Raw genomic sequence first — 72,089 nt, 5'->3', positions numbered from 1 at the left:
GGAAAGTCCAGACCAGGTCTCCACAGTGCGCATCCCCTCAGAATATGCCGATTTGGCTCTCGCCTTCTGTAAGAAGAGGGCGACTAAATGACCACCTCATCGACAGGGGGATTGTGCGATAAATCTCCTGGTGGACGCAGCACTTCCCAGGAGTCACGTGTATCCTCTGTCACAGGAGGAGACGTGGCTATGTCTCATATGTCTCTGAATCCCTGGGGCAGGGATACATTCGGCCCTCCACTTCACCTGCCTCCTCGAATTTATTTTTGGTGAAGAAGAAGAAGGATGGGGGTCTGCACCCGTGTATTGACTATCGAGGGATCAATCAGATCACTGTGAGGTACAGCTACCCGCTGCCTCTCACCACCAGTGCGATCGAGTTAATGCACGGGGAGCTCTTCTTCATAAAATTGGATCTCAGGAGCGCTTACAACCTGGTGCTAACTGGGAGGGGGATGAGTGGAAGACGGCATTTAAGACCACCTCAGGGCACTATGAGTACCTCGTCATGCCGTATGGGTTGATGAATGCTCCATCAGTCTTCCAGGCCTTTGTTGACGAGATTTTCCGGGACCTGCACGGGCATGGTGTAGTGGTGTATATCGACAACATTCTGATATACTCCGCTTATCGTGCCGAGCATGTGTCCCTGGTGCGCAGGGTGCTTGGTCGAATGTTGGAGCATGACCTGTACTTCAAGGCTGAGAAATGTCTGTTCTTCCAACAGTCCGTCTCCTTCTTAGGGTACCACATTTCCACATCAGGGGTGGAGATGGAGAGTGACCGCATTTCAGCCGTGCGTAATTGGCCGACTCCCACCACGGTAAAGGAAGTGCAGCGGTTTCTGGAATTTGCCAACTACTATCGGAGGTTTATCCGGGGTTTTGGTCAGGTAGCGGCTCCCATTACCTCACTGCTGAAGGGGGGACCGGTGCCGCCGCAGTGGTCGGCTGAGGCGGACAGGGCTTTTGGTCAGCTCTGTTTACCTCCGGATCCCTCTTTGGCGTTCATGGTGGAGGTGGACGCGTCCAAGGCTGGGATAGGAGCCGTGCTCTCTCAGCGCTCTGGCACGCCACCAAAGCTCCGCCCCTGTGCTTTCTTCTCAAAGAAGCTCAGCCCGGAGGAGGGAAACTATGATGTGGTGGACCGGGAGCTGTTGGTTGTTGTCAAGGCTCTGAAGGCGTGGAGGCATTGGCTTGAGGGAGCTAAACACCCTTTTCCCATCTTGACTGACCACCGCAATCTGGAGTCCATCTGGGCGGCGAGGAGACTGAACCCTCGCCAGGCAAGGTGGGCTATGTTCTTTACCCTTTTTGTTTTCACACTATCCTACAGACCAGGTTCCCAGAACACTAAGGCAGAGGCACTGTCGGCGCTAAGGCAGAGGAGCGGTCCATGGATCACACTTCCATACCTCCGGCCTCTTGCCAGGTAATTGTTACCTTGTGCCTTGTTGAGTAAAGTACGTTGCTCACTCATTCTGCTCTCCTGCGCCTGACTTCATGCACCAGCTACACTCACCTTCTGACACAAATATTGTTTTTTGCCATCATTGTAAGCCTGCCACACACACACTATACAATACATTATATTTTCACAGGACCGCCTGTTGCAATTTCGATGATGCTCTCTTATTCAGATATTGGTAAGTGGAGTGGAGGCAGGGCAGGGCATGAAAGGGATAATGAATCTAGTGGTTTGTGTCGTCCGTTACGGGAACGTACCTGCGTAATTGCACACCCAGCTCACTCAGGTGCTTTGCTATATCACATTTGACATTGTCCGTAAGCTTGGGTTCATTTGAACACAAAAATCTGTCACACCCTGATCTGTTCCACCTGTTCTTGTGCTTGTCTCCACCCCCCTCCAGGTGTCGCCCATCTTCCCCATTTTCCCCTGTGTCTTTAACCTGCGTTTTCTATTTGTTGCCAGTTCGTCTTGTTTGTTCAAGTCTACCAGCGTTTTTCTCAACTCCTGGTTTTCCCTAGTCCCTCTTATTCTCGTCCTCCTGGTTTTTGACCTTTGCCTGTCCTGAATCTGTACCCGCCCGCCTGACCACTGCCTGTCTCTGACCCTGAACCTGCCTGCCGTCCTGTACTTTTGCTCCACCTCTGGATTACCGAACTCTGCCTGACCCAACCCTAAGCCTGCTTGCCGTACTGTACCTTGACCTCTGCTCTTGTTTATCGACCCCTGCCGGCCTTGAAATGTCATTTTACCTGCCCCTGTTACAATAAAAATGGTTTCTTCACACAGTCTGCACTGATTCCTAATAAAATCATACAATGATGGAAAGACCTGAGTGTTGTCCTCATCATGCAAGTGGCCAGACAAGTGAAAATTATGGTCAGTATAGAAAACTTTAAGCTTGTCTCTCAATTTAAAAAAGAGTGTAAATTCTTTGCCCCTTGATAACCAGCCCACTTCCTAGATGCCCTTCCAGACCCTCTGCCTACCCAATGATTTCACAGTACAAAAATCAGTTAACCACCTAACTGAGAAACTCAATTTAACCTTGCACAATACCCTAAATGCAGTCGCACCCCTAAAAACAAAACACATTTATCATAAGAAACTAGCTCCCTGGTATACAGAAAATACCCGAGCTCTGAAGCAAGCTTCCAGAAAATTGGAACGGAAATAGCGCCACACCAAATCCTGTGCTTGGCCCTCCTATGTTGAACATAATAAATGGCTCTCTATCCACTGGATGTGTACCAAACTCACTAAAAGTGGCAGTAATAAAGCCTCTCTTGAAAAAGTCAAACCTTTACCCAGAAAATTGCGGTGGTCAAAACTAAACTAAAAAAAAATGTAAAAAGCTGTTGCACAGCAACTCACTGCCTTTCTGAAGACAAACAATGTATAGGAAACGCTTCAGTCTGGTTATAGATCCCATCATAGCACTGAGACTACACTTGTGAAGGTGGTAAATGACCTTTTAATGGTGTCAGACCGAGGCTCTGCATCTGTCCTCGTGCTCCTAGACCTTAGTGCTGCTTTTGATACCATCGTTCACCACATTCTTTTACAAATTGGTCTACAAATTGGTCTACAAGTTCTGGCCTGGTTCTGATCTTATCTATCGGAAAGATATCAGTTTGTCTCTGTGGATGGTTTGGCCTCTGACAAATCAAATGTACATTTCGGTGTTCCGCAAGGTTCCGTTTTAGGACCACTATTGTTTTCACAACATATTTTACCTCTTGGTGATGTCAGTCGGAAACATAATGTTAGCTTTCACATAAGTCAACTTTCACATAAGTTAACTCTCAGACCTAAGGAAGTGGATGGCTGCAAATGTTGCACTTTTAAACTTGGACAAAACAGAGATGCTTGTTCTAGTTCCCAAGAAACAGAGAGATCTTCTTTTGAATCTGACAATTAATCTTGATGGTTGTACAGTCGTTTCAAAAAATATTGTGAAGGACCTCGGCTTTACTCTGAACCCTGATCTCTTTTTTGACAAACATAAGACTGTTTCAAGGACAGCTTTTACCATCTACATAACATTGCAAAAACCAGAAACTTTCTGTCCAAAAATGATGCAGAAAAATGTATCCATGCTTTTGTCACTTTTAGGTTAGACTACTGCTATGGTCTACTTTCCGGCTATCCGGATAAAGCACTAAATAAACTTCAGTTAGTGCTAAACACGGCTGCTAGAACCAAAAAAATTTGATCATATTTCTCCAGTGCTAGCCTCTACACTGGCTGTCCCTAGAATGTCTAAGCAAACAGCTGGAGGCAGGGCTTCCTCCTATAGAGCTCAATTTTGATGGAATGGTCTGCCTACCCATGTGAGAGATGCAGACTCGTTCCCAACCTTTAAGTCTTTATTGAAGACTCATCTCTTCAGTAGGTCCTATGATTGAGTGTAGTCTGGCCCAGGAGTGTGAAGGTGAACGGAAAGGCACTGGAGCAACAAACCGCCCTTGCTGTCTCTGCCTGGCCGGTTCCGCTCTCTCCACTGGGATTCTCTGCCTCTAACCCTATTACAGGGGCTGAGTCACTGGCTTACTGGTGCTCTTCCATGCCGTCCCTAAGAGGGGTGCGTCACTTGAGTGGGTTGAGTCACTGACGTGATCTTCCTCTCCGGGTTGGCGCACCCCTTGGGTTGTGCCCTGGCGGAGATCTTTGTAGGCTATACTCGTCCTTGTCTCAGGATGGTAAGTTGGTGGTTGAAGATATCCCTCTAGTGGGTTGGGGGCTGTGCTTTGGCAAAGTGGTTGGGGTTATATCCTGCCTGTTTGGCCCTCTCCTTTCTCAGCCTCGAGTATTTATGCTGGAGTAGTTCATGTGTCAGGGGGCTAGGGTCAGTCTGCTATATCTGGAGTATTTCTCCTGTTTTATCCGGTGTCCTGTGTGAATTTAAGTATGCTCTCTCTAATTCTCTCTCTTTTTCTCTCTTTCTTTCTTTCTCTCATTTTTTTTCTCTCTTTCTCCCTTTCTTTCTTTCTTTCTTTCTTTCTCTCTCTCAGAGGACCTGAGCCCTAGGACCATGCCTCAGGACTACCTGGCCTGATGACTCCTTGCTGTCCCCAGTCCACCTGGCCGTGCTGCTGCTCCAGTTTAAACTGTTCTGCTGCGGCTATGGAACACTGACCTGTTCACCGGACGTGCTACCTGTTCCAGACCTGCTGTTTTCAACTCTCTAGAGACAGCAGGAGCGGTAGAGATACTCTGAATGTTCGGCTATGAAAAGCCAACTGACATTTACTCCTGAGGTGCTGACCTGTTGCACACTCAACAACCACTGTGATTATTATTATTTGACCCTGCTGGTCATCTCGGAACATTTGAACATCTTGGCCATGTTCTGTTATGATCTCCACCCGGCACAGCCAGAAGAGGACAGGCCACCCCTCATAGCCTGGTTCCTCTCTAGGTTTCTACCTAGGTTCTGGCCTTTCTAGGGAGTTTTTCCTAGCCACTGTGCTTCTTCACCTGCATTGCTTGCTGTTTGGGGTTTTAGGCTGGGATTCTGTTACAGCACTTTGTGACATCAGCTGATGTAAGAAGGGCTTTATAAATACATTTGATTGACTTCTGTATGTTGTAAAAGCATTACATGGTCGCTGCCCATATCATTGCATAAAGCAGAAAATACACGAGAGTTCAGGGGTCTTGCTTTAACAAAGTTAACTATTTTCACTGTAGTGTCCAAAACGTCTTTCAAGCTGTCAGGCATTCCCTTGGCAGCAAAAGCCTCTCTGCAGTGTACCCAAGTGGTGTCAGGAGCAACTGCTTGTACGTACGTTACCACTCCACTGTCTCCCTGTCATGGCTTTGTGCCATCAGTACAGATACCAACACATCTTGACCACCAATCCATTTGATGTCACAAAGCTGTCCAGTACTTGAAAAATATCCTCTCCTGTTGTCCTTGTTTCCAGAAGAGGATGTCTTCCTTAATTGACCCTCCATAAATGTAACGGACATATACCAGGAGCTGTGCCAGGCCCGCCACATCTGTTGACTCATCCAGCTGTAACTCATATAATTCACAAGCAGTAATTGTTTCAAAGCATCTCCTCCCATGTCACCGATGTGTTGTGAAACAGTGTTTGATGAAGTCATTGTCTGTATAGTTTTTTGGGCCTTTTCCCCCAGCATTGACCCAGCTGTAACCGCAGCAGCAGGAAGAATTGAGTCCTCCACAATAGTATGGGGCTTGCCTGTCCTAGCCCATCGGTAGCTCACCATATAAGATGCTTCTAGCCCCTTCTTATTAATGGTGTCTGTTGCGTTTTACATGTCTTACGATTCGAAAAAAAACATCTGTGGCTAATTTTTCAAACGGTAATGTTTTGTTTCTAAATGTCTGCGCAAGAGTGAAGGTTTCTCGTGAAAGAGTAATAGTTCATGTGATTGGATGTTAAATGTTTCACTAGGCTTCCTGTATTTGACATTGTGTTGTTATTTCGAAGTGAAACGAGGCTCCTCAGGAGAGAAAAAACCTCACGCAAATGTTTAGCCTTGTTGGAAAATATAAATGTACTGTTTGAAAATGTGAAGGAAAAAATATATATATTTTTGTCACACCCTGATCTGTTTCACCTGTCCTCGTTATTGCCTGCACCCCCTCCAGGTGTTGCTTCTTTTCCCCAGTGTATTTATCCCTGTGTTTCCTGTCTCTCTGTGCCAGTTCGTCTTGTATGTTCCAGCATTTTTCCCGTACTACTGCCTTTGCTCTTCTCTTTTTTCTAGTCTTGTTCTGGACTCTATACCCGCCTGCCTGACCATTCTGCCTGCCTTGACCATGAGCTTGTCTGCTAATCTGTACCTCCTGGACTCTGATCTGATTTTGACCTTTTGCTGGTCCACAACTATTCTCTTGCCTACTCCTTTTGGATTATTAAACATTGTAAGACTCCAACCATCTGCCTCCTGTGTCATGATATTGTCACATCTTCCACCGAAGTCGGTCCGTCTCCTAGTTCGGGCGGCGTTCGATGGTCGACGTCACCGGCCTTCTAGCCATTGCCGATCCACCTTTCATTTTCCATTGGTTTTGTATTGTCTTCCCTCACACCTGGTTTCAATTCCATCAATTACATGTTGTATATTTAACCCTCTGTTCCCCCCCATGTCCTTGTCCGGAATTGATTCTGGTAGTGCGTGTGTACGTTATGCTGGTGGATACCGGGTTTTGTTTGACCCATTCATTGATTGTTCTGTTGTCCGGTGGTTTTTATGGTTATTAAACGACACCATTGTAAATCAGTTTTCTCTCTCCTGCGCCTGACTTCTCTGCCGCCAGTACGCACCCCGTTACAGATACACTTTATTTGGCGTACCCCTCGACGGTATTGCTCGTACCCCAGCTTGGGAATATCTGGTCTAGCCTATACAGGATAGACGTACAACAGGATAGGTCACTATGAGGTTTGACATTATACCTGTAGTCTAGTCTATTAACTCATATCTGCGATACTTTAGTTAAGTTGTTTTTTAAGTGTGTCACAAACCTTACGTTCCAGTTCCAGTTCAAGTTCCTGTTTCAAACATTAAAGTAGTTTTATGAATATGGTTGTCACATAAGTATGGAAGTAATTTCCATATTATAATATAGGTTGCTGTCTTTCTGGTTCAGTTGAGGAGAAATAAGTTGTTTAACGCAAAGATGATCTTGACACAAGAGAAGTGGGTTGTTTTTTTTCTGTCATAGCTTGTCTGTAGGTCGGCGTGGTGGAAGTGATTGAGTGCTTAAACATGTGTTGGTTGTAGGTGCAGTGGCAGAAGTCTAGGTTAATTGTCTGTAACATATTCTGGTAAAACACTGAATCATCCCTCTAAACTCATGATAAGGATCAGTTGACTGATCGCCGACCCTGAGACAGTGTACAAGTAAAATGAAGCAGAACGGACGTTCTTGATGTTCGGATAAAAGAAGATGTTTGGTCACGTCTCAAACCCAACATTTTGTTTCAAAGTCATTAGGACATTTAAGTTGATTTTGTATGTTGCACTGTATATTTAGCACATGTTGAAGTATTTTATGAAACTCACTAACTGTGAGTTTGTCATATGATTCATATTTTCATTGTCGATTTGTCCTATCTTAGAATGAATGGATCAGTGGTTAGTTACCTTCTAATCGAAAACTGTGTTGATGCAAACCTGGGGTTTGCACAGATACAATCTGAGACTGTATTGACATGTTTGACTGTTTAGCGCTAATGCTAATTTAGTAAACAGGCAGTGTAACTTCATGGGGATTAGGGATTAGTTTAGTCATTTGGAAATGAGGGCAGTGTTTATGTTCTGAGACATGACGAAAGACATTACTTAGACCTCTCAGAGTGTTACTGTAAATAAATACTCACTGACGCCTCAAGAATACTCTATGCAGGCAGTGTCACATCTAGCTAGCGCTCAACCACCTTGTCTGGTAGCTATTTATAAGAACAAAGTGGCTGCGGATCCAACTTTTCTGAAACCCTCTTCCCGACAGCTAAAGGTCAGAAGCTTCTGCGCATGTGTAGGATTCTCTACTTTACACACAGTCTCTCCTCTACTCGTTCAGCTGCCCAGAGAACAGGCTACTCTATAAGAATGTGATAGAAAGTTTATTTACTAATCAATATTGTTATCAACTCTGTTATGATGCAGATGGCCAGTAAATGAGTTAACAAACTGTTATGATTGGTAGCTTTAGCCTCGTTTTGTGACCACTAAGAAACTGTCCCTGTATTACTGTAACTTATCCAAAGCCAAAGATGGGTTGGCAAAAATATAAACTTGACTCTCTAACCTTACCTGCCATTTCCTTCTGGAATGTTTTTCCATGGCTCGCCCAAGTTCATTGGCTTCAGTCTTGTTTACAGACAAACAACGGATCCTGACTCTGATCCTGACTCCGTTCCTTATTCTCACCCTGACTTTGATCCTAACTCTGATCCTGACTCTGTTCCTGACTCTGATCCTGACTCTGATCCTGACTCCGATCCTGATTCTGTTCCTTATTCTCATCCTGACTCCGATCCTGACTCCAATCCTGACTCCAATCCTGACTCTGCGCAGACCTTTTTGCCCACGTCTGCCTGCTCTAACCTCACCTGTGAAAAGAGGCCCCATTTTGATGCCTTTCCTTTCTGCAGCCTATTTTTAGTTAATTCCAGATTGCCATCTGAGATCATTGGCCCAAGTCATTGGTTTACAGATAAACAACTGATCCTAACTCTGCCCGCATCCCAAGAATAGACAGTGATACCAGTAGGAAATCTTCCTCTGGGCCCTCTCTTTGAATCCTGATCATGGAGGGGGGTCCGAATTATTAAAGGTTATTTTTACATACTTGCACAGTCATTGACATGGAAGTCAGAATTCTCGTTTGACACTTTTGTGTGTCAGGTCTTGGTGTATTTTCGGACACCTGCCCACATGACCCTATACGGGATCCATTAACTAATCCATCACTGCTGGGCTACTTTGTTAAAGCAAGATGGAGATTAAAATCTCTGTGCCATTGTACAGCTATTGAAAACAGCTTGACACATGAGTTTTGCAGGTATCTGTACCGCACTTCTCCCTAGGCCTCTTTGGACTCATCTCATCCGTCGGAGCATTTTATATTCCGCCAGGCAGTGGGGGGATACGTGCGATCCTTGGTTGTGCAGGTGCTAATCTTTCCCCATGCTGGAGGGCTCCGTTGGGGGTCAGGGGAGCTGTGAGAGGGGGAGATCTGAGGCATCGGTTGGGGGTTCCAGCCCCGATGGAGCAAGCCGAGCATGGCCGTCTGCTTTGTCCTTTTTCCCCACTCCCCTTGCCTTCAAGGTTCTCCCATCACTCTGTCATGATCTCCGGCGAAGGTATTGCTTTTCTTTGGGGAGAAGATTTCAAAGATGCGTTGATACAGTATGACTGAATGGTGTAGGGGGGGCTAGAGTTAAATCTGTCAGATATCTGAGGACTCTATTCTGATACCTACTATGTGCCATGAAAGTAAGGTTTTTATATTACGCAATAACGGATATAACGGATATATAATAACAGATATATATATATATATATATATAGGTTATATTGTAGTGACAGTCATTCAAGTAACAATACATTACTGACCATCCTACCGATCCTCGACTTCGGCGACGTCATTTACAAAATAGCCTCCAATACCCTACTCAATAAATTGGATGCAGTCTATCCACAGTGCCATCTGTTTTGTCACCAAAGCCCCATATACTACCCACCACTGCGACCTGTACGCTCTCGTTGGCTGGCCCTCGCTTCATACTCGTCGCCAAACCCACTGGCTCCAGGTCATCTACAAGACTCTGCTAGGTAAAGTCCCCCCTTATCTCAGCTCGCTGGTCACCATAGCAGCACCCACCTGTAGCACGCGCTCCAGCAGGTACAGTATATCTCTCTGGTCACCCACAAAACCAATTTATTCCTTTGGCCGCCTCTCCTTCCAGTTCTCTGCTGCCAATGACTGGAACAAACTACAAAAATCTCTGAAACTGGAAACACTTATCTCCCTCACTAGCTTTAAGCACCAGCTGTCAGAGCAGCTCACAGATTACTGCACCTGTACATAGCCCATCTATAATTTAGCCCAAACAACTACCTCTCCCCCTACGGTATTTATTTATTTATTTTGCTCCTTTGCACCCCATTATTTCTATCTCTACTTTGCACATTCTTCCACTGAAAATCTACCATTCCAGTGTTTTACTTGCTATATTGTATTTACTTCGCCACCATGGCCTTTTTTTTGCCTCTCACCTCATTTGCTCACATTGTATATAGACTTAGAATTGTTCTACTGTATTATTGACTGTATGTTTGTTTTACTCCATGTGTAACTCTGTGTTGTTGTATGTGTCGAACTGCTTTGCTTTATCTTGGCCAGGTCGCAATTGTAAATGACAACTTGTTCTCAACTTGCCTACCTGGTTAAATAAATGTGTTCTCAACTTGCCTACCTGGTTAAATAAATGTGTTCTCAACTTGCCTACCTGGTTAAATAAATGTGAAATAAAAAATAAAAACTTTTATCCACTTCCTATTGACCCTTTTAACCCCAGTTGAGAGACCTCATTGAAGAAGTTGAATACTGCCCGATACATTGGAAAAGCTCTACATTTTTACAAGTGACACAACACCTAGACTGCCAGACTGGGCTGTCTGCTGTCAACAGCGGTTAATGTTATTACAGTACTATGCGGCAGATGAAGGTTTAAAGGGAAACATTGGCCGCCGATTCGTCATTGCAGGAGATGTGATGACATGGACTCTCACGCTCAGCACCCCTTTAGAGTTGGTTTCAGTTGATTTATGATAAAGCTACATGGCCACGGCATTCCGCAAAGTACCGGCATTCCAGCAGCCTTTCAGGCAGAGATATCAAGACCTGGTGTAAAGAGTAACCTGTCCCTAACCATCCATTCTTAACAATTATGTGACATCTTCGAGACTGGAATGCCTGAGATTCCTGTTTCGGTCATGGCTAAGGACAAAACAACAGTAACCATCAGGTGAGACAGCTTCCTAGGCAGACATACATTACATGTTTGAAGGCCAGATGCATGACTGCCATTGGCTGTCGATGATTGAGGAAGAAAAAAAACGTTGAGAGACAAAACTCTCTAAACTTGAATTATTTTTGGCACATAGATCAACTTCACCAGAATTTCTGAATTTGACTAGAAGTGTGGTTGGTGTGATGAATCTGCTTTGTGTAAGTTATTAATGCAGCTCTTTTTAAGAATAAAATGTACAAAAGTCCCACATCAATGTTAGGGTTTTCACTCAGATCAAAAAGGCTGGAAAGCCTTGTGTGTGTGTGTGTGTGTGTGTGTGTGTGTGTGTGTGTGTGTGTGTGTGTGTGTGTGTGTGTGTGTGTGTGTGTGTGTGTGTGTGTGTGTGTGTGTGTGTGTGTGTGTGTGTGTGTGTGTGTGAGAGAGTCTTATTCAGTAAATGTAGTTATTGCTTTCTTTTCTGAAGTCTACCAACCTTGCCAGCAGGTATGCCAGCTAAGATAGTTAGTCAAGCAGTGGTGGAAAAAGTATCCAATCATCATGCTTGAGTAAAAGTAAAGATACCTTAATGAAAAATGACTCAAGTAAAAGTGAAAGTCACCCAGTAAAATACTACTTGAGTAAAAGTCTACAAGTATTTGGTTTGAAATGTACTTAAGTATCAAAAGTAAAAGTAAAAATAATAATTTCGCATTCCTTATATTAAGCAATCCAGACAACACAATTTTTTTATTTTTTTTATTTTTTTTACAGATAGCCAGGGGCACAGTTCAACACACAGACATCATTTACAAACAAAGCATTTGTGTTTAGTGAGTCCGCCAAATCAGAGGCAGTAGAGATGACCAAGATGTTCTCTTGATAAGTTGTGAATTAGACAATTTTCCTGTCCTGCTAAGCATTCAAAATGTAACGAGTACTTTTGGGTGTCAGGAAAAATGTATGGAGTAAAAAGTGCATTATTTTCTTTAGGAATGTAGTGGAGTAAAAGTAGGCAAAAATATTAATAGAAAAGTAAAGTACAGATACCCAAAAAACTACTTAAGAAGTACTTTAAAGTATTTTTACTTAAGTACTTTACACCACTGTAGACAAGCTACTCTAACTTAATTGATAGCCTGAAATGGCTTCTTGGTAGTTAGGTTCCCAATCTCCCAACCTCATAACTATCTGGGCTAGTTAAAGCCATCTTCATAAAATGTCTAGGTGGCTAGTAGTATTGCAGAGAAACAACAATAACAAAAAATATATACACAGTACCAGTCAAAAGTTTCAAGAGCTTTAATTAAGAGTTTCTTCAAGTGCAGTCGCAAAAAAACATCCAGCGCTATTATGGAACTGGCTCTCATGAGGACCGCCACAGAAAAGGAAGACCCAGAGTTACCTCTGCTGCAGAAGGTACGTTCATTACAGTTACCAGACTCAGAAATTGCAGCCCAAATAAATGCTTGACAGAGTTCAAGTAACAGACATCAACATCAACTGTTCAGAGGAGACTGTGTGAATCAGGCCGTCATGGTTGAATTGCTGCAAAGAAAACACTACTAAAGGACACCAATAATAAGAAGTGACTTGCTTGGGCCAAGAAACATGAGCAATGGACATTAGACTGGTGGAAATCTGTCATTTGGTCTGATGAGTACAAATTGGAGAATTTTGGTTCCAACCGCGTGTCTTTCTGAGATGCAGAGTAGGTGAACGGATTATCTCAGCATATGTGGTTCCCACCGTGAAGCATGGAGGAGGAGGTGTGATGGTGTGTGGGTGGTTTGCTGGTGACACTGTCTGTGATTTATTTAGAATTCAAGGCACACTTAACCAGCATTGCTACTCAGCATTCTGCAGCGATACGCCATCTCATCTGTTTTGCTCTTAGTGGGACTATCATTTGTTTTTCAACAGGACAATGATCCAACACACCTCTAGGCTGTGTAAGGGTTATTTTACCAAGAAGGAGAGGGATGGCATGTTGCATCAGATGACCTGGCCTCCACAATCACCTGACCTCAACCCAATTGACATGGTTTGGGATGAGTTGGACCACAGAGTGAAGGAAAAGCAAACACATTCCTGGTGAAGGTGGTTGAGAGAATGCCAAGAGTGTGCAAAGCTGTCATCAAGGCAAAGGGTGGCTACATTGAAGAATATAAAGAATAAAATATATTTTGATTTGTTTAACACTTTTTTTGGTTACCACATGATTCCATATGTATTATTTCATAGTTATGATGTTTTCTATTATTAAACAATGTAGAAAATAGTTTTTTTTAAATAAAGAAAAACCCTTGAATGAGTAGGTGTGTCCAAACTATTGACTGGTACTGTATATATATTTTTAATAAATATATTTTAAACAGGATACATCTGAGCGGGCATGATACCCCCCCTACGGGCATGACACCTCGGTGTGTGTGTGTGTGTGTGTGTGTGTGTGTGTGTGTGTGTGTGTGTGTGTGTGTGTGTGTGTGTGTGTGTGTGTGTGTGTGTGTACACTGTGTGTGTGTACACTGAGACACAGAGAAAAATGGCTGTGTAAATGGCATCTCTTTCTGGCCAGGAGCAGCTGAGGCCCTGCATTATCAGTCTGAGTAACCTGTAGAGAGATCGAAGCCTACAGAGCCAGAGAGCACCTAGCCTGCCTGCTATGTGTACAGCTACTACCACTACCACTACCACTACCACTACCACTACCACTACCACTATCACTACTACCACTACCACTACTACTATCACTACCACTATCACTACCTCTACCACTACCACTACCACTGCCTCTACCACTTCCGCTACCGCTACCGCTACCGCTACCACTACCACTGCCTCTACCACTACCACTACCACTACCACTACCACTGCCTCTAGCACTACCACTACCACTACCACTACCACAATCACTACCACTACCACTACCACTACCACTACCACAATCACTACCACTACCACTGCCTCTACCACTACCACTACCACAATCACTACCTCTACCACTACCACTACCACTACCTCTACCTCTACCACTACCACTATCACTATCACTGCCACTGCCACTACCACTGCCTCTACCACTACCACTACCACTACCACTACCACTACCACTGCCACTACCGCTACCACTGCCTCTACCACTACCACTACCACTGCCACTACCACTACCACTGCTTCTACCACTACCACTACCACTGCCTCTACCACTACCACTACCACTGCCACTACCACTGCCACTGCCACTGCCACTACCACTACCACTGCCACTACCACTACCACTGCCTCTACCACTACCACTACCACTGCCACTACCACTACCACTGCTTCTACCACTACCACTACCACTGCCTCTACCACTACCACTACCACTGCCACTACCACTACCACTACCACTGCTTCTACCACTACCACTGCCACTACCACTACCACTACCACTGCCACTACCACTACCACTAACACTGCCTCTACCACTACCACTACCACTGCCACTACCACTACCACTAACACTGCCTCTACCACTACCACTACCACTACCACTACCACTACCACTACCACTACCACTACCACTACCACTACCACTACCACTACCACTACCACTACCACTACCACTACCACTACCACTACCACTACCACTACCTCTACCACTACCACTACCACTCAGCAGCTGATGCCAAAGTAGTAGAGGGTCTGTTGAGGAGTCACTCAGGCTGTTAGAGGGCTGGTTCAGTGGACCCGCCACCTGGGACCTTCCATTTTAATCTTCACAGGAATGCTTTTTTTTTTGTTGAAAAAAATACTCAAAGCCCCATTATTTTTGGGGGGGGAGATTGGAAAGAAGTGTGCAATAGTACAAATTAAATTTAAAAAAAGGGACATAACAGTGCAGGAAGCTTACATTAGTGCTTTTGAAATGGCTAATTTAACCATGAAGGTACAATTCCTTCCCACTGGTATTCTGTGTTTAACAGTTTTACGTTTGAATTTGTTTTCAGAATATGCACCTCAGATAATACAGCTGCGCATGTTGTACTGTGCTATGCACCCTCCTCCTTATTGGCAATACCAAGGCCCGTGATGTGTCCAACCATCTAAGGCACAGTCCCACCTCTGAGCCCCTTTTGGGTCTCTTTGAAGCTATATGAATGCAGAGATAACCAGGCACCTGCTTTTAAACATGGTGTATCTCTACCCCACTGTTTGTAAACATATCCTCTTGAAGTATGGTGGTGTAGGATGAGGGCTGGGGGAGGAATATAGGGGTGGCTGCATATTCACCAACATTAATCAGACACCTATCAGACAGCCAGTGCTACAGACCTGAGTGTAGGTCTGTGGTACTCTACCTTCTAAGGGGAGGATACAGGCTGAGTCAACCCCTCAGTGGAAATCAAGACAGGTTTCATGGCAGAGAAGGGTCAAGGGGTAGCCTAGTGGTTAGAGTGTTGGACTAGTAACCGAAAGGTTGCAAGTTCGAATCCCCGAGCTGACAAGGTACAAATCTGTCCTTCTGCCCCTGAACAGGCAGTTAACCCACTGTTCCTAGGCTGTCATTGAAAATAAGAATTTGTTCTTAACTGACTTGCCTAGTAAAATAAATGAAATGGTCAGAGAGGCTTAGAGGTCAAAGTTTGCTGTGTTTGGGTGAAGAGTAAAAGTGACGTGTGGGTTGGAATCCACTTGTTCTAGAATGTTTGCTAATGTGGGTAATTGAATTATTATTAGTTACCACCACCACTACAGTCTTAGAAAAAAAGGTGCAATCTAGAATCTAAAAGGGTCATTTGACTGTCCCCATAGCAGAACCCTTTGAAGAATCATTTTTGGTTCCAGGTAGAATCCTTTTGGATTCCATGTAGAACCCTTTCCACAGAGAGTCCTACATGGAACCCAAGGGGTTCTACCTGGAACCCAAAAGGTTCTACCTCGAACCAAAACGGGTTCTCCAATGGATACAGCCTAAGAACCCTTTTGGAACCCTTTCTTTTTATATGACAAATTGTTTGTACATTTGCTATGAATACAAACCATTGATAGTGTTGAAAGTTAACTTGATATGATGGTGATTATATGGTGGGGTTTAAACAGCAGCTAAATTGACATTACTTGTTTTCCGTCCAGTGTGAATGTGAGTTGAGTCAATGCTTTGAAGGAAAATAATTGATACTTCCCAGGTTTACCTTATAGAAACCAGCTGAAACTGGACATGGAAATAGTGCTACCATTCACTGCAACAAGCACCACTATGTAGGCCTACAATCTGCTTACCAATTTAGTTCAGTCTTCGATAAGATCTAGAGAGTTGCAAGCTCAAACAGGACTGTAGAATAAAGCCACGACCCATGCCATACAGAGGGGAATGGTATTGTAAACGAGATCCTTTCAGGTAAACAAGTTAGGTTTGATGAATCACTCAAATCTCCGCTGTTGAAAACCAAATGTTAGTCTAAAATAAATTGGAGATAATATCTAGGTGCTTTTTACAGTCTAGTTTATAACTTGCCTGGCTGGGCTGATGAGACAGTGGATTGCACAGTCAGATGGAACAGAGTAAATGGGCATTGTAACATCATAGACTTAGCTGGAATGCACTGCCTGGAATGCTCTTTTAACCAATCAGAATTCAGGATTAGACCCACCCGTTGTATAAAGCACCATAGCCTACCATGCACTGTACTATCATCTATGATTCTAACATACTATCGTCAGCCAAGTGTATAGTTTTAAAGATAATACATACATGTCACTATACCTATACTGCCTTGTAGTCTCATGTGCTCTACCTTACATTTCAACGTTTTTACAAACATGTTGTATATGAAATGTTTTTTTCTGTCAAAACGCTGCATTTTAGGTGTATGCCTACACACCCATCTCAACTATCCAGAAGAAGCTATGTCTCTGTAAAAGTAAGAGAACACAAGGTAATAGGTTTCTGTAGAGATGGCAAAAATATTGTATATGTAACTGAAAATTGTGGACAATAAATGTGAACTAAAATAATAATCGTCATATTCAAGTAGATATAGCTTACCCAAAAGCAGTTTTTAATTTTTACATGAAATGGGTAAACTCATTTTGTGAACAGAACAGGTGTTCCTGCCAGAACCCCCCCCCCCCCACCCCCCCTCGGCGTGAACTCACACTCTTCATTGATGCGACTGCATGCTAGTTGAGATTTCTGCTCTTCACTCCGTTGTCAGTTTAGCCTACATTTCACTGATCTTAGTAGCAGAAAGCAGGTTTTATTTGTGTCCTTCAAGGCAGCTGTCAGCTTTCATTATAATTGTTTTTATTGCCGTTTGATCGAGGGGGAGGCACTAGTAATGTCTGCAGTTTTCGGTTTGGCTATTTGTTTCAAGTGTATTAGTCTATAAATAAATCTCTTTGCCAAAATTTGTCATCTCTCCCATGTCTTATTCAACTAGTAGTTGTTCTGAAATGTTTAATGTTTGACAACATGTTACTCCCTCCTCTATGTTTAATACAACACACATACATTCATTATTCATCTTGGTTGCCTATCCTGATGGCAAGGCCATTTTCTTGCCCAAATACTTTCTGTGGTACACACTACTGGTCAACATGAGCTACCAAAATTATTCTGAAGTGTGCCAGGCCTTGCAGTCCCAAGATAGAAGGGGGGGAGAATTTTGGCAGACAAGAATTCCCCCCCTTCTAATTTCCTTAATTTTGTCACTAGAGTCAAATACTTTCTATAGAACAAACTTCATATCAGGATAGGCAACCGAAATGAATAATTAATGTATGTGTGTTATATTAAACTGACAACGGAGTGAAGAGCAGAAATCTCAACTAGCAAGCAAGTCGCAGCAATGAAGAATTGAGTGCGTGTGCATTCACGCGAAAGGGGGGGGGATTCTGGCAGGGGGGAGATTTTCGTCACAACACCAGCACGGTCGGGAGGAGAAGCTTAGTTACCAATAGTTCAAAGCGGTCAAACTAGTTGTTTTTGAGACAGGGGTGTCACCAGAGCTGTGTTGTATTCATTAGGTATGTCGTGGCTCATTTTAAAAGATGCATTATAATGCTTTACAAGCTCAAAATATTTTTCAACAAAATTGACAATTATGATAAGAACCATGGCGATTTTTGTGACAAATAATCGTTAACCAAAATTCCATAATCGTCAAAACAATATCGAGACAGAGCTTTATCAGTCTGTAATCTGTCTGTCTGACAGGGGCACAGTTATGTCTCCTGTCTGCACACAGTTACCCTACAGAGGATCAAATCCCCTCTGGTGTTACCTACTCATCCACATATGGGCAAACTGATTCATGGCTCACACCACCTCTGTCATTACAATAATAGTGAGTAATTTGTTTATCTAGACGGGACATCAGAGGAAAACTCCCCGGCGGGGTCAACGAATGAAGCGGCGCTGCTTCCCTGCTGATCCGGCCGCGAGGAGAGATACTGTCAGCGGCGTGTGTTACCGGCATTCTCGAAGGGAGGGACAAAGACATCTCTCTCTCTCTCTCTCTCTCTCTCTCTCTCTTTCTCCCGTCCCTACCCCAAAATGGAGGGGGGCCCTTTCAAAGGGCTGGAGGTGAATGATAATTGGACCAAAACAAAGGCCATAACCACAACTTCAGAATGTGTCAAATCTATAGTGGGAGCTTATTGAATTTTAATGTCACATAATTATGTTCAGAGACTGTACAGTTCAAGACTGTATCTACAGTTGCACTGGTAGCAAGAGCACATTCATTATGCTTTTGTAGCTCATCCCAATCTATACAACATTTATTCCAGTGACATAGGAATATAACGTAACACAGACAAAATACCTATTCATGTTCTACAAACACAATAAACTGATTTATTTTATTTTATTTTATCCAAAGGCAATAATAACAGCAGGTTGGCATTTATTGGGATGACTCGTGTACTGGAGGCAGCTCTGCAGAGTGGTCACTAGCTGGCACAGCCACAAAGTCAAGAAATCTGATTTTAACTCTAACCTTAATCCTAACCACACTGATAACCCTGGAGCTAGCATGCTAGCAGATACCCATCGACTTCCAGTCATTGCGCTAATACTATTTAGCATTAGCTCACAAAACTACCTCTAACTTCCTTCATACTGGACTCAAGAGACATAAAAATGGTATCCACGAGTCAATCTGACTTTGGGGAAGTACATAAATGGCCTCCTTGCCAAAATCCCAAAGTATCCCTTTAAGACTAAAAAGCAAAAATGTTTGTTTTCATGAATTTTTAAGATATTGTCAATTTTGACATACAGCTGGCCCATCTAGCAGAAACTGTTCAGTTCTGCCCCCAGGGCAAGACTCATGACAATAAAGGTCAACCTGCATAATAACTAATTTGTGAGTTAAATGCAAATTGGGAAATGTTGTGAATGTCCTAGATGACTGTCATCACTAGCAGTCCAAATGCATTCCAACACCTCAAATATATAAATAACAATAGATATTCACAAACCTGATAAAAGGTGTCATTAAGTCTGTTCCAAGTGTTCTTTCTGACCATTTGTATACAGGTTACAACTATCAAATGTACTCCTCTGTCATATCTCCCTATTCTCTGATCTGTTGGTGTGAGCTATTAGTACCCTACTCCGTCATACCTAAGCGGATGAGAAACCCTGTCGGGATAGCTGTTGGACGTGTAGTTGCTGTATCGGTAAGTGTCAAAGTTCTCTGCCCTCTCGATTTTGGCTGGCAGGGTTTCCGGTTGGTACGACAGTGCCGATTTGATGACCCCGGAATCTTCTGTAATCTTTAGATCAGAGTAGGAGGAGGGCGAGGTGTCCTCGAGCAAGGAGCTGCAGTTGGGCAGGCCCTTAACGTCATACATGTTATCGCCGTATTTGACCACGGATGGCTTGGGGCAGGGCTGGTAGGACACCTTGGTGGTGGTGGTGATGATGGTCTGCAGGGAGGCGGGCGTGGCTGGCACTGGGCCCGTCAGGGTCCTGCATGGATACTCACTGTTGTAATAGTGGTGGTTGGCGTTGCCAGGGAGCTGCCCATATTCTCCCCGCTCCCCGTATGTCCCCTTGCCCAGGATCTGCTTCCAGCCGTGATGCTTGCTGCTGGGAGTGTCGTAGCTGCTGCGGTCATGGCCCGAGAGAGTGCCGGTAGTGTGGGGTGTGGTGGTGCTGGTACCCAGGCCTAAGCTCACCTTGCTGGGCTCAGGGGCCTCTGCCTGGTGGCTACTGGGGTCCTTGTAGAGGGCTGTGTAGGAGCCAGAGCCTAAATAGCCAGGCACAGCAAAGTCGTAGCTACATGGAGGCCTGGGCATGTACAGACGGTGGTTGGCCGGCTTCTGGAGTGTGGAGGGGGCCTCACCCAGGGTGGCATGGGAGTCGTAGGCAAACTTGTAGGGCTCAGGATTCTGGAAGGGCGGGTAGTGCTGGGTCTTGTAGGGCTCAGGGTTCTGGAAGGGGAAGTTGGACTCAGCGATGATGCTGAAGCGGTCAGGGCCCTCCATGCAGGACAGCTGGTGCAGGTTGGGGAAAGGAGCACCCAGGTCATGGTATCTCCCAGTCTGAACAAGTAACAGTACACAACAGTACATATTTCAATGTCCTTGTAGGTGCACAGGGCTTATACAGAAAGCAAAGGCAACAGTGGCAAGACAAATCTTCCTACAGGAAAACAATTGAGAGGAACCATCCACCTCTGGCTAAGCAGGTAGACATAATTCAGAGTACATACAGTTGAAGTCAGAAGTTTACATACACCTTAGCCAAATACATTTAAACTCAGTTTTTCACAATTCTGACATTTAATCCTAGTAAAAGTTCCCTTTTCTTAGGTCAGTTTGGATCACCACTTTATTTTAAGAATGTCAAATGTCAGAATAATAGTAGAGAGAATGATTTATTTCAGCTCTTATTTCTTTCATCACATTCCCAATGGGTCAGAAGTTTACATACACTCATTTAGTATTTGGTAGCATTGCTTTTAGACTGTTTAACTTGGGTGAAACGTTTCTGGAAGCCCTCCATAAGCTTCCCACAATACCTTGGGTTAATTTTTGCCCATTCCTCCTGACAGAGCTGGTGTAACTGAAGCAGGTTTGTAGGCCTGCTTGCTCGCACACGCTTTTTCAGTTCTGACCACATATTTTCTATAGCATTGAGGTCAGGGCTTTGTGATGGCCACTCCAATACCTTGACTTTGTGGTCCTTAAGCCATTTTGCCACAACTTTGGAAGTATGCTTGGGGTCATTGTCCATTTGGAAGGCCCATTTGCGACCGAGCTTTAACTTCCTGACTGATGTCTTGAGATGTTGCTTCGATATATCCACATTATCTTCCTTCCTTATGATGCCATCTAATTTGTGAATTTCACCGGTCCCTCCTGCAGCAAAGCACCCCCACAACATGATGCTACCACCCCCGTGCTTCAAGGTTGGGATGGTGTTCTTTGGCTTGCAAGCCTCCCACTTTTTCCTCCAAACATAACGATGGTCATTATGGCCAAACAGTATTATTTTTTGTTTCATCAGACCAGAGGGCATTTCTCCAAAAAGTAGGATCTTTGTCCCCATGTACAGTTGCAAACCGTAGTCTGGCTTCTTTTTTATGGCGGTTTTGGATCAGTGGCTTCTTCCTTGCTGAGAGGCCTTTCAGGCTATGTCGATAGAGGACTTGTTTTACTGTGGATATAGATACTTCTGTATCTTTAATAATTACTTGTGTCATGCACAGTGTAGATATCCTAACCGACTTGCCAAAACTATAGTTTGTTAACAAGAAATTTGTGGAGTGGTTGAAAAACGAGTTTTAGTGACTCCAACCTAAGTGTATGTAAACTTCAGACTTCCACTGCATATGACCATGGAGGGTAAATGTTCTTACATCTGACTCTATCAGCCTCCTCTTCTGGGAGAAGTGTGGAGAGGACATTTTCCTCTTCACTGCACTTCTCCGGGCCTCCGTCTCAGACTTACTCTCCGGTCTGGCATGGTCATGGACTCCCTTGGCCTGCAATCACATCAACACGTACTATGATTGTTACTTTCTTGAAATTATTTAGAAAATCTTTAGTCACACACTTAGATTTTTTTTGCACCGAAGCTCGTAACCAAAAACAATGTGTTTCTTGTTTTCTACTTTATCGTGAATTCAAATTATTTGCCTTCAGATATTATTAATCAATCATCCAAATTTATGAACCCACGCCAGTTGCTAATTCATTGTCAATTTGTCTTTATACTGAAACCATAACACTTTAATTGAAGGTTTGCTTATAAACCACTAAACATCTATAGTATGAAGTAAGTAGAAAACAGCTATTGTACATGGTCTTTGTAGGTAATAAATGCTTTATATATGATGATCAACAAACAGGTTATTAATGGTTTATGAGGAAAGAAGATCGTTAAATAAAGTGTTTCCAGAATCTCAGTTGAGAATGAGCCCACAAACCTGGAAGAATATGACTTTTCCATCTATTCTCCAGAAGTTGGTGACTGGGTAGCCACTGTGTCCTCTACATGGCATCAGCTCCAGGGCAGAGTTACAGCTGGGGCACAGCTTCTCTGGAGAACAACCACCAGTACACACAACCACACAGTTTTAAACAACCACACAGTTTTTAACAACCACACAGTTTTTAACAAACACACAGTTTTTAACAAGGCCATATTATTTGATTTTGCATTTGGCTTCCCTCTGGGCTGATAGTATAAAAGCAACCTTTGTATTCAGGTATTGTACATTTATTTATTAACTATTATACTTTTCTGGATGTGAGAGGAAGATCATAGTGTGGGGAGTGGTCACAAGTGAAACAATGATTTAAGGAAATTAATACAAAAAATATATATAAAATAAACATTATTTTAAATTTTAAATATATATTTTTTCATTCAGACCAACAATATTGTTTAATTGAAGTTGTTTGACTAGGTGTCCTGTATATAAAGCTGTGTATTATGTTATTATGATCATTACAATCTGAGCACACTAAGAATCTAATTGCTTTTTCAAAATACAACCAAGAATGTTTTCCATACATTTTGGCTGCTCCTGTGGTCTATCCTCGACTGTAGCCAACTTCGTTATTTTTTTAGTGAGGATATTATTATTATGATGAAGCACAGTGCCACATTTCCTATAGTGTGTCAAGGTGATGACTGAATGAAGGAGTCACAGGAAACCTACCAAGTGTTTAGACCAGATCAAAAGTTGAATATCTCGATCCAGAGTGGGGTTATATTCTCAAAAACAGTCTACATAGTCGACAGGCCCAGTAAGTAGGCTATCATTATGATTCATTTGATACAGCATCAACAGCTGCATTGTTAATGTTAAAAATACGATGTTTTCATCCTTTTTTCCCGATGAGACTCGTCGGCAAGTGTACACCGTACAATACAGATGTGCATAATGCATTTACTCACTTTGTTGTTTTTGTCGTGCTTTGTCGCAAATCGCCGGTCTGAGCTGGAGTTTGCTTCCATCAGCCAGCGTGCAGTTTCGACCGCATACTACGACACCCAGGCAGGACTTCTTGAGAATCTGACAGTTGTGGTTGTTGGTGTTCCGCATAGCCCATCCGCTCAGGTGGCGCTGTGCGTTCTTGTCCTCGCCATTGTAGATGTAACGCACATAACCATCCGTCCACTCTTGAAAAGCGTCATACTGCTTTGTGTCCTGTCAGAATTAGGGGGAAATATACATTCCTTACTTTATAGTTGCTTTCTAAATGGATAATAAGGCTACACACGAAAGGTACAGGCCAATAATTAGAATATGCCTGGCTTACTGCAATACGTTTTGATTGTGGAGAGACCCGAAGATATGGTCACAAAGCGCAAATTAATATCTGAATCCTGAGTTGTGAAAGCATATTAGGCAAATCATGACAATCTGAGTGCAAACTAATTTATCCTGAACTTTGTATATCTTTAGGCTACAAATTGAAACAATGATTTATTTAAATTCAACCTTGACATATTTTGATTTAATAGAGTGTCAAGTGATATATACTTTGGAAATGTAAATATCTCTCATTGAATAGCCTATAGTCTAAAGCATAGCGTAAACTGTCATATGAGAGATTTTGACATACCTGAGGCAGTTTTGGGTCGTTGATATCCCACGTTAACTTCATACCGAAGGAACAAACACAGTCGGGGTCATCAAACTGTTCCGAGGACTTTGCCATCTTGTAAGATTCTCTCAATTTGACGGTTTTTGAACTTGACTCATAGCAGGATTCATCAATAGGCCTACAGCTAGCGTCCCCTAACCTCGCACCTTGTATCCCCTGTCTTTTATCTTGTATCCCCTGTCTTTTATCTCAATCCAAATGCTCCCTTTGCTTACTGAGTAGTGTTACGCGAAGCCACGGGAGTAGCAAGGTGAATGACTACAGGTACGCTGTCTCGTCTATGTAAAGGAGGAGGAGGCAGGACTAGAAAATATGTCTAGCCTCAGCTCTGTTGAGGCTGAGCACTGTGCACTTTCAGTTCACCTGATCCGTGGCACTGACCTCCACTTATCCTACTGCGTGGCGGTTTCCCCGAGCATTCCTTCCAAGCACTGTGTATGTATGAAACACCAAATGCAATTAACTATGCTTTAACCTATATCTATCTATGTTGATCTTGAATACACTTAGACGTCATGAAGTTACACAAGGCCGCTAACGAACGTTTCTTTATCTGTCGTAGTTCTTGTGTGGGTTTTACGCTTATTTTAATTGTTTCATTAGATTTTCTATTATTATTACTCTCTATATTTGTATGATTGTTATTATTATCATTAGTAGTAGTAGTAATAGTAGTATTATCACTGCATTGTTGGGAAAGAGCTCCCAAGGTAAGAATTTCACGGTTTGGTTTTTAACCTGTTTTATCCTGTGCAAGTGGCGAATACACTTTGAAACTTGAAACTGGAAAACAATGGGAATAGGCCTATTTCGATTATGCTTGCAGTTCTGACAGGAAAAGTATATGTGTTGTAAATGTCAAACCTGTTGGTTAGGAATAACGATTAGTTCATAAATCAGCAAACATTTATGTGAGTAATCTGAATGTGAAATAACCACATTCAACGGTTACACAAGTAGCCTACAGTGACAGGTGTTAAGTGATCTATCTGACATCATTAGGAGTTGTTGTATGTAAACCTTAAGCCGCACTGACGTGTAAACATCAAAACTACCGGGGCTGCACATTAACAACAAACAAAGCATCAGTCATGCGGCAATGTTAACGAATTTCATGTTTCAGCGGATAGATTTTATTTTCGTAGGCTACACCCATGTCTTTACGATTTACCTTTTTGTTTTATTGTGGAATGTTGTTCTCTTTTCTTTTATTCGGGAATCTGATCAGGCATGGCCATAGTTTGGATTTTTCCCCGACATTATTTTACATTTGAAGCATGTCAGGGGTTTGCATGTTTCCCATTAGCCAAATTGGCACTGTTACGAGGCTGATCAAAACATAGGCTTACGTTACTGTATACGATTTTATGCACACAAAAAACTATTATTATTTTCCCTCAAGTGAAATCTTAACATATTTGCTGTCCATTATTCATTGAGTACATTCCGTTCTCACAGAAGGTCTAAGTGGTGTAATCATTAGGCTATCGCTTAACAGTTGTTGTTATATTTACCTACAAATGGCAAAGCACACGACACAATAATAAATGAATAGATTGTATCTGTCACTGTTTGTAGATCAAACAACCAAGCGTGCCATTTGTTATTGAAGGGCGTTATTAGCTATTACATTGTATCACCGTAAATAAGGCAGTTTAAGTGAAATTTATCATAACTGTGAAAGTTCAATTTTAATTTATCAAAATTATAATGTTACATCTTTAGATTGTTTGTGTTTGCTATTATATGCAAATGGTCGAATGCCTCCACACAGAAAAATTGCATATTTTCCCCCCCAAAAATACTTCGAATACAATAATGAATTAAAATTGCTGTCTTTAACAAATAGGAATAACAATGATTACAACATTATTTATTTATTTTGACTGATCATGGTCTTGTAGGGGCGTCTTTTCAAGCGGTTCACTAATTAGATTTACCTGTGGCGAAATTGTCTCTATAGCTACACTTGCACACTGCAAATTATGATCGTACATTTTTTTCATTTTTTAAACAATGAAATCAAATTGTTTCTTTAATAATTATAGGAGCCGAAAAAACGGTTCATGATATTATCGTAAAACATGGTAAATTGTCAAAATATGTTTATATTATTAACCTATGGGTTTAATTAAACACGAAAAACACCTTCGTGAAAAGGACCCCATTGACGAGACCTGCAGTGTAAAGCAATAACTAGCCTACAGTATAGTCCTATGTATTGCATCTATATTTATCAAAACCATGCATATTTAACATTTTCTATCATTTCGAAATAATTTTTGGAGGAGGCTTTCGTCAGTAATACTGTTGTAACCATCACAGCATCACTTCTGAGGGAGAAAGCCTCCCAAGTCGTTGGTTAACAGGTTTATTTTCTCACGTCCACATATTCATTCAATTATAGTTAACCCTTTGTGGGTATGACATTCTTGCCAGAAGTAGCATAGCCTACTTTCAACAACCTTATAAAAGCATCTTGGTTCCACGAGAAATCTGTTGAACAGTTCTGTTAGAATTATTTTTTAAATTTTCTCTCCCACTATCTCCTTTTTGTGAATTGCAGGAACTTGATAGAAGTGTTCAACAGCGTCACTCAGCTTTTGAGAGCGAGAGCCATTGATGATGCACGCCAGACGGATGAAGACTGCTTTACCCGCCTTCCCAGGAAAGGTCTCATTAAGTATCTAACCCAGCAACATTTTTATTTTTTAATCTAAAGAAATGTATTTAACATTCATACATTTGGTCATCTATTGGGTTCTGTGTCTGTTTGGCTGTATGTTGTCCTGTGTGTTTGCTCATGTCCACGTGTTGACGTGGTTTGAAAGGGCTATAGACGTCATGAAAATTGAAGAATACAACGGCATGAAGGACCTGCCAAGCCTTATTGAGGCGTCTATGATTTTTTTTCCCTGATAAGCATGTGAGGTGTCATTTTGTACATACCATATGTACAGTCCTATGAAAAAGTTTGGGCACCCCTCTGAGGCAGCATAATAATTGACTCTGTCGTCACAGAAATTATCACAGTGGCATTCCATTCATTTTCTAATAAAAGCTGTCCAGACAAAGATTTTTAGTGTAGCAATATTAAGTTGAAATTAAATCAGATGTGAAAAACAGGCTATGCGAAAATGTGGGCACCCTTGTCATTCTGTTGATTTGAATACCTGTAACTACTTAGCACTGATTAATTGGAACACACAATTGGTTTGGTGAGCTCATTAAGCCTTGAACTTCATAGACAAGTGCATCCAATCATGGGAAAAGTTATTTAAGGTGGCCAATTGCACATTGTTGTTCTCTTTGACTCTCCTCTGAAGAGTGGCAACATGGGGGCCTCAAAATAACTCTCAAATGACCTGAAAACAAAGGTTGTTCAACATTATGGTTTAGAGGAAGGCTACAAAAAGCTATCGCAGAGATTTAAGCTGTCAGTGTCCACTGAACACAGACCACCTCCAAAGACCTACAACATCATCTTGCTGCAGATGGTGTCACTGTGCATCGTTCAACAATTCAGCACACTTTGCACAAGGAGAAGCTGTATGGGAGACTGATGCGGAAGAAGCCTTTTCTGCACACACGCCACAAACAGAGTCGCTTGAGGTATGCAAACGCACATTTGGACAAGCCCGCTTCATTTTGGAATAAGATGCTGTGGACTGATGAAACAAAGATTGAGTTATTTGGTCATAACAATGGACGTTATGCATGGCGGCAAAAGAACACAGCGTTCCAAGAAAAACACTTGCTACCCACAGTCAAATTTGGCGGGGGTTCCATCATGCTGTGGGGCAGTGCCGGTACTGGGAATCTTGTTCAAGTTGAGGGTCGCATGGATTCCACTCAATATCAGCAGATTCTTGGGAATAATGTTGAAGAATCAGTCACAAAATTGAAGTTACGCCGGGGCTGTATATTTTAACAAGACAACGACCCAAAACACTGCTCAAAATCTACCTGGGCATTTTTGCAGAGGAACAAGTACAATGTTCTGGAATGGCCATTCCAGTCCCCAGACCTGAATATCATTGAGAATCTGTGGGATGATTTGAAGCGGGCTGTCCATGCTCGGCAACCATCAAACCTAACTGAACTGGAGATGTTTTGTAAGGAGGAGTGATCCAAAATACCTTCATCCAGAATCTAGACACTCATTAGAGTCTATGGGAAGCGTCTAGAGGCTGTTATTTTAGCAAAAGGAGGCTCTACTAAATATTGATGTGATTTTTCTATTGGGGTGCCCACATTTATGCACTAATTTATGTCTAATTTTGTTTTGATGCATATTGCACATTTTCTGTTAATCCAATAAACTTAATTTCACTACTGAAATATTATTGTGTCAATCAGTTATTTGATAGATCAAAATGAAATTGCTGATCCAAACACCCAATTATTTATAAATGGAAATCATGGAAATTGTCAGGGGTGCCCAAACTTTTTCATACGACTGTATATATCATATTTTCTGTAACTACTACATTTGCCCATCTCATTGATATCACTCGCCCTCCCTCGCTCCCTCTCTACTGCACCTGTTGTCTCGACCTCTGAATGCTTGGCCATGAAAAAAAGCCAACTGACATTTACTCCTGAGGTGCTGACCTGTTGCACCCTCTACAACCACTGTGATTATTATTTGACCCTGCTGGTCATCTATGAACGTTTGAACATCTTGAAGAACAATCTGGCTTTAATGGCGATGTACTCTTGTAATATACACCCAGCACAGCCAGAAGAGGACTGGTCCCTGTCTCGGTTTCTTCTAGGTTCCTGCCTTTCTAGGGAGTTTTTCCTAGCCACCGTACTTCTACATCTGCATTGCTTGCTGTTTGGGGTTTTAAGCTGAGTTTCTGTATTAACACTTTGTGACATCTGCTGTAAAAAGGCCTTTATAAATACATTTGAATGAATTTGATTGGTTTTGGAAATAGGTCAATGTAATTCAGGGTTTCCTAAACTCGGTCCTCGGGACCCCAAAGGGTGTACATTTGGTTGTTACTCTAGCACTACACAGCTGATTCAAATAATCAACTCATCATCAAGCTTTGATCATTTGAATCAGCTTTATAGCGTTGGGGCCTAAAACCAAAATGTGCACCCCTTGGGGTCCAGAGGACTGAGTTTGGGAAACGCTGCTGTAATTATATCTACTGCCACGCACGTCCTGGTCATAAGTGTTGTTATTCCAACAGTTTCCAACTTCATCTTTTTTATTGTTACTGTTTGACCTGACGAAGATCCGGGTCGGATCGAAACGTTGTCAATAAAGTGGTTAACTGGGAGCTTAAACAGTGTGCGGGCCTTCCTGTTCTTCACAAGCGTGTGAGGTTCCAGCCTACCTCCTGTACCAGCCTGTGTGTCTGAATATTAAATCAACCCCTAGCCCCTACTCCCTAGGCACTCATGTACATCTGAAAATGTTGGATATGTTTAAGCAATATATCAATTACTTCACCTTGCCTTATGATAGACTGGATGGTCTGTTTACCGAAATGCTTACCTAATGTCATTTCAGATCTGAGGCAGGGCTCTTAAAACCCTGTTCCTGGAGAGCTACCGTCCCGTAGGTTTTTGCTACAGGAGGGTAGCTCTCCAAGAACAGGGTTGGAAGAGCCCTGCTCTAGCAACCTGGTCCCAAAGCATTTCTTATTTTTCTGTACGTAAATCCAAGAGACTCCATTTAGTAAAACATGTTTTGTATGGTATGTATTAATTTGTGTATGTCCATCACCCATTGTCACGTTCTGACCATCGTTCATAATGTGTTTTCCTTGTTTTAGTGTTGGTCAGGACGTGAGCTGGGTGGGCATTCTATGTTGTGTGTCTGGTTTGTATATTTCTATGTTTGGCCTGATATGGTTCTCAATCAGAGGCAGGTGTTAGTCATTGTCTCTGATTGGGAACCATATTTAGGTAGCCTGTTTTGTGTTGGGTTTTGTGGGTGATTGTCCTTAGTGTCCTTGTTCCTGTCTATGCGTTAGTTTTCACTAGTATAGGCTGTTTCGGTTTTCGTTACGTTTTTTGTAGTGTTTAATATTGACTCGTGTTTTTTTTGTTTTGTTCATTAAACATGGATCGCAATCTACACGCTGCATTTTGGTCCGACTCTCCTTCACACCTAGAAAACCGTTACACCCATTTCATATATGTTACAAATGACCATTTGTATTATATGTTTCGAATTTGCAAAACATACAATATGTTACATATTTGTGAACGTATAATATGTTACAAATTAGAAAAACGTATGATATGTTACCAATTCTAGCTAAGTGGCTAGGTTGCTAACGTTAGCTAGCTGGCTAATGTTTGCTAGGCTAGGGGTTAGGGTTAAGATTATAGGGTTAAATTTAGGAGTTAGGTTAAAAAACTTTGATGGGGGTGGGGGCCGCAAGTTGCCCATCCCTCGTCTAGGTGGTACCGGTCTTATGATTGTTTTGGATTAAATACTAATATTTCCTAGTTTTCCAGCTTTTTTCTCCTCCTGTGGAAGGTGAGGTTTTTTTCCAGAATTTTCATAATTCCAGAATTTGCTTCCCTTGCTTTGTTTATGCTGGTAGCTACAGTCATGCTGTTTGCTATTTGGGGAAAGACTGAGGTCAGCTCACCAGCATCTTCCTGCTGCATGTTGGGAGTGGTTGGGACTGACTCAGAAGTCACATTTGGTCTGAGTTTAAGAGGTAAGGCAGTACAGTTAACTGTTGAGAGAGACGACGTTGGCTTAGAAGGTTAGGAAGGATGCCATTTTGTTCACTACGAAGTGAGACTGTCTAATAGAAAAGCAAGGGAAAAGTTTGTTTTACAGTCTGTTCATCAATGACGTCACATTTGATGATGCTTACTAAAGAACAGAATATATTTTCGAAAATAATAATTAACACCCCTGCAGTTCTATTGATGTTAACTTGTTCTCGTCTCCAAAATGATGAAACTAATACTCCACCATAATATACCTTTTTTTATCCATTCAAGGCATAAGGTCGATTCACTCGATCCTCAACAATACTACAAAAGAAGAGGCGGAAACCAAGCCTGGCCAAAGATCATTGTCTACTCCTGTATGTTTTCAGTCATGTCAGATTCCTGTGATTAGAAGGTATACTATGATGGAGAGGACGAGAGACCATTCCAACATTGACTGTGATGTCTGAGAATGTATTGCCCCCTAGCGGATAGATTGTCTACACTGCCCAATGGGGTTTGACTCGGTCTGATATTCCTCTCAGCCTATTATGTATATAACACATAAATTAATATGCGTCTATAGATTCAGATGTTAATGTCAGAGGATGAGAAACTGAAGGACTTCAACCTGGGAACGTCCAGCACTAGCTTTTTTGTCAAAAGAACCAGAGGTGAGACTGACCCGACAAAATGTCACTACACCAGCAGCAATTGGGAAGCTACTCTAGTAGTTTAACAAACTGAACAGTGGAAGCTACCCTTCAGAAAAATATGGTTAACTTACTTAACTAAGTAACTTTGAAAAAGTAGTTCACTACATCCAAATTATTTTGTGAAAAGATCACTCTGGAGTCAGAAGTTTACAGAATGTCTAATTTAGCCTATTGAAACTTCTTATGGCTGCAGGGACAGTATTGAGTAGCTTGGATGAAAAAGTGCCCAGAGTAAACTGCCTGCTCCTCAGTCCCAGTTGCTAATATATGCATATTATTATTAGTATTGGATAGAAAATACTTTGACGTTTCTAAAACTGTTTGAATGATGTCTATGAGTATAACATAACTCATGTGGCAGGCAAAAACCTGAGAAGAAATCCAAACAGGAAGTGGGAAATCTGAGGTTGGTCGATTTTCAACCCAGCCCCTATTGAATACACAGTGGGATATTGGTTATGTTGCACTTCCTAAGGCTTCCACTAGATGTCAACCATCTTTAGAAACGTGTTTGAGGATTCTACTGTGAAGGGGGAGAGAATGAGAGAAGATTGAGTCAGAGGTCTGGCAGCAGTCACGCGCATTTCACATGAGAGGTAGCTCGCGCTACTTTGCTTTTCTGAAGACAAAGGAATTCTCCGGTTGGAATATTATTGAAGTTTTATGTTAAAAACATCCTAAAGATTGATTCCATACATCGTTTGACATGTTTCTACAAACAGTAACGGAACTTTTTGACATTTAGTCTGCAACTAGGGAATGCGCTTCATGACTTTGGATTTATTTACCAAACGTGCTAACAAAAGTAGCTCTTTGGACATAAAGGATGGACATTATCGAACAAATCAAACATTTAATGTGGAACTGGGATTCCTGGGAGTGCAGTCTGATGAAGATCATCAAAGGTAAGTGAATATTTATGTTATTTCTGTTGACTCCAACATGGCGGATATCTCTATTTGTTTTCTGAGTGCCGTTCTCAGATTATTGCATGGTTTGCTTTTTCCGTAAAGCATTTTTTAAATCGGACACAGCGGTTGCATTAAGAAGTGAATCTATATTTCCATGTCTAACACTTGTATTTTCATCGATATTTATGAGTATTTCTGTAAAATGATGTGGATCTCTGCAATATGACCGGATGTTTTTGGAACTAGTGAACATAACGCGCCGATGTATACTGAGATTCTTTTATATAAATATGAACAAAACATACATGTATTGTGTAACATGAAGTCCTATGTCATCTGATGAAGATCATCAAAGGTTAGTGATTCATTTTCTCTATTTGTGCTTTTTATGACTCTTCTCTTTGGCTGGAAAAATTGCAGAATTTTTCTGTGACTAGGCGGTGACCTAACATAATCGTTTGTGGTGCTTTCGCTGTAAAGCCTATTTGAAATCGGACACTTTTGTCACGATCGTCGTATGGAGTAGACCAAAGCGCAGCGTGGTTGGAATACATTCTTCTTTAATTAATGAAGACCACGAAGAACACTTAAACAAAAACTAATAAGACGACCGTGACCGCTATATAAACAATGTGCTAACGTATAACATAGACCATAACCCACGAAATACCCAAAGAAGATGGCTGCCTAAATATGGTTCCCAATCAGAGACAACGATAAACACCTGCCTCTAATTGAGAACCAATCTAGGCAACCATAGACCAACATAAACACCTAGATGAAAACAACCTCATCAATCTACAAATACCCCTAGACAGTAAAACACCCTAGAATAAGACAAAAACACACATCCCCCATGTCACACCCTGACCTAACCAAAATAATAAAGAAAACAAAGAATACTAAGGTCAGGGCGTGACAACTTTGGTGGGATCAACAAGATTACCTTTAAAATGGTATAAGATACATGTATGTTTGAGGAATTTTAATTATGAGATTTCTGTTGTTTGAATTTGGCGCTCTGCACTTTCACTGGCTGTTGTCATATCATCCCTTTAACGGGATTGCAGTCCTGAGAAGTTTTTAAACACAAAAACAATGTTTCAAGTGAGAATTAGGCAGGTCTGATGCTGAAAAAGAAAGGAAATTCTTGCCTACTTCACCCATATTTTATTTAGCAAATAAATTACTGTACAGTTCCAAAAGTTAGCGACACTGCTTCATGGCAAATGTATTCACTACAAAACACACTATCAAGATTAGAATTTAGTTCAACTACCACCAAGTTACTGCAAAATGTAGTTACATTACTAGTTGAATTACATGTAGTTTACTGCTCCCTAACACTGTACATCAGCGCTAATGTCATTGGTGTTTACTTAATGGGTCATTACAAAATTAGAATGTCACAAATGAGACTTCTGAGTTTGTGTTTTATGCCCTTGCCATGTATCAGGATTCACTGTGGGAGTCAATCCATTTGATCAGAGCGGACGTCTTTAGGTACAGCGTGTGTGGTGAGTGAATCATTACCCCTGATGTTTTCTCCATCAGTTTGATGCCTTTCTTTTCTTTTGTCTGATAACTACATTATTAGTATTCTTTAACATGATTCTCTCTAGACTGTGATGATCAGACCATTCTGACTGTTCACCTGTCCAACCCTATCAGACCAGGATCATCTAAGATTGATCCAAGCATGACATCTTGGCCGCTACCCACAGGGTCTTTGAAAGCAAATGACTGCTGGTAACCCCTAACGTGACAGTTGAATTATTAGAACAATGCTTTACAAATTCCTTTACGAGAAGCCAATGAAAAGGGCTTATGAATGTAGGCTACACCCTAGTCTTCTATTTCCCCCAGAAAAGAGTATCTTCAGAAAACCAGCCATTGATACAGCATGTCATGGAAACCTTACATTCAGATATGTTCAGCTCTTTAATCACAGACTGTGATCTGATCTGATACAGAATATACAGGTTATACTGCAGAATACTTGATTAATTTCCACTGTAAATGAATGTATGAATTTATGAAATGTATTTTGCCACTGTAGATCTCGATGTGCTAGCTGCAATGGAGACCTGTGATATATGTGGCAGTCTATGTGTCACGCCGTCCGCCGATGTCGGCCCTTCTCCTTGTTCGGGTGGTGTTCGGCGTTCGACGCCACCGGCTTTCTAGTCACGACCGATCCATTTTTCTGTTTCGTTTTGTTTTGTCTGATTACACACACACCTGTTTTACATTCCCTCATTACATTTCCTATTTAACCATCTGACATACATTTCTGTTCTGTCTGTGATTGTTCATGTCGTTAGTGGTTGTGTTGTGTTGTATTGTATTTTCCTATTTGGAATTTTGCTTTATTCTTTGAGTAAACTTCAGTTGGATTACTCTATACCTGTGTCCTGCGCCTGACTCCGCTTTCACTCTACACCCAATCACTGACACTGGTTATTTCTGGTACATTAGACCACATAGGATTTTTTTTTTTTTTTTTAAATGAGCATCTGATTGTTTCTGCCAAGGTCCCCTATTCTGGCAACTGCAGACAGCGCAGAGGTAAGCCTTACACACATGAAGGGGTCATGTATAACCCCACTACGTGGGCTTCCATTAGCCTCATAATACCACAAACAAAGGGGTAACGTAACCCTAGTGTGGGCTTTCTTTAGCCTGGTCCCATGCTGTATGTACTGTAGCCAACTCTGTCAAGCTATATCATTACATGGCACGTGGCAGTAGGAGAGTTGAATGTGTTACACATAGTATGGGAGTAATAATGATTGTTCTGTAGATCTCTGCTGTAAAACAGACCAATCTGACAACATCTGTCTCGGTGATCAAAACAAAATGCTCTGTTTCAATAGTTCACCAATACTGTACTCTTTATATAGGTCCAGTATACCATATTGCCATCAAATACAGTAAAGTTGTGGTTTGTTCTCAGATCATAGGGAAAGAAGTGGAACCTCACAGGTGTAAATTCATTCAAACTGGGTGGCAGCTCTGACACTGAGGTTGGCTATTTGGTTGTTGTCATATGTCACGGCCTTCCCCCAATGTCTGCTGTAATGCTATTCGAGCAATTCTTTCAATGAGACAACGAGTAGTAATAATTAAGACCTTGGATCTACTGACTGTTTGTTATGTGGTGATCATGTCCAAGATCAGGATGGAATCCTGCCACCTTCTGGAGACCAAAGGAACCACTGCATGTGAGGTCAGATCCTGTCGCTGAAAACGTGTGCGCTGCCTCGAGTCTCTGCATCACCGCATGTGTGTTAAGGTCTGACTGCCTCAGGTCACTGTCGAAGTCACTGAGACTATTGGTGCCACGTATACAGACTTGTCACATGTCAGGAAGTCAGAGAATGTTACATTCTTGACCGCTTTGAAGAGGTACCAGGTCAATTTGTGGACAGAGTACTGCATATATACTGTTTATTGTGTGAAGACCATAGGAGGCCGGAATGGTATGAAACACATGAAACCATGCATTTGTTGAGCTTGATTCCATTCCTATTGTATATACTGTTCAGTGTAGACTAGGGTCAGGTCTACATGGTATACAGTTTTTGTCCAAATGGATGTCAAAAGTTGATTTTAGCCAACGTTTTTCCTAACCATATGCTAATTCTCCTAACCTGAAGCGTAATTTTTCTAAAACTGCTATGAAAAGTCCATTTTGGAAAAGGCTGTATCCCTTCTAGACAACTTTAGACTGTATAGAATGTTTAGTGTATACAGTACACTGTTTGGTGTATATTGTATAGAATGTTTAGTGTATGCACTGTTTAGTATCGAATGCTATTGTATAGCATGTTTAGTGGGTCAAGTATAAACCACTTTCCTCTCAAGGGCAACTGTGTGTTTGGCAATATTCCCCACTAAATATAAACATCCTTGTGCTTTGTGCTGTCTGTTCAGTCTGTGTTGGAAATCCTTGACGGGAGAGGACCCTGGGCTAAACCAGGGGAGTGTAGCCGTCCCAAGGTGCAGCAGGAGAAGAGGCAACAGGAGCAGCCCAAAGAGGAGTACTGGACATGGGAGGATGAAAAGGACCCTGGGCACAGCCTGGAGAATATCGCCGCCCCAAAGAAGAACTGGAGGCGGTGAAAGCAGAGAGGCGCTGGTATGAGGAGGCAGCACGGCGACGCGGATGGAAGCCCGAGAGTCAGCCCCAAAAATGTATTGTGGGGGGGCTCACAGGGAGTATGGCTACGCCAGGTAGGAGACCTGGGCAAACTCCCTGTGCTTACCGGGGGGCTAGTGAGCCCGGGCAGGCACTGTGTTATGCTTTGGAGCGCACGAAGCCACCAGAGCTGCCAGTCTGCAAGAAGCCGCCAGAGCTGCCAGTCTGCAAGAAGCCGCCAGAGCTGCCAGTCTGCATGGAGCAGCCAGAGCCGCCAGTCAGCATGGAGCAGCCAGATCCGTCAGTCTGCCAGGATCCGCCAGTCAGCCAGACTCTTCCAGATCCGCCAGTCAGCCAGACTCTTCCAGATCCGTCAGTCAGCCAGACTCTTCCAGATCCGTCAGTCAGCCAGACTCTTCCAGATCCGTCAGTCAGCCAGACTCTTCCAGATCCGCCAGTCAACCAGACTCTTCCAGATCCGCCAGTCAGCCAGGATCTGCCAGAACCGCCAGCCAGCCAGGATCCGCCGGATCCAACTACCTGCCTGAGCTTCCTCTCAGTGCTGGGCTTCCTCTCAGTGCTGGGCTTCCTCTCAGTGCTGGGCTTCCCCTCAGTGCTGAGCTTCCCCTCAGTCCCGAGCTGCCTCAGTCCCGAGCTGCCTCAGTCCCGAGCTGCCCCTCAGTCCTGAGCTGCCCCTCAGTCCAGTGGGGTTCTGGGTGAGGACTACTAGGCCATGGTCGGCGGCGAGGGTGGACTATCCTAGGACAAGAGGAAGAGGGACTAAGACATTGATAGAGTGGGGTCCACGTCCCGCGCCGGAGCCGCCACCATGGACAGACGCCCACCCGGACCCTCCCTATTGTTTTGATGTGCGTCCGGGAGTCCGTACCTTAGGGGGGGTTCTGTCACGCCCTGGTCAAAATATATTGTGTTTATCTTCATTTATTTGGTCAGGCCAGGGTGTGGCATGGGTTTTTGTATGTGGTGTGTTGGTATTGGGATTGTAGCTTAGTGGGGTGTTCTAGTTAAGTCTATGGCTGTCTGAAGTGGTTCTCAATCAGAGGCAGGAGTTTATCGTTGTCTCTGATTGGGAACCATTTTTAGGCAGCCATATTCTTTGAGTGTTTCGTGGGTGATTGTCCTTAGTGTCCTGATGTCCTTGTTCTGTGTTAGTTTACACAAGTATAGGCTGTTTCGGTTTTCGTTACGTTCATTACGTTTATTGTTTTGTAGTGTTTGTGTTTAGTGTGTTTGTCATTAAACATGAATCGTAATCTACACGCCGCATTTTGGTCTGCCTCTCCTTCACACCTAGAAAACCGTAACAATTGCTTTTTAATTCTGTCATGGAAATAATTGTATCGTACCCCTCTGACCCACACACTGTATTCCACATGGTAGGTCACTGTGGAATAAACTCAGTCCAGCCTGCCCTTGGATCTCGTTCCCGTCTTTTTAAATGGAAAATTAGATTTTCTGTTGTATTAAGACCGAAATGGATCACCCACATTATCTTTATTTTGTGAGTCGGTTTGTGAAAACGAGGGATTTGAAGAGAAAGTTCAAATATAATATACAAATATTCAAATATAATATACAAATATAATATATCTGTAAATATATCCAGGGTGAAGCAGGGCATCCAGTGTTCCTGGTAGGGTTGTGGTGTGAACCATGGTCACAGAGAGTTACTGTGTTAGTGGGCTTCGGGGGTGTACTTAGTCTCCCCCCGTAGGAGCTACAGACCACATGGAACCAAGATCTGAGCCAGCAGCGACACTTCATAATCCACCTGATTTTTCCAACCCGAGTGACGTCAGTGTAAATATGACTGTTCGGATTTCTAGGTCTGGCAGTATGCAGGTAACAATATATGGGATTAAGTTGGAATAAATTGATTTTTTTTCTTGTTAGGAGATTCTGGATGTGGCTTCATAACCAACAAAATTAACTCATTTTTAAATATTTTTTTATGAAACGACAACCACATCATCGGTAAGTCCAAAATAAAGTAAGTAAACTATCTCTTTTTAAGATTACTTATCCTCTCTTTCTCTCCACAGGAACCTCCAATGAGTTGGTGACAAAGGAAAGAGAGGACAAGACCCTCCACTTCCTGTTGAAACACTCACCACCTTGGACCCTGACGGTGACGTCATACAGATACGCATAATGGGTCATAGACCGTGATCACAGTTCTCACATAATGGATCATAGACCGTGATCACAGTTCTCACATAATGGATCATAGACCGTGATCACAGTTCACGCATAATGGATCATAGACCGTGATCACAGTTCACGCATAATGGATCATAGACCGTGATCACAGTTCTCACATAATGGATCATAGACCGTGATCACAGTTCTCACACAAGCAATCTCGCTCATCTTTTTTTCGGGCATTCTTCAAAATACACACAATAATAGCTAATAGTTAACACATCTATAGCTAGTATCTACCACATCCATAGCTAGTATCTACCACATACATAGCTAATAGCTACCACATCCATAGCTAATAGCTAACACATCCATAGCTAACACATCCATAGCTAATAGCTAACACATCCATAGCTAATAGCTAACACATCCATAGCTGATAGCTAACACATCCATAGCTGATAGCTACCACATCCATAGCTGATAGCTACCACATCCATAGCTGATAGCTACCACATCCATAGCTAATAGCTAACACATCCATAGCTGATAGCTAACACATCCATAGCTGATAGCTAACACATCCATAGCTGATAGCTACCACATCCATAGCTGATAGCTAACACATCCATAGCTGATAGCTAACACATCCATAGCTAATAGCTAACACATCCATAGCTGATAGCTAACACATCCATAGCTAAAAGATCATGGCTGATGAATTTCAGGGACGTGGTTCGTCGCCATAGAGCAAGGCAGACCATGCTCATTTTTTTTTTTAAGTACTTTTATTTTGTCTGTTTGCCGATAGCCATTCAAAGATATTGATCAGTGGTTGCATTTCTCAATGTATAAAGTCTACCAAAGTCGTCAGGAAAGCCTGTTCAATATTGCTTTTTCTAAAGACCCAGTCACCCAGTCATGTTTACCAGCACATGTTGTACCCGTAAACGAAGACATTCAAATACATTGTGATACATCAGGTATAAGGATCTGCAGTGTTTCTAAGGCATCTTTAGTTTAACAATGATTTCAGTGAATGCTTTGGACTGATATTTTTGATGAGTACACACTGTACACATGGGCTATATTCAATAAAGCAATAGCAACGTAAATTATGTCAAAGTATTGTGGAAATTGCTGATTGTATTCAGGTTTTTACACTATGAGAATATAAACTATGAATTGCATAGGTTACTGCGTGGTAAGGAATGGATGGAATTTTCACACTTGCATTTCAGCAATTGAAAGTGCAAAGGAAATGAGCGCATCATTCCTGTACGTACAGTATGTTACACATATGTTGTCAAGCTCCAAGGAAACCAAATAAAGAATTTAATACAAAAATTAAGTACAAAGGTTTCTATACAAAACATGCATACTGAAACTTATCCCTGTTTTGGAGCATTTTAGCAGTAGTGTCACGACATGTATAGATTCTGGTGGTTGTTGAAGTAGGTCGTTGTCTTGACAACCAGGTCCAAATACTACTTTCTCTTCTTGAAGCTGGTGCCATTGGTGGAGACAGAGTGGCCATTTGGGCGACTGGACTTGATGGATTCTTCTGGCCGTCTTTTTCTGTAGGTCTGGGATAAAAATCGGTCAACTTTCGACCATTGAAAAACCAACATAAACATTCAGACATGCCTTTAAATGAATCCCTAGCGTAACAAAGAACATTGTCGTATTTGTGGACTTTTCCAATAATTTGAGAAAGACACATTTGTTTTACCGTGTCCTATTATACAGAGCACAGTTTGAATCCAGTGTTCATGGGAAGGTTACCCCAAGGCGCTACTGTACCTGGACGTAGAAGTTGACAAAAAGGATGACGAGGGTGGCCATGTAGGAGAACTGGAAGAGCAGGCATCCAACGGGGAAACCACAAGGGACGACGATTGCAGACAGGGTGTGTGTGATGGTCAGTATAAACTGGATCTGAGACAGACGGAGAGCAAAAAGGGGGAACCTCTCCGTCAGGGGTCTTATAACTCCTCTAACATGCGTGGCTTTTATCGTCCCATGTCTATGCTTAATGTAGGCCATTGCTCTTAGACTAGAAGAGTAGTTCCCTTCACTGTTCAAGTGAGATCATACAGGCTTGATTGAATATGAGCGCTCGTTTCATGAAAGGAATTTGCAACCAGTGTACTCACCAACTGAGCCTGAGTCAGGTAGCGCTTCCACCAGAGGTATTTCTGCATGGAGGGTATTGTGGACAGGCCATAGTAGGAGTACATACACACATGGATGAAACTGTTAAGAGTCGGCCCAAAGAAACCTTGGAAAAAAGATTTGGGAAAAATGTATTATTGATTGACATACTTGACAAACCTTTCACATTGAAATTCAGCAGTTTGGTCTGTCACCAAGGCAACACAACTACAGTGAGAAAAATAATGAAACATATTTTGCAAATTGCTTGTAGCAGGGACATGTTAAAGTTGTTTGGGCTAGTTTTATTTATTTATTTTTTATTATAGGACAGGACATGCTCACTCGAGTTTGCCCCTGGTTTTGGGCTTCTTCCTGGTGTAGTTATATATGGCCTGCTGGGATGGGATGACACTGCTGCCGGCCTCATGAGGGGCGGATCCCTTTATTTATTGCATTTTTATATTTTTTTATTTTTTTAGCCCCTTTTTCTCCCCAATTTCATGGTGTCCAATTGTTAGTAGTTACTGTCTTGTCTCATCGCTACAACTCCCGTACGGACTCGGGAGAGACGAAGGTCGAGAGCCATGCATCCTCCGAAACAGAACCCAACCAAGCCGCACTGCTTCTTAACACAGCGTGCATCCAACCCGGAAACCAGCTGCACCAATGTGTCGGAGGAAACACCGTACACCTAGTGACCTGGTCAGCACGCACTGCGCCCGGCCCGCCACAGGAGTCACTAGTGCGTGATGAGACAAGGATGTCCCTACCGGCCAAACCCTCCCTAACCCGGACGACGCTAGGCGAATAGTGCGTCGCCCCATGGACCTCCCGGGTCGTGGCCGGCTGTGACAGCCTGGGCTCGAACCCAGAGTCTATGGTGGCAATTTGCAACCAGCCTTAGACCACTGCGCCACCCGGGAGGCCCCATTCCATTTTTATTTAACCTTCATTTAACTAGGCAAGTCAGTTAAGAACAAATTCTTATTTACAATGACGGCCTACCTTGGCCAAACCCTAACGACGCTGGGCCTATTGTGCACTGCCTTATGAGACTCCCAATCATGGCCGGATGTGATACAGCCTGGAATCAAACCAGGGCCTGTAGTGACACCCCTAGCACTGAGATGCAGTACCTTAGCCCTGCTTGAAGAACGTTGGCATAATCAGCAAAATAACAACTACCCCCATTGGGCTTCAACATTGAAGAATAGGTGTTAGAACATTTCCACAGGGAGAACATCAACCTCAGCTCTCATCTCAATCTGACCCTAACGTCAACCTATATCAAAGATGGTGGATAAATGAAGATGTCCCACTCAGGCCGTTTGCCATTGCCATTTTTTTTCCCGGTCTACTTAAGCAGGTGGCTCTCCCATAGGCACCAATGCATTAGCAGCTGGGTCTGGTCCATAGAGAATGATAGAGACCTCTAGTGGCTAAAAGGTCGTATTAGCTGGAGTCCAACCGGGTCATAAGGAGGGATCAGCCAATCGAGAAGAAGAAAATGGACTCCTTTAAAATATAGGTAGCCTCAATGGCGTTGCCCATACTGTCACATAAGCTATAATGGCACAGATACAAAGATGAGTCTTCTATATATCTTTATGGTCTGGTCTGCTTAGTTCATTGACTGTATATGAACCAGAAAAAAGGAGCGAGTGAGATGTCTTGCTTCCCTCTTTCGTCTCTGCCTATACCACGCCCAAAGCCCCCTACTGATTCGCTCTTACATCAATCGAGTCCCTTTGATTCTAACAGTGATGTAGGTGGAAGTGGGTGTGACCTACTCTGTCCACAGGGGATCCAGTTCAGAACACACCACCAGATGTTGAACATGGAGGCGTGGTGATAAACGTGCAGGAAGGTGATCTGGCTGTTCTTCTTCCGCAGCACAAAGAAGATGGTGTCCAGGAACTCAATCACCTTGGAGAAGTAGTACCACCACAGCACCTTGGCTACCTGGTGAGTTTATAGAAGAGCATGTAGGGGACTGTGCAGTAATATGGCGAGTACTGAATCAACTTCCCTTTCATGATCGTGTCTGTAATTATGACCCTCAACAACAACAAAAACATAACAAAAATGTGACCAAGATGTAATTTCAATATTTTTGTGTGGCAGTGGATACTCATTATTATTCTTTAATTTACAGCTAATGTAACTGTAATTAAGTTATGTAATTCAATGTAATTTATTTAAATCTAATACATTGTAATTAACTCTTTGTGTTAATTAATTACACAATTGTATTCTTGCATATGTTGCTTTACGTTATCACATTCAGATATATATGTTTTTCAAACTAGGGAGGGGGGTGCAGAAGATGGGGGGTGGGATGCCATTTGTGGACACTAGCTGACAGAAATATATTATACAACCCATTCCCTTTGAAGTTGTAGGTGGTAACAGCATGTGATGGTACTCACAGATCTACTACCACTCTTTTCCCAGGGAAAGCTGGACCTCTAGCTTTTCCTCACACTGTGGAACCAGCCTGATCTCGCCAGCTGACATAAATCATTCTCCATACTGAACAATGTAATCCGTGTATCAGAGATCAGGCTGGTTGTCCGAGGCTACACAGCAAGGGCTTCAGCATATTTGACTTGAGTCACCAATAACTGATTTATACAAGCTCCATATACTGTATGTACTGTATTTGTATTTATCTTATTTATTTAACCTTTATTTAACTAGGCAAGTCATTTAACGAGAGCCCCCAATATGAACAAACATAGCAATGATAGCATCTGTTGAGACACTTGATAGTTGAGTGCAGGAGACATTGCATTTCTTAACTAGATGGTTGTAACGTTTTCTAATAAGTAGTAAGGGAACAACAGTCAACACGACATGACTCCTTTCTTCAAGATGTTAAGAGTAGGTTTGTGTTATTCATTAGATAGACTTCTGCATTTTTATGTCAGTGGTTTTCAGAGGCCAGTCATGGAGTAGACAGCAGAGCCCAACATAAGTGTTACTGAGGAAGGATAGAGGGTGGGAAGGAGACAGCACACACACACACACACACACACACACACACACACACACACACACACACACACACACACACACACACACACACACAGTGTTACTCACCCTGAGGTCCGCCTCCCCTGCCTCGTGGAGTCCCTGACACTGCAGACGGTAGCCTGCCGACAAGGTTGCCGAGACGAGCTGCAACCAAAACGCCACGGTCAACGTCACTGTATAACTCTCACCACCCCCCACCACACACACAGTCATGCACCATTTCCCTGTAACACACACACACCCCACCCTGCTCCACACACATACCCCTCCCCACACACACACACATCTGTATCCCTGTCAGGACTGACTGAGCTGAGGCAGTAGCCCGACCCTCCCTGCCTTTCTCTGCCATGTCAGTCTAACCCAGTGAGTAGTTGTAATGGTATTCGGTCACCCCTGTATGAACTTCCACAAAGAGGGATATTTGACTGCTCTCCGCATCCTAACTGTGCTCAAGTGCTCTTTAAATAAATCTCACTGCTTGGAGGTCATTATTCTCAGACGACATCATACTTCCTCCCTCTCTCCCTCTCTCTACGTTTTAGTGAATGTATCTAGTGCACAAGTGTAGGATTCATACATTGACCAAGCTCTATTGAAAAACACTTTCAACGGAGATTCACAATTGAGCATAATTTTCAGTCTAGGACTAGGCTCCAGCTGTGAAACCATCCCTATATGCCTTCAGGCCAACTCCACTTACATGTTATTCATTTAGCAGACACTGTTATTCAGAGTGACTTACAGGAACAATTAGGGTTAAACGCTTTGCTCAAGGGCACATAGACATTTCTTTTTCACCTAGTCAGCCTAAGGGACATGAACCAGCAACTTTTTGGTAACTGACCTAACACCCATAACCGCTTGACTACCTAGATTATTGGACTAAACGCGCAAACAATAAATGATTGCCTATCCAATATAGAGTGTATATTTGGTCAGATTGCACTTCCCAAGGCTTCCACTAGATGTCAACAGTCTTTAGAACTTTGTTTCAGGCTTTTACTGTGAAGGGGGAGTGAATAAGAGCTGTTTGAATCAGGGGTTTGGCAGAAAGCCATTAGTTTAGTCACGCGCAGCCGTGAGTACAAGCTCCATTCCTTTTCATTTCTAAAGACAAAGGAATTGTTCGGTTGAAACATTATTGAAGATTTATGATAAAAACATCCTAAAGATTGATTCTATACATCGTTTGACATGTTTCTACGAACTGTAATAAAACTTTTTTGACTTTTCGTCTGGACCTTGTGGATTTTGGATTACTGGACTAAACGAGCAAACAAAAAGGAGGTATTTGGACATAAATGATGGACTTTATCGAACATTTATTGTGGAACTGGGATTCCTGGGAGTGCATTCTGATGAAGAACAAAAGGTAAGTGAATATTTATAATGCTATTTCTGACTTCTGTTGACTCCACAACATGGCTTGTTTTCGTGGCTGAGCGCTGTACTCAGATTATTGCATGGTGTACTTTTGCCGTAAAGCTTTTTTGAAATCTGACACAGCGGTTGCATTAAGGAGAAGTATATCTTTAATTATATGCATTACACTTGCATCTTTCATCAACGTTTATGATGAGTATTGTGTAACATGAAGTCCTATGAGTGCCATCTGATGAAGATCATAAAAGGTTAGTGATTAATTTTATCTCTATTTCTGCTTTTTGTGTCTCCTCTCTTTTGCTGGAAAAATGGCTGTGTTTTTCTGTAACTAGGTGCAGACCTAACATAATCGTTTGGTGTGCTTTCGTCGTAAAGCTGTGGTGGGATTAACAACACGTTTATCTTTAAAATGGTGTATAATACTTGTATGTTTGAGGAATTTTAATTATGAGATTTCTGTTGTTTGAATTTGGTGAATCAAATCAAATTAGCCGTAAGAAGTTAAGTCGGCAGGGTAGCCTAGTGGTTAGAGCGTTGGACTCTATTTCAAACCCCCGAGCTGACAAGGTACAAATCTGTCGTTCTGCCCCTGAACAGGCAGTTAACCCACTGTACCTAGGCTGTCGTTGTAAATAAGAATTTGTTCTTAACTGACTTGCCTGGTTAAATAAAGGTAAAAAAATAAAAATGAAAGGTGGTGCACACCAACAGTGTAAGATGGAGGATATGTTAGAAACACATAATGCAGTAGAGACTCCTCTTCAGTCCATCCCATAGAAAGGATCCCGGGGCCAGGAACGTTTTATTTAACTAAGCAAGTCAGTTAAGAACAAATTTTTATTTACAATGACAGCCTACGCCGGCCAAACCTGGATGACGCTGTGCCAATTGTGCGCCACCCTATGGGACTCAGTTGTGATACAGCCTGGAATCGAACCACTAGTGACACTTCTAGCACTGAGATGCAGTGTCTTAGACCTCAGTGCCACTTTGGAACTAACAACACAACCTACAAACTACACCTCAATCTGTATTTCACACATTGCCTATCATATAGACATTAGACATAGCTTACACTGTAGAGATCTTCATGATTCACATTCCTACTAATAATCAAAACAGTATCATCTTTCTAGCTATATAAATAGTCAATCTGTGTTGTGCGAGAGTGGTAGCCTGCCTAGGAGGGTTTCCAGTGAGGTTAATCTGTCTGTATGGTCCTTCACCCTCTCACCTAGCCTGGAATCTAAGCTGATCTGGCATCTGGACCACAGCACAACATGTCATATGAGTCAGCAGACGGGCCCACGCCCAGAGGTCACAGTGGGAGAAGGAGACAGAGAGAAGAGGAGAGGAGGAGAGTGAGAGAGAAAGGAAGGGGAGAAGAGGAGAGGAAGACAGAGAAAGGAGGAAGAGAGGGAAAAAAGGAAGACAGAGAGAGGAGGTGAGAAAGAGAGAAGGAGAGGGAAGAGAAATAAATAGGTATATGGAGAGAGAGAGACAGAGGCGAGAGAGAGACAGAAGCGAGTTAGAGGTGAGAGAGGGAGAGAGACAGTGGTGAGGGAGGCGGAGAGAGAGCGGGAGACAGAGAGAAAGAGAGGGAGACAGAGAGACAGAGAGAGAGACAGAGAGAGCGAGAGGGAAACAGAGAGAGAGAGGGAGACAGACAGACAGAGAGAGGAAGACAGAGACAGAGAGAGGGAGACAGAGAGAGAGAGAGAGAGACAGACAGAGAGAGAGAAAGACATACAGAGAGAGAGAGAGAGACAGACAGAGAGAGAGAGAGAAACAGAGGCAGACAGAGAGAGAGAGAGAGAGAGAGAGAGAGAGAGAGAGAGAGAGAGAGAGAGAGAGAGAGAGAGAGAGAGAGAGAGAGAGAGAGAGAGAGGGAGGGAGAGACAGAGAGAGTGAGAGGGAGACAGAGACAGAGAGAGGGAGACAGAGAGACGGAGACAGAGACAGGGAGGGAGAGACGAAGAGACTGAGACGGAGAGACGGAGACAGAGCGAGGGTCAGAGAGAGGGAGACAGAGACAAAGCGGGAGACGGAGAGAGCGAGAGACGGAGAGGGAGACAGACGGAGAGAGGGAGACAGCGAGAGAGCGAGAGACGAAGAGAGCGAGAGACGGAGAGAGGGAGACGAAGAGAGGGAGAGAGCGAGAGACGGAGAGAGGGAGAAAGAGAGGGAGAGACGGAGTGATATGATATGATATTCATATGTGTTATTTCATAATTTTGATGTCTTCACTATTATTCTACAATGTAGAAAATAGTACAAATAAAGAAAAACCCTTGAATGAGTAGGTGTGTCCCAACGTTTGACTGGTACTGTATATTATATATAAATATAAATAAATAAATAAATAAATAAATAAATATATATATATATATATATATATATATACACACACAGTTGAAGTCAGAAGAGTACATACACAAAAGTAATTTTTCCTACAATTGTTTACAGTCTTATAACTTATAACTTGTCATTTCCAAGTGAAATAATCTGTCTGTAAACAATTGTTGTAAAAATGACTTGTGTCATGCACAAAGTAGATGTCCTAACCGTCAAAACAATTGTTTGTGGACAAGAAATTTGTGGAGTGGTTGAAAAACTAGTTTGAATGACTCCAACCTAAGTGTATGTAAACTTCCGACTTCAACTGTAGATACATACAGACACACACTCACAAACACCTGGGAGGGATGAAAGATCATCACTTTGAGGAATCATATCTTTTTTCACATGAATATTTTATCGAAGCTTCAGCATCACTTTTGATCCGCTGTGTAAAACTAGGATGTTACCAAAACAGATGTGTAAAACTAGGATGTTACCAATACAGATATATAAAACTAGGATGTTACCAATACAGATATATAAAACTAGGATGTTACCAATACAGATATATAAAACTAGGATGTTACCAATACAGATATATACAACTAGGATGTTACTAAGACAGATATATACAACTAGGATGTTACTAATACAGATATATACAACTAGGATGTTACTAATACAGATATATAAAACTTCTTTTTCACCTAGTCAGCCTAAGGGACATGAACCAGCAACTTTTTGGTAACTGACCTAACACCCATAACCGCTTGACTACCTAGATTATTGGACTAAACGCGCAAACAATAAATGATTGCCTATCCAATATAGAGTGTATATTTGGTCAGATTGCACTTCCCAAGGCTTCCACTAGATGTCAACAGTCTTTAGAACTTTGTTTCAGGCTTTTACTGTGAAGGGGGAGTGAATAAGAGCTGTTTGAATCAGGGGTTTGGCAGAAAGCCATTAGTTTAGTCACGCGCAGCCGTGAGTACAAGCTCCATTCCTTTTCATTTCTAAAGACAAAGGAATTGTTCGGTTGAAACATTATTGAAGATTTATGATAAAAACATCCTAAAGATTGATTCTATACATCGTTTGACATGTTTCTACGAACTGTAATAAAACTTTTTTGACTTTTCGTCTGGACCTTGTGGATTTTGGATTACTGGACTAAACGAGCAAACAAAAAGGAGGTATTTGGACATAAATGATGGACTTTATCGAACATTTATTGTGGAACTGGGATTCCTGGGAGTGCATTCTGATGAAGAACAAAAGGTAAGTGAATATTTATAATGCTATTTCTGACTTCTGTTGACTCCACAACATGGCTTGTTTTCGTGGCTGAGCGCTGTACTCAGATTATTGCATGGTGTACTTTTGCCGTAAAGCTTTTTTGAAATCTGACACAGCGGTTGCATTAAGGAGAAGTATATCTTTAATTATATGCATTACACTTGCATCTTTCATCAACGTTTATGATGAGTATTGTGTAACATGAAGTCCTATGAGTGCCATCTGATGAAGATCATAAAAGGTTAGTGATTAATTTTATCTCTATTTCTGCTTTTTGTGTCTCCTCTCTTTTGCTGGAAAAATGGCTGTGTTTTTCTGTAACTAGGTGCAGACCTAACATAATCGTTTGGTGTGCTTTCGTCGTAAAGCTGTGGTGGGATTAACAACACGTTTATCTTAAAAATGGTGTATAATACTTGTATGTTTGAGGAATTTTAATTATGAGATTTCTGTTGTTTGAATTTGGTGAATCAAATCAAATTAGCCGTAAGAAGTTAAGTCGGCAGGGTAGCCTAGTGGTTAGAGCGTTGGACTCTATTTCAAACCCCCGAGCTGACAAGGTACAAATCTGTCGTTCTGCCCCTGAACAGGCAGTTAACCCACTGTACCTAGGCTGTCGTTGTAAATAAGAATTTGTTCTTAACTGACTTGCCTGGTTAAATAAAGGTAAAAAAATAAAAATGAAAGGTGGTGCACACCAACAGTGTAAGATGGAGGATATGTTAGAAACACATAATGCAGTAGAGACTCCTCTTCAGTCCATCCCATAGAAAGGATCCCGGGGCCAGGAACGTTTTATTTAACTAAGCAAGTCAGTTAAGAACACATTTTTATTTACAATGACAGCCTACGCCGGCCAAACCTGGATGACGCTGTGCCAATTGTGCGCCACCCTATGGGACTCAGTTGTGATACAGCCTGGAATCGAACCACTAGTGACACTTCTAGCACTGAGATGCAGTGTCTTAGACCTCAGTGCCACTTTGGAACTAACAACACAACCTACAAACTACACCTCAATCTGTATTTCACACATTGCCTATCATATAGACATTAGACATAGCTTACACTGTAGAGATCTTCATGATTCACATTCCTACTAATAATCAAAACAGTATCATCTTTCTAGCTATATAAATAGTCAATCTGTGTTGTGCGAGAGTGGTAGCCTGCCTAGGAGGGTTTCCAGTGAGGTTAATCTGTCTGTATGGTCCTTCACCCTCTCACCTAGCCTGGAATCTAAGCTGATCTGGCATCTGGACCACAGCACAACATGTCATATGAGTCAGCAGACGGGCCCACGCCCAGAGGTCACAGTGGGAGAAGGAGACAGAGAGAAGAGGAGAGGAGGAGAGTGAGAGAGAAAGGAAGGGGAGAAGAGGAGAGGAAGACAGAGAAAGGAGGAAGAGAGGGAAAAAAGGAAGACAGAGAGAGGAGGTGAGAAAGAGAGAAGGAGAGGGAAGAGAAATAAATAGGTATATGGAGAGAGAGAGACAGAGGCGAGAGAGAGACAGAAGCGAGTTAGAGGTGAGAGAGGGAGAGAGACAGTGGTGAGGGAGGCGGAGAGAGAGCGGGAGACAGAGAGAAAGAGAGGGAGACAGAGAGACAGAGAGAGAGACAGAGAGAGCGAGAGGGAAACAGAGAGAGAGAGGGAGACAGACAGACAGAGAGAGGAAGACAGAGACAGAGAGAGGGAGACAGAGAGAGAGAGAGACAGACAGAGAGAGAGAAAGACATACAGAGAGAGAGAGAGAGACAGACAGAGAGAGAGAGAGAAACAGAGGCAGACAGAGAGAGAGAGAGAGAGAGAGAGAGAGAGAGAGAGAGAGAGAGAGAGAGAGAGAGAGAGAGAGAGAGAGAGAGAGAGAGAGAGAGAGAGAGAGAGGGAGGGAGAGACAGAGAGAGCGAGAGGGAGACAGAGACAGAGAGAGGGAGACAGAGAGACGGAGACAGAGACAGGGAGGGAGAGACGAAGAGACTGACACGGAGAGACGGAGACAGAGCGAGGGTCAGAGAGAGGGAGACAGAGACAAAGCGGGAGACGGAGAGAGCGAGAGACGGAGAGGGAGACAGACGGAGAGAGGGAGACAGCGAGAGAGCGAGAGAGCGAGAGACGAAGAGAGCGAGAGACGGAGAGAGGGAGACGAAGAGAGGGAGAGAGCAAGAGACGGAGAGAGGGAGAAAGAGAGGGAGAGACGGAGTGATATGATATGATATTCATGTGTGTTATTTCATAGTTTTGATGTCTTCACTATTATTCTACAATGTAGAAAATAGTACAAATAAAGAAAAACCCTTGAATGAGAAGGTGTGTCCCAACGTTTGACTGGTACTGTATATTATATATAAATATAAATAAATAAATAAATAAATATATATATATATATATATATATATATACACACACAGTTGAAGTCAGAAGAGTACATACACAAAAGTAATTTTTCCTACAATTGTTTACAGTCTTATAACTTATAACTTGTCATTTCCAAGTGAAATAATCTGTCTGTAAACAATTGTTGTAAAAATGACTTGTGTCATGCACAAAGTAGATGTCCTAACCGTCAAAACAATTGTTTGTGGACAAGAAATTTGTGGAGTGGTTGAAAAACTAGTTTGAATGACTCCAACCTAAGTGTATGTAAACTTCCGACTTCAACTGTAGATACATACAGACACACACTCACAAACACCTGGGAGGGATGAAAGATCATCACTTTGAGGAATCATATCTTTTTTCACATGAATATTTTATCGAAGCTTCAGCATCACTTTTGATCCGCTGTGTAAAACTAGGATGTTACCAAAACAGATGTGTAAAACTAGGATGTTACCAATACAGATATATAAAACTAGGATGTTACCAATACAGATATATAAAACTAGGATGTTACCAATACAGATATATACAACTAGGATGTTACCAATACAGATATATACAACTAGGATGTTACTAATACAGATATATAAACTAGGATGTTACCAATACAGATATATAAAACTAGGATGTTACCAATACAGATATATACAACTAGGATGTTACCAATACAGATATATACAACTAGGATGTTACTAATACAGATATATAAACTAGGATGTTACCAATACAGATATATAAAACTAGGATGTTACCAATACAGATATATACAACTAGGATGTTACCAATACAGATATATACAACTAGGATGTTACCAATACAGATATATAAAACTAGGATGTTACCAATACAGATATATACAACTAGGATGTTACCAATACAGATATATAAAACTAGGATGTTACTAATACAGATATATAAACTAGGATGTTACCAATACAGATATATAAAACTAGGATGTTACCAATACAGATATATACAACTAGGATGTTACCAATACAGATATATAAAACTAGGATGTTACCAATACAGATATATACAACTAGGATGTTACTAATACAGATATAAAACTAGGATGTTACCAATACAGATATATACAACTAGGATGTTACCAATACAGATATATAAAACTAGGATGTTACCAATACAGATATATACAACTAGGATGTTACCAATACAGATATATACAACTAGGATGTTACCAATACAGATATATACAACTAGGATGTTACCAATACAGATATATACAACTAGGATGTTACCAATACAGATATATAAAACTAGGATGTTACCAATACAGATATATACAACTAGGATGTTACCAATACAGATATATACAACTAGGATGTTACCAATACAGATATATACAACTAGGATGTTACCAATACAGATATATAAACTAGGATGTTACCAATACAGATATATACAACTAGGATGTTACTAATACAGATATAAAACTAGGATGTTACCAATACAGATATATAAACTAGGATGTTACCAATACAGATATATACAACTAGGATGTTACCAATACAGATATATACAACTAGGATGTTACCAATACAGATATATACATCTAAATCAAATCTAATTTATTTGTCACATACTAATCAATGGTTAGCAGATGTTATTTGTCACATACACATGGTTAGCAGATGTTATTTGTCACATACACATGGTTAGCAGATGTTATTTGTCACATACACATGGTTAGCAGATGTTATTTGTCACATACACATGGTTAGCAGATGTTATTTGTCACATACACATGGTTAGCAGATGTTATTTGTCACATACACATGGTTAGCAGATGTTATTTGTCACATACACATGGTTAGCAGATGTTATTTGTCACATACACATGGTTAGCAGATGTTATTTGTCACATACACATGGTTAGCAGATGTTATTTGTCACATACACATGGTTAGCAGATGTTATTTGTCACATACACATGGTTAGCAGATGTTATTTGTCACATACACATGGTTAGCAGATGTTATTTGTCACATACACATGGTTAGCAGATGTTATTTGTCACATACACATGGTTAGCAGATGTTATTTGTCACATACACATGGTTAGCAGATGTTATTTGTCACATACACATGGTTAGCAGATGTTATTTGTCACATACACATGGTTAGCAGATGTTATTTGTCACATACACATGGTTAGCAGATGTTATTTGTCACATACACATGGTTAGCAGATGTTATTTGTCACATACACATGGTTAGCAGATGTTATTTGTCACATACACATGGTTAGCAGATGTTATTTGTCACATACACATGGTTAGCAGATGTTATTTGTCACATACACATGGTTAGCAGATGTTAATGCGAGTGTAGCGAAATGCTTGTGCTTCTAGTTCCGACAATGCAGTAATAACGAACAAGTAATCTGACTAACAATTCCCAAAAAAAACGACTGTCTTAAACACAGTGTAAGGGGATAAAGAATATGTACATAAGGATATATGAATGAGTGATGGTACAGAGCAGCATAGGCAAGATACAGTAGATGATATCGAGTACAGTATATACATATGAGATGAGTATGTAAACCAAGTGGCGTAGTTAAAGTGGCTAGTGATACATGTATTACATAAGGATGCAGTCGATGATATAGAGTACAGTATCTACGTATGCATATGAGATGAATAATGTAGGGTAAGTAACATTATATAAGGTAGCATTGTTTAAAGTGGCTAGTGATATATTTACATCATTTCCCATCAATTCCCATGATTAAAGTGGCTGGAGTAGAGTCAGTGTCATTGACAGTGTGTTGGCAGTAGCCACTCAATGTTAGTGGTGGCTGTTTAACAGTCTGATGGCCTTGAGATAGAAGCTGTTTTTCAGTCTCTCGGTCCCAGCTTTGATGCACCTGTACTGACCTCGCCTTCTGGATGACAGCGGGGTGAACAGGCAGTGGCTCGGGTGGTTGATGTCCTTGATGATCTTTATGGCCTTCCTGTAGCATCGGGTGGTGTAGGTGTCCTGGAGGGCAGGTAGTTTGCCCCCGGTGATGCGTTGTGCAGACCTCACTACCCTCTGGAGAGCCTTACGGTTGAGGGCGGTGCAGTTGCCATACCAGGCGGTGATACAGCCCGCCAGGATGCTCTCGATTGTGCATCTGTAGAAGTTTGTGAGTGCTTTTGGTGACAAGCCGAATTTCTTCAGCCTCCTGAGGTTGAAGAGGCGCTGCTGCGCCTTCCTCACGATGCTGTCTGTGTGAGTGGACCAATTCAGTTTGTCTGTGATGTGTATGCCGAGGAACTTAAAACTTGCTACCCTCTCCACTACTGTTCCATCGATGTGGATGGGGGGGTGTTCCCTCTGCTGTTTCCTGAAGTCCACAATCATCTCCTTAGTTTTGTTGACGTTGAGTGTGAGGTTATTTTCCTGACACCACACTCCGAGGGCCCTCACCTCCTCCCTGTAGGCCGTCTCGTCGTTATTGGTAATCAAGCCTACCACTGTTGTGTCGTCCGCAAACTTGATGATTGAGTTGGAGACGTGCATGGCCACGCAGTCGTGGGTGAACAGGGAGTACAGGAGAGGGCTCAGAACGCACCCTTGTGGGGCCCCAGTGTTGAGGATCAGCGGGGAGGAGATGTTGTTGCCTACCCTCACCACCTGGGGGCGGCCCGTCAGGAAGTCCAGTACCCAGTTGCACAGGGCGGGGTCGAGACCCAGGGTCTCGAGCTTGATGACGAGCTTGGAGGGTACTATGGTGTTGAATGCCGAGCTGTAGTCGATGAACAGCATTCTCACATAGGTATTCCTCTTGTTCAGATGGGTTAGGGCAGTGTGCAGTGTGGTTGAGATTGCATCGTCTGTGGACCTATTTGGGCGGTAAGCAAATTGGAGTGGGTCAAGGGTGTCAGGTAGGGTGGAGGTGATATGGTCCTTGACTAGTCTCTCAAAGCACTTCATGATGACGGATGTGAGTGCTACGGGGCGGTAGTCGTTTAGCTCAGTTACCTTAGCTTTCTTGGGAACAGGAACAATGGTGGCCCTCTTGAAGCATGTGGGAACAGCAGACTGGTATAGGGATTGATTGAATATGTCCGTAAACACACCGGCCAGCTGGTCTGCGCATGCTCTGAGGGCGCGGCTGGGGATGCCGTCTGGGCCTGCAGCCTTGCGAGGGTTAACACGTCTAAATGTCTTACTCACTTCGGCTGCAGTGAAGGAGAGACTGCATGTTTTCGTTGCAGGCCGTGTCAGTGGCACTGTATTGTCCTCAAAGCGGGCAAAAAAGTTATTTAGTCTGCCTGGGAGCAAGACATCCTGGTCCGTGACTGGGCTGGGTTTCTTCCTGTAGTCCGTGATTGACTGTAGACCCTGCCACATGCCTCTTGTGTCTGAGCCGTTGAATTGAGATTCTACTTTGTCTCTGTACTGGCGCTTAGCTTGTTTGATAGCCTTGCGGAGGGAATAGCTGCACTGTTTGTATTCAGTCATGTCACCAGACACTTTGCCCTGATTAAAAGCAGTGGTTCGCGCCTTCAGTTCCACACGAATGCTGCCATCAATCCACGGTTTCTGGTTAGGGAATGTTTTAATCGTTGCTATGGGAACGACATCTTCAACGCACGTTCTAATGAACTCGCACACCGAATCAGCGTATTCGTCAATGTTGTTATCTGACGCAATACGAAACATCTCCCAGTCCACGTGATGGAAGCAGTCTTGGAGTGTGGAGTCAGCTTGGTCGGACCAGCGTTGGACAGACCTCAGCGTGGGAGCTTCTTGTTTTAGTTTCTGTCTGTAGGCAGGGATCAACAAAATGGAGTCGTGGTCAGCTTTTCCGAAAGGGGGGCGGGGCAGGGCCTTATATGCGTCGCGGAAGTTAGAGTAACAATGATCCAGGGTCTTTCCACCCCTGGTTGCGCAATCGATATGCTGATAAAATTTAGGGAGTCTTGTTTTCAGATTAGCCTTGTTAAAATCCCCAGCTACAATGAATGCAGCCTCCGGATAAATCGTTTCCAGTTTGCAGAGAGTTAAATAAAGTTCGTTCAGAGCCATCGATGTGTCTGCTTGGGGGGGTATATATACGGCTGTGATTATAATCGAAGAGAATTCTCTTGGTAGATAATGCGGTCTACATTTGATTGTGAGGAATTCTAAATCAGGTGAACAGAAGGATTTGAGTTCCTGTATGTTTCTTTCATCACACCATGTCACGTTGGCCATAAGGCATACGCCCCCGCCCCTCTTCTTACCAGAAAGATGTTCGTTTCTGTCGGCGCGATGCGTGGAGAAACCCGCTGGCTGCACCGCTTCGGATTGCGTCTCTCCAGTTAGCCATGTTTCCGTGAAGCAGAGAACGTTACAGTCTCTGATGTCCCTCTGGAATGCTACCCTTGCTCGGATTTCATCAACCTTGTTGTCAAGAGACTGGACATTGGCAAGAAGAATGCTAGGGAGTGGTGCACGATGTGTCCGTCTCCGGAGTCTGACCAGAAGACCGCTTCGTTTCCCTCTTTGTCTGAGTCGTTTTTCTGGGTCGCTGCATGTAATCCACTCCGTTACACTGGTTGTAAGGCAGAACACAGGATCCGCATCGCGAAAAACATATTCTTGGTCGTACTGATGGTGAGTTGACGCTGATCTTATATTCAGTAGTTCTTCTCGGCTGTATGTAATGAAACCTAAGATGACCTGGGGTACTAGTGTAAGAAATAACACGTAAAAAAAACAAAAAACTGCATAGTTTCCTAGGAACGCAAAGCGAGGCGGCCATCTCTGTCGGCGCCGGAAGTCAAACTAGGATGTTACTAAGATAGATGTATAAAACTAGGATGTTACCAATACAGATATATACAACTAGGATGTTACCAATACAGATATATAAAACTAGGATGTTACCAATACAGATATATACAACTAGGATGTTACCAATACAGATATATAAACTAGGATGTTACCAATACAGATATACAAAACTAGGATGTTACTAATACAGATATATAACACTAGGATGTTACTAATACAGATATATAAAACTAGGATGTTACCAATACAGATACATAAACTAGGAGGTTACCAATAATGATATATAAAACTAGGATGTTACCAAAACAGATATATAAAACTAGGATGTTACCAATACAGATATATAAAACTAGGATGTTACTAATACAGATATATAAACTAGGATGTTACCAATACAGATATATAAAACTAGGATGTTACTAATACAGATATATAAAACTAGGATGTTACCAATACAGATATATAAACTAGGATGTTATTAATACATATGTATAAAACTAGGATGTTACCAATACAGATATATAAAACGAGGATGTTACTAAGACAGATGTATAAAACTAGGATGTTACTAAGACAGATGTATAAAACTAGGATGTTACTAAGACAGATGTATAAAACTAGGATGTTACTAATACAGATGTATAAAACTAGGATGTTACAAATACAGATATATAAAACTAGGATGTTACTAATACAGATGTATAAAACTAGGATGTTACTAAGACAGATGTATAAAACTAGCATGTTACCAATACAGATATATAAAACTAGGATGTTACCAATACAGATATACAAAACTAGGATGTTACTAATACAGATATATAAAACTAGGATGTTACTAATACAGATATATACAACTAGGATGTTACTAATACAGATATATAAAACTAGGATGTTACCAATACAGATGTATAAAACTAGGATGTTACCAATACAGATATATAAAACTAGGATGTTACCAATACAGATATATAAAACTAGGATGTTACTAATACAGATATATAAACTAGGATGTTACCAATACAGATGTATAAAACGAGGCTGTTACCAATACAGATATATAAAACTAGGATGTTACCAATACAGATATATAAAACTAGGATGTTACCAATACAGATATATAAAACTAGGATGTTACTAATACAGATATATAAACTAGGATCTTACCAATACAGATATATAAAACTAGGATGTTACCAATACAGATATACAAAACTAGGATGTTACTAATACAGATATATAAAACTAGGATGTTACCAATACAGATACATAAACTAGGATGTTACCAATAATGATATATAAAATTAGGATGTTACCAATACAGATATACAAAACTAGGATGTTACCAATACAGATATATAAAACTAGGATGATACCAATACAGATATATAAAACTAGGATGTTACTAATACAGATATATAAAACTAGGATGTTACTAATACAGATGTATAAAACTAGGATGTTACTAAGACAGATGCCTTCGGACTTGTCCGACAGAGTAATGCTCTTTACACCTACTGTACTGTCACTAACAGACACTCTTTACACCTACTGTACTGTCACTAACAGACACTCTTTACACCTACTGTACTGTCACTAACAGACACTCTTTACACCTACTCTACTGTCACTAACGCACTCCATTTACAGATGCCCTTTCCCAGGGTTATGTTCATTGGGGTACGCAACGGAAAACGTTTCAAAATGTTTTGCAACAGAAAATGAAAATATACTATTATTATTGGAGAAGTCAAGGCTGTCTCCCTGTCAGTCTGTTTCTTCCGTTTGATGCCTAATGAACACGAGCCAGGGTATAAAGGCACTCATATCCCCGACTCAGACATCTCTGACCTCTGAGGTTTGTCTTAGAACAACTTACCTCAACCAGCATGTACAGGGAGAGCATGGTCACAGAGAAGTTGTACACTTGTAAGACCCCCTTGAGTGAGTATGCTGGCCTGTTCCTCATGTATTTTGATCCCAGGTATACTGTGAGGAGGTAAAGGATGGTGAGGGAGAGGGTGGGGAGATATGAGTCCAACAGGAGCCATCCTCGTACCCTGGAGTCTAAGTGGAGGGGGGAGAACACAGTGAACAATCAGTGTTGGGATCATCATGCCATTCCATTATTCAAGCCATTACTGTTCAACCTGTCATAAGCAATAAGATCTAACATTGCACTCTGCTTGACTTGATATGAAAAAATATATAGTATGTTGTTCATGATTTTCATACGATTACAAATCCTTGTCGTAGCCTATATGGTTTATGTACTAAATCCAAATCAAATTGTATTCGTCATGTCCACAGTTCACAGCAGGTATAAACGGTGCAATGAAATGTTTACCTGCAATCTCTCTCAACAGTATAGTACAATATCAATAATCAATAACATCAACAATCAATAATATCCATCATTGATAATACCAAAAGATAACTGTTGACAAATTATAATGGAGTAGAAGGCTATGACAGTGCTTGACAGCAAGGAATCCCAACGTTTATTCTCTAAAACTCCATATAAAAGTAATTCCCTAAGACATCACTTTCTATCACGACCTCAAGGCAACAATTCTATCATAACTTACCTTGGACCAGGTATGTGTGTATAGGTATTCACATAGTAGGCTTATATAAAAAATGTGTACTCCATAACTGGCTATTTACTACTCTATCACAGAAGTATTACATAGGTTATTACACCTTAATAACACAGGTATATCCCTAAGTACTGTAAAATGTGTTAAAAGTTCATTAACAAGGGGATATGGCAAAGCTGTGGGAATTTGTAGTATTCAGATGGGTCAGTCTGATTACACACACCGACGTGTACCTAGACCGCTACCCTCCTGCGTGAGGTGAGCTTTGAAGGACTCTGTAATGTCAGTTACGCATCAGTTGATGCTACTCTGTCATCTGAGCAGACATATTTGTAGTTTTCACAACCACATTTGTAGTTTTAACAACCATTGCAGTCTTCAATTGGAAAATACATACCTCTGTCTTCAAACAGGAAGTAAAAAAGCGCGTTTAACCGCTCGTCCAAACTTTGTAAATGGTTCTGAAAGTTAAAAAAGAGAAGAGAAGTCACTTGCAATAAATGTGTCTGTGTGTCACCGTATGTCCATTTGTATGGCATTTATCAAAATAATGTACATGACATTATAGAGCCTTTTAATCACATTATAGAGCCCATTTATCACATTATATACCCCATTTATCACATTATAGAGCCCATGTATCACATTATAGAGCCCATTTATCACATTATAGAGCCCATTTATCACATTATAGAGCCTTTTAATAACATTATAGAGCTCATTTATCACATTATAGAGCCCATTTATCACATTATAGAGCTCATTTATCACATTATAGAGCTCATTTATCACATTATAGAGCCCATTTATCACATTATATACCCCATTTATCACATTATAGAGCCCATTTATCACATTATAAAGCCCATTTATCACATTATAGAGCTCATTTATCACATTATAGAGCCCATTTATCACATTATATACCCCATTTATCACATTATAGAGCCCATTTATCACATTATATACCCCATTTATCACATTATATACCCCATTTATCACATTATATACCCCATTTATCACATTATATACCCTATTTATCACATTATAGAGCTCATTTATTACATTATAGAGCTCATTAATCACATTATAGAGCTCATTAATCACATTATAGAGCTCATTTATCACATTATATACCCCATTTATCACATTATGTACCCCATTTATCACATTATAGAGCCCATTTATCACATTATAGAGCCCATTTATCACATTATAGAGCTCATTTATCACATTATAGAGCCCATTTATCACATTATATACCCCATTTATCACATTATAGAGCTCATTTATCACATTATAGAGCCCATTTATCACATTATAAAGCCCATTTATCACATTATAGAGCTCATTTATCACATTATAGAGCCCATTTATCACATTATATACCCCATTTATCACATTATAGAGCTCATTTATCACATTATAGAGCTCATTAATCACATTATAGAGCTCATTAATCACATTATAGAGCTCATTAATCACATTATAGAGCTCATTTATCACATTATATACCCCATTTATCACATTATATACCCCATTTATCACATTATAGAGCCCATTTATCACATTATAGAGCCCATTTATCACATTATAGAGCTCATTTATCACATTATAGAGCCCATTTATCACATTATATACCCCATTTATCACATTATAGAGCTCATTTATCACATTATATACCCCATTTATCACATTATAGAGCCCATTTATCACATTATAAAGCCCATTTATCACATTATAGAGCTCATTTATCACATTATAGAGCCCATTTATCACATTATATACCCCATTTATCACATTATAGAGCTCATTTATCACATTATATACCCCATTTATCACATTATATACCCCATTTATCACATTATATACCCCATTTATCACATTATATACCCCATTTATCACATTATATACCCCATTTATCACATTATATACCCCATTTATCACATTATAGAGCTCATTTATCACATTATAGAACTCATTAATCACATTATAGAGCTCATTAATCACATTATAGAGCTCATTAATCACATTATAGAGCTCATTTATCACATTATATACCCCATTTATCACATTATATACCCCATTTATCACATTATATAGCCCATTTATCACATTATATACCCCATTTATCACATTATAGAGCCCATTTATCACATTATATACCCCATTTATCACATTATATACCCCATTTATCACATTATAGAGCTCATTTATCACATTATATACCCCATTTATCACATTATATACCCCATTTATCACATTATAGAGCCCATTTATCACATTATAGAGCTCATTAATCACATTATAGAGCTCATTAATCACATTATAGAGCTCATTAATCACATTATAGAGCTCATTTATCACATTATAGGGCCCATTTATCACATTATAGAGCCCATTTATCACATTATAGAGCTCATTTATCACATTATAGAGCCCATTTATCACATTATAGAGCCCATTTATCTATCACATTATAGAGCCACTTTTCATGTAAACAGTTGGATTTTAGATGCAGTGAATTACAAATAAAACAAGGTCCTTAAATGCATAAAAGCACTTAATAAATCCGATCTATTATTATTAAGCAATTGCCAAAAATGTATCCTTTGGGCCAGTAACCAAAAGGTCGCTAGTTTGAATCCCAGAGCAGTGGGGTAATCATTTGTTGATGTGTGCTTGAGCATGGCACTTAACCCTAATTGCTCCTGTAAGTCACTCTGGATAATAGTGTCTGCTAAATCTAAAACTGACTATTTCTTACAAACATTATTGTCTCTGGCTAAATGCCTTTGCTGCAAGGTGGTAAGCAAGGTGTTGGAAGTGGCTTATGTTCATATTGTATATGTTGGTCAGCCAACACAATATTTGTCAAGTCACAGTAACCGGTATCCTATACATAATGTCAGGGAGTGGTGTGTTGCTCTTTGCTCCCTATCTCTATCTCTATCTATCTATCTCTCTGTCTTTCTCTTTCTCTCTTTCTCTCTCTCTCTCATTCTCTCTCCATCTCTCTCTCTCTCACTGGGACACTGGAGAAAAGGTCACTAGGGGAAATGCCTCTCCTCTATTTGTCCCCCATTTCCAAGAGCTTTACTGTTTATTGATCCAGGCCACTGCGTTCTGCAGTAACAAATGTCAGAAGGGCGACCTGGGGGGAACAAGCGGTAGGGGCCATATTGACATTTCAGTCTACCTCCACCTTCTTTAGGAGATGGGCCGACACAGACCAAAGCTGATACGCTATGGGGTGTTGGGTTTCTGACGCAGAGGAGACAAACACAATTTGTGACCTGTCCTCAGCTCTTTGGTGCCACCATACTGGCATCTCCTGTCCTGTACATGTCCAGGGGCACTTAGTGTCCCTTATCTCATTAAACTGAGCTGAGAGTTTAAACTATCCCTTAGGTCTATGGGCCAACAGAGAGACATACAGGACTGGCTACTTAGTTAGAGAGCCAGCAATGACAGCCAGAGCACATGCAAATCTAGGAAATATTGTTTTTATTTACTATGGATATATAACCATCTTTCATATTGTTGATAAGCTATATCACAGTTCCGCAAGCACTTTTGAGCATTATGGGAGGGGGGGAAATTATCTGTTTTATTCAAATACAGATGTAGGATTTTAATTTGATCACCCTGTTGCGGGGAATGTCAAACTTTTAGTGTTTGAGGTTAAAAAGGCTTCTGTAGTTTGTAATTTGCTCTTTGAAATTACAGACTTGATTTGCCCCAATGAAAAATGTTCATTAATTATAATCCACATAGTAATTCACATTTCCTGCTGCTGCAGGATTATTTTCCTGTTGTATCAAACTTGCTCAAATTAAGATCCTACCCTACATCTGTAATATATCAATGAGAAATGTAATCTCAGCACCCAGAACCAAATCAGCTGAGTAGTCTCGAAAGAGTGTAAGAAAAGTAACTTTCATACATTTTGGTACCCATGCATGTCATACTATGTTGCCCTCAAAGAACTAGCTTGTTGTGTAGTAGGTGTAGTTATAAAACCTATCCTCTGTTGTTATCCAATAATTTACTTCGTCACCTGGCTGTCTTTAGTCTACTCTTTGTCTTTCTTTTACCTGGCTTCAAACAGATACTCAGTTATAACTACTAGCTTTTGGTTCAGATTGTCAGTATTCCTCCCTACACTAAGTACAGTATCCCTCCCTACACTAAGTACAGTATCCCTCCCTACACTAAATACAGTATCACTCCCTACACTAAGTACAGTATTCCTCCCTACACTAAGTACAGTATCCCTCCCTACACTAAGTACAGTATCCCTCCCTACACTAAGTACAGTATTCCTCCCTACACTAAGTACAGTATCCCTCCCTACACTAAGTACAGTATCCCTCCCTACACTAAGTACAGTATTCCTCCCTACACTAAGTACAGTATCCCTCCCTACACTAAGTACAGTATTACTCTAAGATTTTCCCTATTGGCATTGACAAGGTTATCGTTAGCCCCATTTTGTTAGTTCATATTTACAATCAAGAAATGAAATGGGGAAGGGTATTGGTAAAAACCTGGATTTGTGGTCAAGCCAGAAGCGCCAGTTTAGGATTAACTAGGATTGGAGGAAAAGGAATAATTTTTGTGTGGGGTTTATGTGCATCTTAATAGCCCAGAGCAGCTTTGTAATTCCTGATTTCCCAGCTCCTGGCTGACAGCATCTTTCAAGCAACTCTGACTCTTGTTAACAATCAAAGTTCAATAAATCATTCAGATGGATTTGGAAGTATTGTTGTGTTTGAACAGGGTTTGTTAACAGGTTACATTTCTTCAGCCCCATCACTCAGCTTTTTACTGAAACAGTAGCGGGGAGCTTGTTTTGTTATTGTTTCAACTGCAGATTTCCTCTTTAAAGAACAGAATTGGTTCTTGCTGACACAAGCACTCTACTAAAAGGGACCAACAAGCCAGACATTGCAAGGTATTGACGAAGTAAAAAAAACGTCTCTATAGACTTTGAAAAAAATAAAAGGTTGAATACTGTAGGTATTAAATGGTGCTGAGCGATTAGTGCTTTTTGAGGTCGGTTCAATAATTTTTTAAAATAATGACAGTTTCGATTTCGGTTTCGATTATACATTTTTTTTATAAATGCACTATGCATTATCTGAGTTGAATGCTGTAACAACACAGAATAAAACAATTAATAAAAGTCCCATGAGGGTAGTGACTGCCCATTACTGCTTATCACTTATTAGACATAATTTATTACTTTATTTAATAAAATATTTCAGTTGTTGTGTATATTCATCATCTCATCTCTATACAACTGCTGCCTATGCTGTCTGACAAAATCACTATTTTAGTAGTTCTTCATAGTAAATAAGGCATACTTTTATGACTGCTGAATACCAACTATCAGTCACTTAGATCATGTATTTTCAGGTAGAGATACCTTGCGATGCAACTGCTCTCTATCCCTCTTGATGGCTCATTCTTGTTTCTTTTATGTAGCAGGCTAAAAGAAACACAGACCAGATAAGTAGGCACACAATGGATTATGATCATTGTAGGTAATTACCACGTTTTCTGCAATAAACTATGTAGAATATTAGCCTGTTAGAAACTACAACTCCCTACAACATCGCAAAGTTCTTGCTTGATCTAGAGAAACTGTGCAATGAGTGCACAGAAAGAAAAAAAGAAAGACATGAGATTCAAATAATGTAACCTACATTGGTCAATTAAAATGAACCGGGTTAATAGCGCAGCACTATGTTTTATCGTAGTGTGCACACTGCACATAGTAATACATGTATTATTAATATGCATATGATCTATGCACCATGCAATAACATGCTACAATATAGGATAATATATATTTCTATGTTTAGCCTTCTGCAGTGAACAAAATCAATTCCGTAACAATTCAATATCTATTGAGTTTGCAATTTGCACTTTCCCATCGCCTGACCATCATCAGTTGCACATTCCTTGCTGTTACTTAACTTTCCCAAGTATAAAAACACTGATAGTGCCTCTAATTCAAGGCTGACACAAGACTTCCAATAATTCAATGAAAATTCAGACAATCACACGAATCAGAGCTATTTCCCCAAGAGGTAGTCTATCTCCCTTCGATCGTGTTGTCACCTGTGTCAAACATCAGTTGACGCCCATACAAAATGCCGACAGTATAGCGGATATGTGTAGTGTGCTTACCATCTCTTTTTGCTGGATGTAGAAAGCACTGTAATTTGTACCGCGAAGGTCAAATAGCGTTGAGATTGTGAGGCACGTTACCCTGGAGAGAGAGAGGTGGGCTCGAGGAGACAGAATGTGCGCTGTCCAGGGTATCTCAGAATCTGCTTTTAGCTCGCTCTGGCATGCATCCACAAACCCCACGAATTATGGTATGTCATATATGCCGGTCTGTGCTCTGTGATGCCACCACAGACGTGCAGGGCAGAGGGGCGGTAGGGGGATGCTAAAATGATCGACAGGGACTGCGGCCAATCATGGCGCACGCCAGCGTGGGCGCGCTTCTAGCAGCGGTGGTGAGGCAATCGAACCATACCATGGACGCTGCCGGGGTTGAACATGACTGGATGGATGGGATGGGTGGGCCGGCATTGTCTGTTTAGATGATGATGCTACTAAATCGGGTAATCACGCGTGAGACTGAGTGAACCACTGGATGACACATGAACATAGGCTGCGGGGAGGGAAAAGGCAACATTATTGACCCGATCAAGGCAGGACGCTTTACAGGGTAAACCTACAGCGCTCCTTATCTGCAATGGGATATCGCTTAAACGGATGTATCTCCCTTCTAACGCAACTATTCCATTCACACACACACACACACACACACACACACACACACACACACACACACACACACACACACACACACACACACACACACACACACACACACACACACACACACACACACACACACACACACACACACACACACACACACACACACACACACACACACACACACACATAAATGAACTGAAACAGGTCTCTAAAGACCTAGGCTGTATGCAAATCCTTTGCCTTCTCTTTTTGTTTAAACCAGCAATTTCCTATGTGACCATTACAACACCTTGCACTCTTCAAGAGAACACCTGCCAACTTGCTCTATGTCAACACCATTGCATAGTTAAATGACTTCATATGGGCTTCATTTGAATAGGCAAACTTCCACCTGTCACATACAAAATGTCCATTAACCAATGCATCCAGCTTCAAGCTGTGGTTGTTGATTTGACAACACTTTGCATAGTGCCAAGTGTTACCATAAACACATTCTCAATGGTGTCAGTCAGCACAGTTCCAGCTCCACAAGTCAATTACAGTGCTGTATAATATATTAGCCTAATATGATTGCTATTATTATATCATGTTAATAATTTATGATTTATTTATCAAATAAAATATTTAACATGATGGAAAGTGTGTGAGAAAACATTTACTCTATTATTAATTATATTTTTTATTCATAAAGTATGTGTGGGCCTACCACTAGGTCTACGTAAATGCTGCAGTGCATGCTGGGCTGAATTGTGTGTGAGTTGATGATAATGCTCGGAGGTAATCTACACTGAGTGTACAAAAATTCTCTTTTCATGACATAGACTGACCAGGTGAATGCTTTGATCCTTTATTGATGTCACTTGTTAAATCCCCTTCAATCAGAGTAGATGAAGGGGAGGAGACCGGTTAAATAAGGAGTTTTAAGCCTTGAGACAACTGAGACATGGATTGTGTATGTGTGTCATTCAGAGGGTGAATGGGCAAGACAACATATTGAAGTCACTTTGAACAGGGTATGGTACCAGGTGCCAGGCGCACCGGTTTGAGTGTGTCAAGAACTGCAGGGCTGCTGAGTTTTTCACGCTCAACAGTTTCCCGTGTGAATCAGGAATGGTCCACCACCCAAAGGACATCCAGCCAACTGGACACAAAGCATTGGAGTCAACATGGGCCAGCATCCCTGTGGAACGCTTTCCACACCTTGTAGAGTCTATGCCCGGACGAATTGAGGTTGTTCTGAGGGCAAATGGGGGTGCAACTGGAGATTAGGGACGTGTTCCTAATGTTTTGTCCACTCAGTGCATGATCTGTAGCTGTGGTGGTGCTGCCGCCATGTGGATATGTAGCTGAAGGTATTGTGGTGGTTACCAGTTGATACATGCGTTGGAAGTGAGGCTAAATTAACTGTTTGGTATTGAACGTAGCATTGTCCCAGATCTGTCTGTAGCCTGGTCCCAGATCTGTCTGTAGCCTGGTCCCAGATCTGTCTGTAGCCTGGTCCCAGATCTGTCTGTAGCCTGGTCCCAGATCTGTCAGTAGCCTGGTCCCAGATCTGTCTGTAGCCTGGTCCCAGAGTTGGCAAGAGAGCAGTAACAGACTGGTAACCAGGCTAGGGTAAACTCACCTAAATAATTATTCATATTTGTTCACATTAGTTTATATTTATTTGTCCTCCATTACATTCAATTCAATACTCACGCTTTGTTTCCATTTGAACAAAAATAAGTATTCTTTGACTTTCAGAACTCTTGCATTTATGAAATGTCTCCACAAGACATCGTTTAGATTAGAACATGCACCAGTGATTGCTTCACCACAGACACAGAATAGCCATTCCAGGGGAACTTTGTACTTTTGTGACACACCACGCTCTCTGCACTGGCCCATCCATAAAACAGTGTTCCTTTTCCAAGATATGATTCATGGTTACCAATCAACGGGACTCAATAATGTATATTCATGGTACTGTCTTGATAAGGAAGCTATGGCCCCATGGACTCTTTCTGAGAACTCAAGATATCCAAAGACAGTATATCATGTCATACCATAATGTTCTGGTAAAACACCCCCAATAAATGTACGGCCCTATGCAGAGGCGTGCCTTGCTCCCTTAGATTTGTCCTGTAAAAAAAAACTGGGGGAAAAATAAAAGGACTCTGTAATGCTACTAGCCACTTCGCAGTTTTATGAAGTTGGCTTTGGATAGGTTCCATATAGGTTCACAGTCTCCCAACCTCATAACTAGCTACATAGAAGCCATTTCAGGCGATAAAGTTAGAGTAGTTAGCTTGTCTAACTATCTTAGCATGCTAAGGTTGGTAGACTTTAGAAAAGCAAGCAATAATTAAATACTGAATAAGACTCACATTCCTTTCAATCTTTTACCCAGGTTTTTGTGATGATGCAGAGAAGCACATTTAGTTTCATTAACAAAAGAACCACCAATCAGGAGGATATAGAGAGATCAAGAGATATGCTTAGATATGCAGAATTACATATATATCTAATTGTTTTTACATAGAATTAAGCAGAATAATGATGGCTCTAGATTGCAGGACAAATCTGTTTCAGGTGTTTGAAAAAAGCTAAGTTCTCCAATTTATGGAGGGGAGGCATAGCCCCCCTGTGGACCACCCCCCAGCCATCCTCACATACTTTGGTCCCCCTCTGATTTTGGGGTGCATAACATCCCTCGTCTTATGTGGAATATACCAATATTCATTGGTTCCAACCACTGACTCAGTTTTGAGTGCTTAGAAATGTTATATCCAAAGACATCAATGATTAAGTCTTTATACCAAAACGTTTTTAGTTCACTTCATATTATACTTCAATTTTCCGAATCTTTTGAACCTTCAGTTTATTCTTCAATTCATACACCTTGGTTGAACTGTGAGGTAGAGGCAGTATACTTTCCCCATTTCTACACAGACATGCTGAGTAGTACTTCATGTATTCTCAGAGCTGTGGGTGTCACACCTCTTCTGGACAAAGCCAATATTTGCGAGTTCAAGTTTCCCTACTTGTCAGACAATCTCCACCTGCACAAAGCCTGCCCTGCGTTACACAACCAGCCACGCTGCACACACTAAAAAGTCAAGGTAGTCGACTAGCCATAACGTTATCGATATCTCTTCCGAGTAAAGTTCATAGCCAGGTCATGCATTCAACACCTATCATTAGTTAGTTGCTGACACAATGTTATTACCACTACAATGACCAGTCAGCCTACTTCAGCCCTGTGGTATCAAATAGGCTTCATTTATGAACTGCCCAATAAACGTTTAGATCACCATTCAAGGCTGACAGCCCATGCTGGGCTGGGGGTGAACATTTGGTCATTTGCTGCTGTAGGGTTGTTGCAGGTCTACACAGGAATCTAGACTCTTATTTGTAGTGCCATTTTAGTTTTCTGGTAACATTTTACTGTATAATGCATTATGATGCTGTGATACAGTATCAGTCTAAAGTTTGGACACACCTCCTCATTCCAGGGGTTTGGACACACCTACTCATTCCAGGGGTTTGGACACACCTCCTCATTCCAGGGGTTTTCTTTATTTGACTATATTCTACATTGTAAAATAATAGTGAAGACATCAATACTATGAAATAACACAAATGGAATCATATAGTAACCAAGTGTTAAACTAATCCAAATATATTTTAGATTTTAGATTCTTCAAAGTAGCCAACCTTTACCTCGATGACAGATTCGCACACTCTTGGCATTCTCTCAACCAGCTTGATGATGTAGTCACCTGGAATGCATTTCAATTAACAGATTTGTTGAAAGTTAATTTATGGAATTTCTTTCCTTCTTAATGGGGTTGAGCCAATCAGTTGTGTTGTGACAAGGTAGGGGTGGTACACAGAAGGTAGCCCTATTTGGTAAAATACCAGGTCCATATTATGGCAAGAACAGCTCAAATGAGCAAAGAGAAACGACAGTCCATGAAAGTCAGTCAATCCAGAAAATGTCAAGAAATCTGAAGGTTTCTCTTCAAGTGGAGTCGCAAAACCATCAAGCGCTATGTTGAAACTGGCTCTCATTAGGATCACCACAGAAATGGAAGGCCCAGAGTTACCTCTGCTGCAGAGGATAAGTTCATTAGAGTTACCAGCCTCAGAAATTGTAGCCCAAATAAATGCTTCAGAGTTCAAGTTACAGACATCAACCATTCAGGAGACTGTGTGAATCAGGCCTTCATGGTCAAATTGCTGATGCAAAAACCACTACTAAATGACACCAATAATAAGAAGAGTCTTGCTTGGGCCAAGAAACATGAGCAATGGACATTAGACCGGTGGAAATCGGTCCTTTGGTCTGGAGTCCAAATGTGAGATTTTTAGTTCCAACCGCCGTGTCTTTGTGAGACTCAGAGTAGGTGAACATATGATCTCCGCATGTGTGGTTCCCACCGTGTAGCATGGAGAAGTAGGTGTGATGGTGCTTTGCTGGTGACAACGTCAGTGATTTATTTAGAATTCAAGGCAAACATAACCAGCATGGCTACCACAGCATTCTGCAGCGGTACGTCTTCCCATCTGGTTTGCGCTTAGTAGAACTATCATTTGTTTTTTTTAACAGGATAATGACCCAACACACCTCCATGCTGTGTAAGGGCTATTTGACCAAGAAGGAGAGTGATGGATTGCTGCATCAGATGACCTGGCCTCCACAATCACTCGACCCCAACTCAATTGAGATGGTTTAGGATGAGTTGGACCGCAGAGTGAAGGAAAAGCAGCCAACAAGTGCTCAGCATATGTGGGAACTCCTTCAAGACTGTTGGAAAAACATTCCAGGTGAAGTTGGTTGAGAGAATGCCAAGAATGTGCAAAGCTGTCATCAAGGCTTTGAAGAATCTCAAAAATAAAATACGTTTTGATTTGTTTAACACTTTCTTTGGTTACTACGTGATTCCATGTGTTATTTCATAGTTTTGATGTCTTCACTATTATTCTACAATGTAGAAAATAGTAAAGATAAAGAAAAACCTTTGAATGAGTAGATGTGTCCAAGCTTTTGGCTGGTACTGTATATATTGTGTGATTTGTCATAACCATGTATGACAGCCATACTGTCTTTATATCATCTCATAACGTGTTAAACAACAGCTTTTTTCAGATTTTCACCTCTGGGACAGGTACAAATGGAAACTAAACAGGCAACAGGAAAGCTGATGATCTCTCATCCAAGATAGCCCACCAATCACTGCCATTGTGCCCTTAAACAAATGACCTAGGCACTACAATTTCTACTGCCTTATTGCTGTGTGTGTGAGGTTGAGTATTGTGACAGCAAAATTATTAATTCCCATTGAAAAATGGGCAGTAAAGTATCTAGTCTGTTCTATTATATGGGCCTATGACTAGGTTTAGAAAAAGGTAATATGGGCTCATACAAATAACAAGTTATAAATAATTGTATTTTTGTTTGGAGGTCAACGAGGGAGTGTTAAATTTAGATAATTTGATTGAATAGAAGTTTCGTAATGGTTAGGTTGTTACGCATGCACTGATATACATGGAAGCACGTGGCAACCCTGTTGTCATAGAGATAGATAGAGGACTCAGATATAACCCA

At 41.5% G+C, this 72,089-nt stretch overlaps 2 protein-coding genes across 2 annotated transcripts; both read right to left on the bottom strand.

Moving 5' to 3' along the window:
* Positions 1-18,585: 18,585 nt before the first annotated feature.
* Positions 18,586-24,406, bottom strand: LOC109909723 (chorion-specific transcription factor GCMb-like). Its single transcript, XM_020508736.2, has 5 exons — positions 24,042-24,406; positions 23,371-23,623; positions 22,394-22,506; positions 21,824-21,949; positions 18,586-20,504 (listed from the first exon to the last, which is right to left on the bottom strand). Exons 1-5 carry the CDS (start codon positions 24,135-24,137, stop codon positions 19,560-19,562), a joined length of 1,533 nt encoding a protein of 510 aa, XP_020364325.1. The 5' UTR covers positions 24,138-24,406; the 3' UTR covers positions 18,586-19,559.
* A 15,081-nt stretch (positions 24,407-39,487) lies between these two features.
* On the bottom strand, positions 39,488-66,126 carry LOC109909793 (elongation of very long chain fatty acids protein 2-like). Its single transcript, XM_020508818.2, has 8 exons — positions 65,894-66,126; positions 60,093-60,156; positions 58,975-59,162; positions 43,967-44,044; positions 42,655-42,826; positions 40,864-40,988; positions 40,511-40,645; positions 39,488-40,293 (listed from the first exon to the last, which is right to left on the bottom strand). The coding sequence occupies exons 1-8, from the start codon at positions 65,894-65,896 to the stop codon at positions 40,195-40,197; spliced, it is 864 nt and encodes a 287-aa protein (XP_020364407.1). The 5' UTR covers positions 65,897-66,126; the 3' UTR covers positions 39,488-40,194.
* Between the last annotated feature and the right edge of the window lie 5,963 nt (positions 66,127-72,089).

Source organism: Oncorhynchus kisutch, linkage group LG18 (assembly GCF_002021735.2).
Source record: "Oncorhynchus kisutch isolate 150728-3 linkage group LG18, Okis_V2, whole genome shotgun sequence".
Taxonomy (NCBI): Eukaryota; Metazoa; Chordata; class Actinopteri; order Salmoniformes; family Salmonidae; genus Oncorhynchus; species Oncorhynchus kisutch.
The sequence above is the reverse complement of the archived record's forward strand: the minus strand, read 5'-3'. Positions and strand labels throughout refer to the sequence as shown.

Excerpts from the sequence above, each read along its gene's own strand:
- LOC109909723 (XM_020508736.2), bottom strand. The coding sequence starts at position 24,137 with ATGGCAAAGTCCTCGGAACAGTTTGATGACCCCGACTGTGTTTGTTCC. Across the intron at positions 23,624-24,041 it reads ACGACCCAAAACTGCCTCAG|GACACAAAGCAGTATGACGC; the intron begins GTATGTCAAAAT and ends TAATTCTGACAG. Across the intron at positions 21,950-22,393 it reads GAAAAGTCATATTCTTCCAG|GCCAAGGGAGTCCATGACCA; the intron begins GTTTGTGGGCTC and ends ATGTGATTGCAG.
- LOC109909793 (XM_020508818.2), bottom strand. Across the intron at positions 44,045-58,974 it reads CCCTGTACATGCTGGTTGAG|CTCGTCTCGGCAACCTTGTC; the intron begins GTAAGTTGTTCT and ends TTTTGGTTGCAG. Across the intron at positions 40,646-40,863 it reads ACCTGACTCAGGCTCAGTTG|ATCCAGTTTATACTGACCAT; the intron begins GTGAGTACACTG and ends CGTCTGTCTCAG.